This window comes from Scyliorhinus torazame, chromosome 8, assembly GCF_047496885.1.
Source record: "Scyliorhinus torazame isolate Kashiwa2021f chromosome 8, sScyTor2.1, whole genome shotgun sequence".
Classification (NCBI taxonomy): domain Eukaryota; kingdom Metazoa; phylum Chordata; class Chondrichthyes; order Carcharhiniformes; family Scyliorhinidae; genus Scyliorhinus; species Scyliorhinus torazame.
The window spans coordinates 215120354-215192442 of record NC_092714.1 but is presented as its reverse complement, the minus strand read 5'-3'; the positions used below and the strand labels follow the sequence as shown (position 1 = coordinate 215192442).

At 46.9% G+C, this 72089-nt stretch overlaps 1 long non-coding RNA gene across 1 annotated transcript; it reads right to left on the bottom strand.

The window, feature by feature from the left end:
* Window positions 1–50567: 50567 nt before the first annotated feature.
* LOC140428822 (uncharacterized) lies at window positions 50568–51136 on the bottom strand. Its single transcript, XR_011948907.1, has 2 exons — window positions 51008–51136; window positions 50568–50963 (listed from the first exon to the last, which is right to left on the bottom strand). It is a non-coding gene; the product is annotated as an uncharacterized lncRNA (long non-coding RNA).
* Window positions 51137–72089: the final 20953 nt, after the last annotated feature.

The window sequence follows — 72089 nt, the reverse complement described above, 5'->3', positions numbered from 1 at the left end:
GCTTGACTGGGCTGATTCCTGGGTTGAAGGGGTTGCCTCATGAGGAGCGTTTGAGCAGGTTGGGTCACTTCTTATTGGAGTTTTGAAGAATGAGAGGTGATCTTATTGAAATGTAAGATTTTGAGGGGGGCTGCCAACATAGATGCTTACCTGATGGAGTAATCTGGAATTAGAGGACACAGGTTTTGACCTCTTGTGAGATTTAGTGGCCATTACGGGATTTATGCCAGCAGCTGTTTTAGAATTTTTTATGGCAATTAGACATATTTCTGATCGAAGAGGCAGTCAAACGTTGTGGCGTGCAGGGGGAATGGGAATGTTTCATTCTTACTTTCTTCGCATTTAGAGATATAGTGATGTCACGAGGATCTTAGCTCTTCCAAATGATATTTTCCGCTCATTTCAGCTTTTAGCTCCTAGCTTAGTTCTGGCAGATTAAACTTGTTGTTATTTGTAACTGTAAAGTTCCTTGGGGCTGTGCAATACTTCGTACTAATGCAGAAGAACAGGCTGTATTACTGTTTATGTCAGTAGGCTGCAGGGTTGATCATCTAGCTTATTGTTGTAATTTCCTTTTGGGCAAGAAAGGAGTGTTTTAACCAAGGGGGGGGGAGATTGCACTTATTTGTTACTTAAAGTCCCTCAGCAATTCCCAAAGTAATTCACACACAATAAATTACTTTGAAGTATTCACTGTTGTGTAAATTTATATAAAATAATATCAAGCAGCAGAAAGACCTAAAAATCCCGAATGTGTTGAGGTTAAGATTTGGAATTTCATATGACCCACAATTAGCCCACCCCCATTTCTTCCGATGCAAGCAGCAAGCAAACTTTGTGCAGTCCCTGTTCATTTAAATGACCATATCCTGCAGCTGACACTAAGACAGTGTTGAGTGGTGGCATGTCTGAGCAAAATCATGAGATGCTAATACCAGTTTAAGCTCACTCGCACCACTTAAAGCCTGCACTTATCAAATGTGAGGTATAATTTGGTTAAAATCAGTGCTTGAAGTTATTGTAAAAGAAGACTGGGCCAGAGAGAGACACAAGCATGGGGGGGAGGAGGAGAAGGAGGAGGAAGAGGAGGAGGAGATGGAGGAGATGGAGGAGGAGGAAGAGGAGGAGGAGCTCCCAAGGCAATGGGGGCATATTGCTATGGCAGGCAGAGAACATAAGAACGTAATGAACAGGAGCAGATGTTGGTCATTCTGCCCTTCTAACCTGCTCTGCCATTCTTCCCCACACTTTTCCCCTATAATTTCATTTTCTTCTACATATCTATCGATCTCTGTCTAGAATGAACTCAACAATTGAAATCCTTTGATTTCAGTAATTTCTCCTCATCTCAGCTTTAATTCTTATTCTGACACTGTTACTTTTGGTTCTCGACTTCCCAGCAGGAGAAACATTTCCCCAACATCTACCCTGCCATGTCTCCTCGGAATTGTGTATATTTATTCTTAAATTTTAGAGAACATTGTCCTGATTTGCTCAATCTTTCTTCAGACGACAAGAATAAGAAAGCCGTACATTTTTATAGCACCTTTAGGGACATCCAAAAATGCTTTACATACTGTACTTCTGAAGTGTAGTCACACTTGTAATGTAGCAAATATGGCTGGCAATTTGTACACAATCTCGCACAGGCAGCAATGTGAGAATGTCCAGGTAAACTACCCTTATGATGCTGATTGAGAGATAAGTATCGACCAGGAATACCTCCACTGCCCTTTTTGAAATAGCGCCATGGGATCTTTTCTGTCTACCTGAGGTAGCAGATGGAGCCTCGGTTTAACATCATGCCTGAAAGATGGCACCTTTGACGGTGCAGCACTCCCGAGTTAATGCACAGAAATGCCAGCCTTGATTTTGTGCGCAAGTACAGGATTGGGACTTGAACCAATAGTCTCTGACTCAAACGTGAGAGTGTTACCAGCTGAGACATGCTGACATCTAAAAACTCTCATGTCAGGCGTTAAAATCAAGGACTTGGATGCAGTGCCACAAGACGTCCAATTACCTCACATGAATGACAGTGACTTGGTCTGTAACCTGTAACACAAAACCTAGAAGTATGATGAACTTTGAGAAGGATAGTGAAAGACTTTAAGGAGAGAGAGACAAATTGGTGTTTTTCTACTTTCAAATAACCAAGAACTCTAATCAGTGATGAAAGAGAAATAGGTGGAGGGCATGGAGATGAAAAAGAAACAGTTTCATTCACTCTCACAGTTGCAAGCACCACCTTAATACTGATACCTGCATGCTTTAGAGGGTAGCGTCAAGGTGAGACCTGTGCACAGTGAGAAACTGGGGCCTGCACCAGGACAAGGAGCTAGGATAACAAAGCTGCCAATTTACCAACAATTTCACACGAGTATTTTTGCAGTTGACTCAAATAACAAAATTGGACCAGGTGGATTCGTGAAAAATGTTGATGAGTATGCATGCAGTATGAAGTGCACTGGCAGGCCTCCCAGGGAGCAAAAAAAAAATTCCAGGGAGCAAAAAAATTGGCAGGCCTTCTAGGGAGCTTTGGCAAAGGGTCATCTAGATTTGAAATGTTAGCTCTTTTCTCTCCCTACAGATGCTGCCAGACCTGCTGAGATTTTCCAGCATTTTCTCTTTGCTTCCAGGGAGAATGCAATCAATATCAAGGAGGCTGTCATAATGGGGCCCCTTTATGGGGGCGGTTTCCACAGTCCACATGACCGGCTTGGGGTCAATTGCGCTGGAGCGCGCAAACCCTGGACAATAGGGAGCTTGTGCGGGACTCTGGGAGCAGGAGCCCGGGCAATGTGGATCGGGAGCCGAAGTGTTAAGACCTGTTATCTAGTGTTCCATGTCTGTTATCTAACTGCCTTTTCCTTTCCTCAATAAACCCCTTTGTTAACTACTGGAAGCCTCCAGTTTGTGTCTCGAGCCTCCACAGAGGCAGATAGGATCACCTTGGTCCAGGGCTTTGTGCAGAGCTTGGAGATCATTCTTCCCATTGTGGAATTGGTGGCCAACTCCATGAGGACACCTACGGATCCCTACGAATCCCATGGTGGAACATCTGAAGGTTAACATCTCAGTTCCCATTGCAGCACAAGCGGAAGCGACATAACATCTCTGTGCGGCCATGGAAACACAGACTGAAGTCATGCAAGGTCAGCTTGCTGCCATGGAAGTTGGGACTGCCGTCATCATAGCTGTGGATACCAGTTTTCAAAGTAGTTTGCAAGGTGTCACAGCAATCCAACAATTTGTCCTCCAACTGATTATTAAAATCGCTGAGGTGAACCCCGATGGAGTGGCAATGGAACCAAGGAGTACAAACCTCCTGTCTTCTTTCAGGGATAATGTCATTTATCCTTCCCCTCGAGCATTGCCCTTGCTGTAGCCTGCCAGCAAGCCAGCCAGCCAGCCAGGCCAAAGACTGTGGTCACAGTCCACAGGGGAAGTCTTCTTGGATCAGAGCTGCTCTAGTTCATATTGCAAGCTCATCTGCAGTCTCCCCTGTTGAAAGTCACAGCCTTCCACCAGCGATGCCGCAATGACTGGGATAGTATTGTGTCGGATGACAAGAACAGGTCAAGACATAGGCCGGAATTTTCCGACCGTTCACGCCCTTGGGAATCTTTCAGTTCTGCCAAAGATGCACCCCCGCTGTGGGGTTCCCCATGGCGAGGAGTGCATTCAATGGGAAACCCCGTTGATAATGGTGGACCTTGAAGATCCCGCCACTGGCCACTGGTGGGCTGACTCCGCTGCTGCGTAACATGCGGCGGGTTACACGGAAAATCCCACCAATAGGGAAGCTAGTCACTATAGTGTGGCTGGTATGCAGCTGCCTAACTACACCCAGAGCACCAAGAACTGGCCACTATGCATCCAAACTTTGTTGCCCCAAAGTCATATGTGCCCTTACTATTTGTATTAAATTATTTCTTTTTTACGTTTATCATGTGTGGAATTATGGTTATGACAAACAAATGAAATCCATCAGTTAACTACAATTGGCTCACCATTCTAAGGTCTAAGATTATAATGCTTTGAAGCAGTAAAGAATGGGGAATTCCTTCCATATTAGTAGATAATAAATGATTTGATTATTTATTGGATTTGATTGATTATTCTGTCAAGAATTTACAACATTAATTACTTTTTATAGAATAATAATTTAAATTTATGCTGTTAGTACATTTTTGTAGTGTTATTAATATTATTTTTGTAGTTCTTCTAATGAAAACTAAATGATTAATGTGATCTGAGCTACTGCGTGACAAATGGCTTTTATTTGCCCTAATGCCATTGTCATGGCACATCTCTTTGTATGGTTTCAATTAAAAAGTTTGCAGTGTAAGTGTTTTTCCAAAAAATTGAAGGAAGATTATTTTCCCTGAATTTACAATTTAGAGAAATTCAAATTGACATATTTGTGCTGCATCGTCACCAGATCTGATTTTTCATGATTTTCGTGAGACTTTTGACGACAAAATGAAGCGCTCAGGGGGGAAGCCAGATTTCAGAACAATTTCATGTTTGTCTAAGATATCACTGAGTGGAAAGCAATGGGCTAAGATTGTAGAAATGTCCGCTGCCATTTGTTCATAAAGTTAGTCAGCAGAATTCTCCATCGGCGGGATCCTCTGGTCCGCCAGCAGTGCACACACGCCCATGGGTTTCCCGAGACCATGGAATGGCAATAATGGGAAACCCCATTGGCCGGCTGCGGGAACGGAGAATTCCGCTGCCATCGGGGCTGTGCCGTTCCGGAAAACATACACGGCTGGCGGACCGGAGAATCCCACCTATTGAGTTTCATCATGGGATGTTCATCTGCCAAGAGAAATGAACCCCATTTTACCAGGATAAATTTAAGTTGCTTTGAATACTTCACTGCACGGACTTTAATATTCTTTACATATAAATCAATCCAGATCACATTTCTCTACAAATGAAAGATTAACCCTCAACTTGTCCTGTGCAGTGTTTACTAATCACCAATCAATTTCCCAGACATTGTTGATATTCCAGGCCTTAGAGAGAGCTCAGCAAAATGTTGCTTTCTGTATTTTTGCCAGAATATTATTAATGCAATGAGGCGGAATAAGAGTTAGAAACAAATGTTAAGGCCCAGGTCCTCTGGTTCCCGAGCTGCGCGTTTCTCGGTGACGCATCATTTGCTGGCAATGGGATTCTATCTTCCTGCCACTTGTCAATGGGATTTCCTATTGAAACCACCCCAGGTCGCCGGGAAACCCATGCGCGGGATACGTTGTTGTCGGGAAAGTGAATCGCAAAAACCGGAGAATTCAGCCTAAAACAACCCCACATTGGAACAATGCAACATTGTTTCTTTATCACTCATGGGATTTGGGCATTGTAGTGATGTCATGGTTGTGTTGTAATTCATTGACTGACCACTAGGAGTCTCATTAGTACATAAGTGAATGTTAGAGTCAGGTGACCACAGACTGACAAGGGAGTTGGGAGAGAGGTTGCTTGTGCACGTTCATACTGTTATTCATCTTTTGTTTTGTATATATTTGACCCACTGTTCATGTTAATAAATCGTTTATAGCTTTAGCTACAAGTGTTCTTGTAATCTGACAAAAACATTACAGGCATCACAGGCAAGGCCAGCATTTTACATTAAAGAAGACATAGAAACATAGAAAATAGGAGCAGGAGTCGGCCATTTGGCCCTTCCAGCCTTCTCTGCCATTCATTACGGTCATGGTTGATCATCCAACTCAGTAACCTACTCCTGTTTTCCCCTCATATCTTTTGATCACTTTAGCCCCAGGAGCTATATCTAACTGCTTCTCGAAAACATACAGGGATGGATACTCTTTTGTCCGACACCGGTGTTGGGTATCCCAATTGGGCACAGAATGGAGCATCACCATGCTCCGATCCCCTGCTGGGGCGGCAGCGGGCTACATGCCCTGTGCCGATGGCACCTTGTAAAACCGTGATTTGCATGTATTTAAATATGATTGATGGGCTCATATCTCGAATCTCCACCCTCCATCTCCGCGATGATCCAGCCCTCTCAGCCAGGAGCCATGCAAGCATAATTTGGTGAAAATATTTACAAGCTGGGCCCAGGCACCATGGTAATTGAGGGGGAACAAGGAGGTAAGTAAACTTTTCAAACTTTTTGGGCTTTCTGGGGGGCTGTAGGCCTGGACCTCAGGGATTGGCGAGGAATGACTTGGTGGCAGGTGCATAGAGTCGGGATGTCCCCCTTGGGATCAGGGTGCCCTGGCTGAGACTCCTATTATTGCATAAATTCACTTAAACCCACCCCCTAGCTGTAAGTTACAGGTTCCTGGCTGTTGAGCGCTAACAGCATCCTGCAAATGCTCTGAAGGCATCATTTCATGTGGCGACTCACCCATACGACCCATTTGGAAACCTTCATATCACAGCCGTATCAGCAAGGGGATAGGCGTACCCATGTTCAGTTGCCAGCCCACCAGGTGTTGGTACCCCTCAGTGTACTCCTTAGAAGTGCAGGTCCACAGCAACGGAAGCAAGGGATCAGCAGAGTTCACCACAAACAAAGGACACATGCACCAGTGCCGTAAAATCCATGTTCCGGGGCTATAGTTAGCATTGCTGCCTCACGGCGTCAAGGTCCCAGGTTCGATCCCGGCCCTGGGTCACTGTCCGTGTGGAGTTTGCCCATTCTCCCCGAGATTGCGTGGGTTTCGCCCCCACAACCCAAAAATGTGCTGTATAGGTGGATTGGCCACGCTAAATTGCCCCTTAATTGGAAAAAATGAATTGAGTACTCTACATTTATTTTTTTTAAATCCAGGTTCCACGTAACACTGCAGCTAAGGTCCCAGCAAAAGCACACATCCCTCTATCAGCTCCATCTTTAGGAACTGTCTGCACTCCAGAGATGAATGGCTGCACAGTATGAACGTCTCCACCACACAACCAGTTGTCACCCTCCTTGCAGGACAGCCCAAGAGACAACCAGTGAGGAGACCCATAGTAAACCTCACCGGGAGAAACAGGACAAGGATAACAGAGCTTATTGCTAACACCAGTTGTGACATCCACCGATACTCCAGTTGGCAGAGACGGGTGGTGAGGATAGAGGCTCCCTACAGAATAGGCCAGGTGTCAGTCACTAATGAGGGCATGGATGCAGTGCAGCTACCATCCCAAAGGGGCTGGGGGAGATGGGATGGAGGGGGCACATGTTTGTATTATATTGACCACTCAGGGTGGCCATGTAACCTGGTGGCATCGGAAGGTCAAGGGAATCCTCATCTCGCTGACATTCTCTATCTCGCCCCACGCCCCCAAAGGGACATAGATTTTGGGCAACAGCTAGCAATGCTCGCTATCTAGCTGGTCACTGCAGCCGTGCGAACGAGACCGCCAGAGCCAGCTCAAGAGGAGCCTGCCCCAGAGGAGCAAGGGCTAGCCAGTGAGGCTCAATTGCCAGATGTCCACCAGGTCGAGGAGGAGAAGCGATGGAGACGTCGCATCAGGCGTCGTGGATACAGTAGACACCTGTCCTTCGAGGAGCTGCCGGACCGCGTGTGTCACCGATGACTCTGGGGACCACATCTCTCAGTTGGGTGTGCGGCCGGATGCGGACAAGGTGGCTGCCATCACAGCCATGAAAAAGCCAGAGGACAAGAAGGCGGTCCTCCGATTTCTGGGCATGGTCAACGTCCTAGGGAAGTTTATCCCTAACCTCGCCTCTTATACCACAGCTCTCAGGAACCTAGTCAGGAAGACGACAGACTTCCAATGGCTTCCTGCCCACGATAGCGAATAGACAGAACTTAAAACAAACTTACCACAGCCCCCGTATTGGCCTTTTTTGATCCAGCGAAAGAGACAAGAATTTTGACCGATGCCAGCCAATCTGGCATTGGGGCAGTGCTCCTGCAACGCGATGAGGCCTCATCATGGGCCCCCATTGCATATGAGTCACATGCCATGGCTCCCACGGAACAGCGCTACGCGCAGATAGAAAAGGAGTGCCTGGGCCTGTTGACCGGTGTCGTCAAATTTCATGATTATGTGTAGGGCCTTCCCCAATTCACCGTCGAGACCGACCATCGCCCGCTGGTCAATATAATACAAAAAGACTTGAACGACATGCCGCCTCGCCTCCAGCGCATTCTGCTCAAACTCCGGCGCAAAGACCTGATCATAGCCGATGCTCTGTCCAGGGCAGTCAACACCCCGTGTGACCCAGCGGGATTCGTCTGCCAGGTTGACGCCCATGTGGCCTCCGTGGCCTCCATCTACCGGCCACGGATGAATGCCTCATCGAAATTCGCCGCGAGACTGCGACTGACCTCCTGCTACAGCGTGTCATGCGCCGCCTAACAGACGGGTGACTCAAGGGCCAATGCCCGCAGTTCTACAACATCAGAGACGATCTGGCGGTAGTCGATGGTGTCCTACTGAAGCTGGACCGCATTGTTATCCCACACAGCATGCGCCAGCTTGTCTTGGAACAGCTACACGAGGGCCATCTTGGCGACGTGCCGGCGACGGGCCCGAGAGGCAGTGTACTGGCCCGGCATCAATGAGGACATCGCCAACACAGTGCTCAACTGCCCCACCTGTCAGCGGTTCCAGCCGGCCCAACCATTTGAGACCCTATAGCCCCATGAGTTGGTCTCGTCCCATTGATCCAAGGTCGGCATCAGCCGATTTCACGCGCTGGGCTGGTCTATGTTCTGATTTTCAACCTACCCGGAGGTGGTACATTTTCCCGACATCACATCGTCTGCAGTCATCCGTGCCTGTAAGGACACCTTTGCTCGTCACGGCACCCCACTCACTGTGATGTCGGACAATGGCCGCTGCTTCGCAAACCAGGAATGGTCCAACTTTGCCAGGAGGTACAACTTTGTGCATGTGGCATCCAGTCCCCTGTACCCCCAATCCAATGGCAAAGCGGAGAAGGGCATCCACATAGTCAAACGGCTCCTCTGCAAGGCTGCCGATGCGGGATCCGACTTCTACCTCGCCCTGCTGGCCTATCGCTCGGCCCCACTGTCCACTGGCCTGTTGCCAGCCCAGCTGCTCATGGGTTGCACCCTGAGGACGACGGTGCCGTCCATTCACGTCCCAGACCTCAACCACGTTCCGGTCCTTCAACGAATGCAACTGTCTCGTGCACGGCACAAGGCGGCTCATGACGCCTGTGCAGCTGATCTCCCTGCTCTGGCTCCAGATGACAACGTCTGCATCCATCTTCCGGATGGTGGCTGGTCTGCAACTGCTGTGGTTCTTCGGCAGGTGGCTCCCCGCTCATTCCTGGTTCATCTACTGGATGGTTCCATTCTGCGCCGTAATCACCATGCCCTTTGTCTCGTTCCGCGCTCACTACTTGATCCTCTGCCAGTGCCACGCCCTCCTGTTGTCCCTGACCTGGACTATGCAGAGATTCCGGTTAGGCTGCATCCTCCTCATTCTGATGCAGTCCAGCCCACTCCTCAGCTGGTGGCTCCTGACCCACCCTTGAGGCGGTCAACCAGAATTCGTCGCCCACCTCAGAGACTTAATTTGTGAGCTTTGCACTAATGGACTCTCTGGTCTGTTCTGTTCTTCCGTTTAATCGTTCAAGTGGTTTGTATTTAGTGTTCATCTTGTTATTTGTGTGACCCACTGTTTGTTTCTGCACCAGGCACCTTCCCATGTAAATAGCTTAGTTTTATGTACATCGTCCTGTAAATATTTCGCACACACGTAGTCAGGAACATTCACCACATACTATTTATTGTCAGGCAGGCACATTTTTTTAATATAAAAGGGGGGATGTCATAATATACACCAGTATATCATGGTGTAGACATACACTGATGGACACACAATGGGACCAATCAACATACACAACACCGCAGCCAATCACCAGTGAGAGCACATGCACTATAAAGACAGGGGACATCAGAGTTCCCGCTCATTCGAGTAGTAGCTAGCTAGGAGCATAGAGCTCACAGCCTGCAACACAGACATTCATCATGTGCTGAGTGCATCAACTGGTTAGGACAAGGCAAAGGTCTTTAGTTAAAGCTGGTATCGTATTTACCCACAGTTCAAGTATGTTTAAATAGTTAACCTTTTAGCAAAATAGTGTTGCACTACTTCAAGTGTTGGTGACCTGTATGTGATCCAGAACACCCAACACATCATGATACCAGGAGTGGTTGCATACTAGCACTTCTACCAGTACTTGTGCCCTCCAAGGGCTGTAGCTAGCCTCCATGACCCCTTCTTTTAATAGCCGCTGAACCTCTGACTTGATGAAAGTCATGTCTTGGGCACTGTACCACCTGCTCCTGGTGCTGACGGGCTTACAGTCGGGAGTGATGTTCGTGAAGAGGGGGGGGGTGCAATTTGAGCGTCGCCAGGCTACATACCGTGAGCGGGGGCAGGGGTCCGCCGAGCTTCAGTGTCAGGCTTCGGTGGCTGCACTGAAAGTCCAGACCAAGCAGCAGGGGGGCGCAGAGGTGAGGGAGGACATAAAGTTTAAAATGGTTTTATTTGGCACCTTGAATAGCGAGGTCCGCGACACAATACCCCGTGATTTGGACCGAATGAGACCCAGCTGCGAGGGCGATAGTTTGGGAGGCGGGATAGGTGTGCAGGGAGCTGCGTCTTACCGTGTCTGGATGGAGAAAGTTCTCCGTGCTCCCGGAGTCAAAAAGGCAGGGGATGTCGCGGCCGTTGATTTGAACCTGAATCATTGAGTTTTGCAGCCGCTTCGGCCGAGATTGATCGAGCGTGATCGCTCCTAGTTGTGGGCAGTCAGAGCCCTCGGTTGAATCGGACTCGAAAAATGGCCGCCGCCGTCGGTCGTACGTTTTGGGTTTTGAAGGTGGCCGCCGCCAAGATGGCCGCCCCCATGACTCGCACGAGGCCGATGACGCATCGGAAGTAGGCGTGTCCGGCCGCTGTGCGGCCGCGTTGCGGGGCCTGTGGTCCCGGGAGTTCGATTTCTGGGCCCGATGAGACTTTTGTTTCTGGCCTTTGGGCCCAGCCAGGCAGACCTTCGTGAAGTGCCCCTTTCCGCATTTGTTGCAGATAGTGGAGGGGGCCGGGCAACGCTGGCATGAGTGCTGGCCCTGCCCACAGAAATAGCATGGGGGGGCCCCCGGTGTGAGCGGGTTGCCGCGCGGCGCAGGCCTGTAGCGTGGCTGAGTCTTGGGGGGATCGAGCGGGGTTCGCAAGGTCCGCGGAGTACGTGTGGAGATTGTGGTGGGCCACTTCCAGAGAAGAGGCAAGTGTTACCGTGCCTTGGAGGTCCTTCGCTCCGCCTTCTAGGAGCTGCTGCCGGAAGTACGTGGATCAGATACCGGACACGAAAGCATCACGAATATGTAAGTTCATATGGACTTCTGCCATCACCTCTTTATGGTCGCAGTTCCTGGCGAGCATGGTGAGTCTCTCCAAGTATTCATCTTGCGTTTCCCCGGAGCGCTGGCGGCAGGGCGAGAGCAAATGTCTGGCGTGTACCTCGTTTATTGGCTTTACAAAGCGCTTCTGTAGGATTTCGACCGCCGTTTCATATGGCGTAGCTTTCTTGATCACGGAGGATATTTGTTGGCCCACCCGGAGATGTAGTAAGCTCAGCTTGCGAGGTCCGTCAACTTCAGTCTCTGAGAAATTCAGATAGGCCTCAAAACACCGGAGCCAGTATTAAAAAATTTCAGTGGCCTCCGGCGACCGAGCGTCCAAATAGACCTTCTCCGGCTTTAGACCGCTGTCTATCTTGATGGAGCCTGGTAATTAAATTGAGATACCCTCAATTACGACTCAGGAGAGAAGATTGATAATTCAACGGCTTCAATTACCAGAGAACCAGACAGCTGCCGAGAAGTGTGCTCACTGCACGCTGCCCACTGAACATAACCTTATATACAGCTCCCTGGGGGCGAAGCCGGAGGCAGAATCCCCCAGGGTTCCAAATCCGGTCTTCAAGGGGCCTACGCATTAAAGGTACATGTGTATACAGATATCATTCATCACAGTGGCAGTGCTAGCCCATTAATGGATCATGAATTGCTTTGGGATCGTGGCACTTTAGTGGTCGTAGAAGTTCATCGATTCAGTCCCAGCATCATCTCTGAAACGAAGAATCCAGCCCAATATCCTTCTTCACTATTGCATAAATTTCCTCTTTGTCTAGCAGTGCAACCCCACCACCTTTTCTTTTTTGTCTGTCCTTCCTAAACACTGAATATCTCTGGATGCTCAATTCCCATCCCTGGTCAACCTGCAGCCATGTGTTCATAACCCCAACTGTATCGTACACCATTACATCTATTTGCGTGCTTAATTCATCCACTTTATTGCAAATGCTCTGCGCATTAAGGCACAAAGCTCTGATGAAGAGTCATCCAGATTTGAAATGTTAGCTCTGTTCTCTCTCTGCAGATACTGTATGACCTGCTGAGATTTCCCAGCATTTTCTGTTTTTGTTTCAGGTTCCAGCATCTGCAGCAATTTGCTTTTAGCCTTAAGGTGTGTCTTTTTAACTTTCATTCTCCCATTCCCATTATTTTTCACTGTGGCCCTTTTTGATTCTGGCCTTTTATTTCTCTGCTTATCACTTTTCATATTCCCCTTTCTGTCTTTTGTTCTTGTCTGTTTCCCCCTCCTCTGACTCCTTACATGGGTTCCAGTTTCCCAGCCATTTTAGTTTTAGCCCTCCCGAAACTAATGCGATAATGTGCTATTATTCTTTTACAACGATAACAATTTCTCAAAAATGTTCAGATAAAACAGTAGGATGACAAGCTATCTACATTCTCTAGAATAGACTGAAATTGTGTAAAATTGTTGCAATAACAATTTCATTAGAATAAGCAATCTCTCCAGTTGAATATCTCATTTGGCTGAACCTATTTATACTTATCCAGTTGTATTTATCAAATTCTTTTTATCAACTTCTGATGAATAAAATAGCACCAAGTGGCATGAAGTTAAATCAGAAAAGTCTGAGTTTGTATATCCACTTGGAATGATTTGCTCAGAGCAGATGTTACCTTATTAGATTTGAACCCTGTCAGCAGTTATTGGATGCGCCAAAAGTGTCTCCTTGATTTATTTCCTACATAAAAGATCATGTCATGGATAGATTTTCTGCTGAAGCTCTCACCCATACTTTTGTTACCTCCAGCATTAACTATTCTAAGGCTCGCCTGACCAACCTCCAATCCCCCGATGAGCTTGAGCTCATCCAAACGTCTGCTACCTGTGTGAAAACCCATATCAACGGCTGAATAATTGGGGCCGTCCGGCCGCTTTCCACTCTGAAAACCACAGCAGCGTGGGTCTGACGTGATATACCATCAGTTCACAGCGAGACCATATGAACAAGTGAACAAAGGCTTTATTACACAAAGAACTAGCCTGCCAGTGACTTCTGTACAAATGATCGCCACCCACTGGGTGCAGGACTATAAACCATCCCGGTGGGGGGGGGGGGGGGGGGGGGGGGGGGGCGCGGAGCCAGAGGTGGAGCCCACCGGGGTTCCAGCTCAATCTTTAAAGGTTAACGGTTACACAGGCACCACATTTCCCGGTGAATACATTTCACCACATTCACCCCCTGTTTTAAAAAAAACACAAAGTCCGGAGGGGGTGACGTGAGTCAAATGTCCCCAGTCTATTCGGAGACTGAATCATCCTTTTAGACCTCCTCAGCTCTGGCGGTGCGGCATGCACGGACGTCGTAGGTGATGGTGACTCCGGAAGCGTGTCGTTCGGAGCTTCCGCCCGGCGTGTCGGAGACAGTTGCTGGGTAGTGGTCGGCAGGTGGGTGGCGGGTGGCTGCTGTGAAGGTGCAGAGGGCAGTGCAGGCGCGGGGGGGCGGCGAAGGTGCGCGAGTACACAGGAGCCCCAGGGGGGCGAAAGAGACACGGTTGGTGGCGGTAGGCGATGCTGGGATGTGGGAGGGCGTGTTGGCAGGGGAACCAGCGGGCCCCAGGTCCCGTAGGGAGACTGTATCTTGCCGTCCGTCTGGGTGCACGATGTAGGCGTAATGGGGGTTTGCGTGCAGCAGTTGGACCCTCTCGACTAGGGGGTCGGTCTTATGGCTCCTCACATGCCTCCGGAGAAGGACAGGCCCCGGAGCTGTCAGCCAGAATGAAAGCGAGACCCCGGAGGTGGACTTCCTGGGGAAGACAAACAAGCGGCTGTGAGGGGCCTCATTCGTGGCTGTGCAGTGGACCGACCTAAAGGAGTGGAGCGCGTCGGGGAGGACCTCCTGCCAGCGGGAAACCGGGAGACCTCTAGACCGAGGGCAAGAAGGACGGCCTTCCATACCATCGCGTTCTCTCTCTCCACCTGCCCGTTGCCCTGCGGGTTGTAGCTGGTAGTCCTGCTGAAGGCGATACCCTTACTGAGCAGGTACTGACGCAGCTCATCGCTCATAAACGATGTGCCCCGGTCACTGTGGCTGTATGCAGGGAAACCGAACAGTGTGAAGATGCTGTGCAGTGCCTTTATTACTGTGGCCGAGGTCAGGTCGGGGCAAGGGACAGCGAAAGGGAAGCGGGAGTACTCGTCAATGACGGTCAGGAAGTACAGATTGCAGTTGGTGGACGGGAGTTGCCCCTTGAAGTCGATACTGAGGTGCTCAAAGGGCCGGGAGGCCTTTACCAGATGGGCCTTGTCTGGCCGATAGAAGTGCAGTTTGCACTCCACGCAGACTTGGCAATCCCTGGTCATGGCTCTGACCTCCTCGGTGGAGTAGGGCAGGTTGCAGGACTTAATAAAATGGACAAGCTGGGTGACACCTGGATGGCAGAGGTCATTGTGGAGAGCCCGCAGTTGGTCCTCCTGCACGCTGCGCAAGTACCGCGGACAGGGCATCTGAGGGCTCGTTAAGTTCCCCAGGACGCTACTTAATATCGTAAGTGTAGATGGAGAGTTCGATCCTCCACCCCAAGATCTTATCATTTTTAACCTTGCCCTGCTGTGCATTGTCAAACATAAAGGCTACCGACCGTTGGTCGGTGACGAGGGTCAACCTCCTACCAGCTAGGTAGTGCCTCCAATGCCGCACAGCTTCCACAATGGCTTGCGCCTCCTTCTCGACAGAGGAGTGTCGAATCTCGGAAGCATTGAGGGTTCTAGAGAAGAAGGCTATGGCCTGCCTGCCTGGTTGAGGGTAGCAGCCAGGGCGACGTCTGACGCATCGCTCTCTACCTGAAAAGGGATGGACTCGTCCACTGTGTGCATGGCGCGCTTAGTGATATCGGCCTTGATGTGGCTGAAGGCCGAGCGAGCCTCACCCGTCAGGAGAAACGTAGTGGTCTTAATAAGTGGGCGGGTTTTGTCCGCGTAGTTGGGGACCCACTGGGCGTAGTATGAGAAAAGCCCCAGGCACCGTTTGAGGGCCTTGAGGCTGTGGGGAAGGGGAAGTTCCGTGAGGGGGCGCATGCGGTCAGGGTCGAGCCCTAGGACTCCGTTTTCCACGACATAGCCGAGTATGGCTAGCCGGGTTGTGCGGAAAACGCACTTCTCCTTATTATATGTGAGGTTGAGGGATTGGGCGGTTTGGGGGAACTTCCTAAGGTTGGCGTCATGGTCATGCTGGTCATGGCCACAGATGGTGACATTGTCCAAGTACGGGTATGTAGCCTGCATGCCCGTACTAGTCCACCATTCGATCCATCGTTCTCTGGAAGACCGAGACTCCATTGGTGATACTGAAAGGGACCCTGAGGAAGTTGAAGAGTCAGCCAGCTGCTTCAAAAGCCGTGTAGTGGCGATCATCCGGGCGAATCGAGGTAGGCAGACTTCAGATCCACGGTAGAGAAAACCCGGTATTGCGCGATCTGGTTGACCATCTCTGCAATGCGGGGGAGGAGGCACGCATCCAGTTGCGTGAACCAATTAATGGTCTGGCTGTAGTCCACCACCATCCGGTTCTTTTTCCCAGTCCTGAAAACCTCCACTTGAGCTCTCTAGGGCTGTTGCTGGCCTCGATGACCCCCTCTCTCAAGAGTCGCTGGGCCTCTGACTTGATGAAAGTCATATCTTGTGCACTGTACCGCCTGCTCCTGGTGGTGATGGGCTTACAGTCGGGGGTGAGGTTCGCAAAGAGCGAGGGGGGGTGACCTTAAGGGTCGCGAGGCTACATACCGTGAGGGGGGGGAAGGGTCCGCCGAACTTCAGGGTCAGGCTTCAGTGACTTTATTGGAAGACCAGTCCAAGCAGTAGAGGGGCGCAGAGGTGAGGAATGACTTACAGCTTAAAAAGGGCATACTCAGGGCCCTGTATCGCGAGGTTCATGACACAGTACCCCCGGATCTGGACCGAATGGGATCCGGAGACGAGTGAGATCGTTTGAGATGCGGGGTAGATGCGCAGGGAGCAGCGCCTTACCGTTTTGGTGTGTACGAAGCTCTCCGTGCTCCCGGAGTCAAAGAGACAGGGGGTCTAATGCCCGTAGACACAGACGACCATCATGGAACTCCTCAGGTGCTTCGACCGCGACTGGTCGAGGGAGACGGCGCCGAGCTGCGGGTAATCAGTGTAGTTGGAGGAATCTGGGTCATAAAATGGCGGCCCCCACGAGTCGCACGTGTCGGATTGAGCTGAAAATGGCCTCCCCATGAGTTGCACGTGGCTGATGACGCATCTGAAGGGGCGTTTCTGGCAGGCACGCAGCCGCATTGCGGGCCTGTGAGTCCATGGATTGGGCCTGAGGAGCTTTCGGCTTCTGGGCTTTCGATCTGGCCAGACAGACTCTGGCGAAGTGACCCTTTTTGCCACAGTCACTGCTTGTCGCGGAGCGGGCTGGGCAACGCTGCCGTGGGTGTTGGCCCTGGCCGCAGAAGTAGCATGACGGTCCCCCGGTCTGGGCGGGCAGCCGCGTGGCACAGGCCTGTGGCATGGCCGGGTCTGGCGACATCCGTGTCGGCGGGGCCCACGTGGGGCTCGCTGGGTCTGCGGGGAATGCGCTGAGGCTCTGGTAGGCCATCCCTAATGAGGTGGCTAGTTTTGCCATGTCCTGCAGGTCGGTAGCCCTGTTTTCCAGCAGTCGCTGCCTGACGTAATTAGAGCGGACCCCAGCCACATAGGTGTCCCGGATTTGCAGCTTCATCTGCTCCTCAGCCGTCACGTCTTGATAATTACAGTTTCTGGCGAGTAGGGTCAGGTTTTCCAGATATTCGTCCAGAGATTCTCCTGCACGCTGTCGGCGGGTAGTGAACAGATGCCGCGCGAACACCTCGTTTACAGGTTTGATGAAGCGCGTCTTCAGAATTGCAACCACTGCCTTGTATGTGGCCGCCTTTTCGATCAAAACTGAAATTCGATGGCTCACCCGGGGGTGGAGGAGGTGCAGCTTGCGAGCTTCGGGGATACGCGATTCGGAGGAGCCGAGGTAGGCCTCGAAGCAGCGGAGTCAGTGAGAGAAGATCCCCTTGGCTTCTGGGGCACGGGCATCTAAGTTGAGTTTTTCTGGCTTGAGAGCGGCGTCCATAGTGACGTTTGTGTAATAAATTGAGAGACCATCAATTCACAGCGAGACTATATGAACAAATGAACGAAAGCTTTATTACACAAAGAACTAGCCTGCCAGTGACCTCTGTACAAATGAGCGCCACCTACTGGGCGCAGGACTATATACCGTCCCGGGGGGGACGGAGCCAGAGGTGGACCCCCCCGGTGTTCCAGCTCAATCCTTAAAGGTTAAAGGTTACACAGGCACCACATCTCCTGGTGAATACATTTCACCACACAAGGGTTATAATTCCACCTCTGCCCACGCCCCCAGCCCACCACTAGATCGCTCCACCTCTCTCTCCTTCTTAAAACAAACCTTCTTGACCTAGCTTTTAATAGGTTTTCCTACACATCCTCGTTTGCTGCAAAACTTTTAAAGATTTGGGCTGCATGGGCGGCATAGTGGTTAGCACAATTGCTTCACAGCTCCAGGGTCCCAGGTTCGATTCCCGGTTTGGGTCGCTGTCTGTGCGGAGTCTGCACATTCTCCCCGTGTGTGCGTGGGTTTCCATCGGGTACTCTGGTTTCCTCCCACAGTCCAAAGATGTGCCGGTTAGGTGGATTGGCCATGCTAAATTGCCCTTAGTGTCCAAAATTGCCATTAGTGTTGGGTGGGGTTACTGGGTTGTGGGGATAGGGTGGAGGTGTGAGCTTGGGTAGGGTACTCTTTCAAAGAGTCGGTGCAGACTCGATGGGCCGACTGGCTTCCTTCTGCACTGTACATTCTATGAAATCCTATGATTACACTTCTGTGAAATGTCTTGAGATATTTTCCGACATTGAATCCTCTATATAAATATACGTTATTGTTGTATGAATCAGTTTTGTTAGAATCAGTAATTACTCATATATTGTGAGATGCATTAAAGTGGCAGGTGGACACTGAGTGCAGTGACATCGAGTACTTAAATCCAGGAACTTAGGAACTTGTTAAGTGAAGGACGTCTAAGGAATGATCACTTTCTAAAATCTAGTCAAGTTTGCAATTTGCACTTAACTGTAACCAATAAATTGTAGTTTTCTTTTCCCCCAGTCTTAATCAGTGTTAAACACACTTAATGCTCAAGGCGGCTGAAGTTGTTTAAAATCGGCAAATGGTTTGAACTTGTTCCCTAGATGGCAGTGACTGACTCAGCTCACTGGAATCTGTGCTGGAGAGCGTTTAGCAGATGCACAAAGTAAGTAATAGGAAGGTGGAAACTGGAGGGTGAGTGCGCCGAGACTGAGTGCTTAAATCCAGGAATTTGGAGAAGTGAGGGAGGAGGTGTTGTTCTGCCTTTCACAAAAAGAAATGGTTCAAGGGAGGAAGTCAGAGTCAGTTCGACATGAGAGCTCAAGCCCGAATGTATTCATTTGGTTTGCAGGTCGTTGATTGGTAAGTCTTAAGTATTTATTCGCGCTCCAAACTGGGATAGGAGTTTAAACTGGAACTGGCAATACAGAAGTAGATAATTTAATGTATTGCATAACCCTTTAAACTCCATAGCTGGTTGATGTCTTGTTACCTGTGTGGTAGGTAACTCATGCTACTCAATCCTTGGTTGATGGTGAGGTCTTCTGAATCTCGATGAAGACTCAAACTCGTCCAGTAACAACAAAGGTTTATTGATTAACTATAACAACAAATGCATGAGTTCTTTACTTTAACTTTGATACTAGTGATAAGGTTAACAAGGTCTAACTACAATAACTATATGTAACTCCACTAGTCATCTGAACTATTCTGATATTGTCCTGGTCATGGTGCACCCGAGAGAGAGAGAGACTGAGGGAGGCACAATGTGGTTGCATTTTATATCCCTGTTGGTCTGGCCCTCTAGTGATCATGTGGTGCTGCTGAATACACATTAACCCCTGTGTATATGCACATACAGAGATCACTACATCCCCCCTTTTTCTTGTGTTACATATTTTCTGTATGTTGTAAAGAAAATTGAACAAACATAATGGATGTAGTTTGCTTGAGACAGGTAGACAAATAATGCTGTGTACAATTTGTGATTATCTTGATGATTATACAAAGCCAATTAATATTTATGAGTTCAATCTTAATTTAAAAAATTTGTGAGTCCAAACTTTATGAATTTGTTCGGTTGAGTTGCTTTCTTCTTCTGTTGTTGAAGTGGTGATGTTGATGTTGTTATTTCTTTGTGAACGTTGTCAGTGTTCCTGTGTTTAAGTAACCAAGAAGTCATCAATGAGGTCTTTGAATGGTCGAATCACTTTGTTGTCTGATTTATACTTTTTTTTAAATGCAATTCTGTGTTGCATTTTTCTTGAGAGCTGGTTTGCTTGTTTGTTGTGGAGCAAATGCGAATTTGTGAAAATTGTTGCCATGCCATGGCTTGTTTGTACTCTTGTCGTAGTTTTGGAGTGTAATCTTGCTTTGTTCTTCATGTGCAGAGCCGTACCATGTTGTACAGGTCGTTGTGTCATTGTCGTTTCTGTCTTTGGTGTTTTCGTTGTCGTGCTAGTTGTTGTCTTTGTAATGCTTGTTGTTGTTTTTGTTGTTGTTCTTGTCGTTTTTGTTGTTGCTGTGCTTCTTGTTGCGCTCAATGAGTGATCCATGTGGATAATTTGAGTAATTGTCACAGTTATTGGTGTCAGTGTCCTTTGTGGTGTCTGTTACATTGAGCATTTCTTAATGAGAATTGTGAGAGTGATCTGATGTTGCATTGATGTTGGTGACATCAGTCATTTGTGTTGGGTTTGATTGCTCTTCTTTGCTTCCTTGGTGCTCCTCTTCTGTAGACATTTCCGGTACATTTGAATAATCTGTGATCTCTTTCTGCTCCTCATCAGGCGGTATTTCCGGTTCATTAGAATCACCTTTGGTTTCTTGGTGCTCCTTTTCTGGAGTCAAAATCTTCAAGATTTCAATTGACGTGGTCTCACTGGACCCAAGAGTAGAACTACTCTGTGCTTCTGTACAGACGTGCTGAGAGCTGTCAGTCTCGCTGTGATCCTGCAAACTCTGTATGTCGAGTGTGATCACTTTGTCACTGTTTTTACATACAGTGAGTAGACATTCGATGTCTTCTTGTTGGTTACATGAGCTGGGTAGACTTTCATAGTCTGCTGCTGGTTGCTCATATAAGGCAGATAGACCTTCATAGTCTTCCTCGTGCATGGTTGTCGCACCGGAGTCTTTCTTTGCGTCCATTCTGGAGTCTGTCAATGAGCTCGCCGTGGAGGCTTGTATTGCTCCCTCTGTGGAGTCGATTTGTGCTCTCTCCGTGGCGTCACCTTCTTCTTGGGTATTGCTGTCATCCAATGTATCGACGATCTGCCATGGCATCATGGTATTGGATTCATCTACCATGAGTAGAGTTGTGTTGAGCTTTTCAACCGTGTTGCTGATGCAATGATCATCAACTCCAAATAACTCATCCATGTCTGAGCAGTAGTCTTCAATGAACAAATCATCTCTTTTGTTTCGGATTTGTCATTGTGCTCTCTATGTCCAATGAAGAACTCATCTTCTGAGTAGTAATCGTCAATAAACAAATCTTTTGTTCTGGATTTGTCATTGTGCTCTCCTCTTTGGGTGTTGAAAACTGCTTGTTCCAGGGTGCTGCGGAGGTAATCTTTAACTGTGGGTGGAGGCTCGGGCTTCATTCTGTTGTTCGAGGAAAGAAAATTGTGTTTTGTAGCTTTAAAATTCTTATTTGTAATTTTCAGGCATTTCCTTTTTAAGTGGGCGTGGTCCGGGTCCGACTTCCCGCGCATGCGAGCAAGTGTATTTTGCCTTTTTTTCCTTTTGGAAGTGCGCATGTGCATACTGGCCAGAACGCTCTCGCTCAAGATGGCTGCCAATCAAAAAGTGCTGTTGCATCGAGCGAGATTCTGCCTTCGCCTCGTGATAAGTTTTCACGCCATTTTTACGGATTTTGTTTTCTAGATAATGATTCTGTCTTTGTAAAGACTCAAAGTATTGATAGGTAAGGCATGTTTGTATAGCGATTTCTAATGTTAAATATATTTTTTGTTCTTTCCTCAAATTTTTATCAGATATTCCAGAAATTAATTGATCCAGTATTATAGCGTCTCTGAAATCAGTATAATCACAGCCTTGTGGTATTGACTTGAGATTTGTAACAAAATCAGTGAACTCCGTTTCTGTGGCATTTATGACAGGAGTTAAATTTTTTTCAGCATCTCACCAGACTGACCATCACAGTGTTCATCAAATTTTTTGAGTATTCCTTCTAATTTGGTGTTGTCTTCACCTTCTAAGTAATTAAAGCAATTATAGATTTTTCTGGCTTCATGCCCTCTTGCTGTGAGTAGTAGTGCTATTTTTGTTGTGTCAGAGACTATGGTTAACTCATTAGCTGCAATACATATTTGGAACATCTGTTCAAACATTTTCCAGTTAAAACTTAAATTACCGGTTGTTTCCAGCTGCCATGGAACTCCAACGATTTCTGTCGAATCAGGTAGTCACCAAGGACTCATTTTGCTGCGAAGTCTTCCACAGTCAAATGTCCGGCCTGAATCCGGCCATTTATGGACTGACTTCATTAACACTACACCCTGTATGCTTCATCCGATGCCAGTGCTTATGTAGTTACATTTTATATGTTGTGTTGCCCTATTATGTATTTTCTTTTATTCCCTTTTCTTCTCATGTACTTAATGATCTGTTGAGCTGCTCGCAGAAAAATACTTTTCACTGTACCTCGGTACACGTGACAATAAACAAATCCAATCCAATCCAATCCAAATTTTCTTCTCTAGTTTTCCAACCTTATCTAACTAGTTATTTTAAAGCTAATACACCTGGTACCATGTCATGTGACCTGTGTGGTAGGTAACTTGTGCTACTCAATCCTTGGTTGATGGTGAGGTCTTCTGAATCTCGATGAAGAAGACTCAAACTCATCCAGTAACAACAAAGGTTTATTGAGTAACTATAACAACAAGTGCATGAGTTCTTTACTTTGCCTTTGATACTAGTGATCAAGTTAACAAGATCTAACTACAATAACTATATGTGACTCCACTAGCCATCTGAACTATTCTGATATTGTCCTGGTCACAGTGCACCCGAGAGAGAGAGAGAGACTGAGGGAGACACAATGTGGTTGATTTTTATATCCCTGTTGGTCCAGCCCTCTAGTTATCATGTGGTGCTGCTGAATACATATTAACCCCTTGTGTACATGCACATACAGAGATCACTACAATTGACTGATAGTCTAAGCTTGCAGCCTAATAAGTTAAATAAAAACAAAATGGACACGGAAGGGTAATTGATATGTTGCATGTTTTAGCTGGTGGACACCTATGCGACCCAAGGCAATCATATTTGCTTTAAATACCTGTAGCTTGAGGAACGTTGGCCCAGCGTTGACGAGCTGCAGTCCGAGCTTCCGACACTGCAATGGAGTGTTACCAATTTGTTGCAGAAGGCAGTCACATCCCTTAGGCTAGGTACATTAGATTTAGTGGGTGGTCAGGGTCAGAAAGATGTCAGTGTAAAAGAAGCAGATATGGGGATTCAGAAGGTAGCAAAGGAAGACACTCAGTTCTTACAATTGTCCAACAGATTTGATATCCTTGCAGCTTGCGTGGACAAGATCGGGAACTGCAGTGGGGGGAGGAGGGGGGATGAGCAAACTGGTCATGGGACCATGGTAGAGGGGACTATTCAAGTGGTGAGAGCAAAACAAATTGTAGTAGGGGACAGAATAAGTAGGGGGCTATGCACTGTTCTCCACAGCTGCAAACACAAGCTCCCAAGGCTGTGTTTTCTGACCAGAGGCAGGGCTAAGGCAAACTCCTCAGGGCTGGAGAGGGACTGAGGAGGAAAGAATCCAATTGCTATAGTTCACCAACAACATAGCTAAGACCAGAAAAGAGGAATTATGATCAGCTAGGGACAAAATTAATATCAATCATCCAGACCCTTTAAACTATCAACAGTTTAAACTGCAGGTAATTGAAAGCTTTTTGCCTTGTGTAAATAAACATTGTGCAATTGAAACCACAGATCATAGAGTTGGAGCTGTCAATCAGGCAATGTTTTCCCTGGGCCTCAGATGTCATCCAAGAATGCAGAACAAGGATTGGGTGTGAACCCAGGAATCCATTCACCTTTTGAAACAGCCTTTGGAAGCATTCCTTCCTAACTCATCAAGATGGAGGATGGACCATTCAGGAGTTAATATACGGTAGCACAGTGGTGAATACTGTTGCTTCACAGCGCCAGGGACCCGGTTTGATTCCCAGCTTGGGTCACTGTCTGTGCAGAGTATGCACGTTCTCCCCATGTGTGTGTGGTTTTCCTCTGGGTGCTCAGGTTTCTTCCCACCAATCCCGAAAGACATGCTAGTCAGGTGAATTGGACATTCGGAAATCTCCCTCAGTGTAGCCGAACAGTGTGACGACTAGGGGATTTTCACAGTAACTTCATTGCATTGTTAAAGTAAGCCTACTTGTGACACTAATAAAGATTATTATTATTATTATTAATGACTAGGACATTAAAAAATTAATCACCTCGGCTATGAATCAATGGCTTAAGGAAAGCAATGCAAGACATTAGTTAACCCTTTGGAATATAAACCCAACATGGAGGGAGGCCTACTGAAAGAAAGTATTGTGCAGATTCTGGAATTGGGATCGAAAATAGAGAGCACACAGGCTGCCACAGGGAACAGGTGTTTTTTCTCTCTTTCTCTATACAACACTTCATCTAAGTCTGCATTCTGGGTTGCTGAGAAAAGTAAACACACTCAACTGAAAAGCCAGTGAATATGCTACAACAATGATTCCAATAGAAAAGGGAATCTACAAACTGTCGTGTTGGGTGTTCTGATGCACAAATGATCCAACACGGCTGTAGATGGTACAACTCGGTTTTAGTGTCTAATCAACGGTAACAACTAACTACTGGCTTGTGTATGTGCTTCACCAGCTAACCTGTGGACCCAGCCCTATCACTATCTTAGTGAGGCACTCAGCACATGGTCTATGTCTGAGTGGTGCGCTGTGAGCTCTGTGCTCTGAGCTGTCTCCTGATAGAATGAGCGGGAACTGTGGTGTTCCCTGTTTTATTGTGCGTGTGCTCTCACTGGTGATTGGCTGCGATGTTATGTGTGTGTTGGTTGGTCCAACTGCCTGTCCATCAGTGTGTGTGTGATTGCACCATGATATGCTGATGTGGATATCATGACACGAACCATGACTGAGAAGCCACTGCTTCGGTGAAGGATGAGGGTCCGGACACAATCGGTGAACCTTTATTGACCTAACATTTTTATCTGCACCTCACTTGGTCACGTTTAACATTTGATACTCTGTAAAGTTGTATCCTTTTCTACATGCTTGGGGTTTGAGTGTGTGGTTGCATACGTTAGGGGGAGGTAGGATATTTGTACATTTTTCATATTTTTACGTAGGTGGAATTTAGTACAATAAAACTAATCCCTTATGTGTTTAACTCAAGAACACCCAACTGAATAATTTTAGATAATTGAGGGGTTGTGGTTAGCCTTAGTAAGATGGTCATAATCCAGTTAGTGAGATAGAGATGATGTAATTAATGGGAGGAGCCAGGGGCTGAAGCAGTCAGGTGTTAAATTTCAGTTTAGGTTTTGCTGTGAACAGAGCAGGACCCTTTTGCCAAATTCTAGGAAGTTAAACATTAATTTGACACAGGCAAGAACCTGCAGATGGTTTCCTGAAGGTTCTCTCTCTCTCAAAGCATTTTCTGCAAGGCATCTCCATTCAGAAAGTATTCCTGTATTTGTGAACTATAAAAGTGGATTTTGACCAGAGATGGTTTTGCTTGATTGGAGATAAAAAAGATAGCAGTTAGGAGTTAAAGTGTTTCATTTCATTATTAAGCATTGTTTAACTGGTATTTGCAAACTATTTATTATGTGATGTTAAAGTTAGTTTAATACTGTGTCAGTAACAAAGTTTGTTTTAAATCACCATACCGCTATGTGTGCATGGAGTCACTCGTGGAGTGAAGTATCCTTTCCTCTCAGACCTACAAAGTAAGAACTGAGGTTTCTGTCTGGTAGTCTAGCAAATGCTGGGGTCGGGTCTGGGATTATAATAGTGGTCATAACAATTAATTAGCAACCCTGAACAGTCCACTAAAATTGCAATTCTTTCTGACTAAAATGAAAAATAGAAATAATAAACTACATTCATAGTCGAAGAGTGGTCAAGGCTGAAGTAAATTAGCTTCACTTCTCTGGTCTTACAGCTTAGAATGAAGAAGTAAGATAATAAGAGAAGAAATAATATTTGTCTACTCTTTATCTAACAAGAATTCACTGTCAATTATTTAATCTCCAGTGCTGCACTGTTCAATCAACATCAGTTTCTCTTAGATGACATTTCCCTTGATCCAACAGCACTGAAACCATTGTATTTATACAGTACATATGAATATGTCAGGCTAGTCTTGTTTCTGTGAAAGTTCAGCATGAAAGGGGCCATTCAGCCCATCAAGACTATATGTACCAGGCAGATGTTTGGCCATCTTTTTTGAAAAGGAATAACCAACATCAGTTTAAATTACTTTTGCTCAGAGTGTTTTTTGCATGTTCACAGCTCTATGGAAGTGATGGATTTATAATCAATTTTGTACTTTGTGAAAATCTTTGGAAACATTGGTTAAGAAGATCTTCAACCTTCTCTTGACAATGTTTTAAGCATATTTCTCTATCTAAAGGATTGTCTATTTAATAATAACCAGTGAAAATTGTGGCTGGAGGGAGGATAGAATTTTAATCTGAAAATAGATAAGTTTGTGTCAGGTTGGAGATTGAAGTAGTAAATACGAGAATACTGAAAAAATCCACCTTACTGTGATTGAGAAAAGATGAGGTGGCAAACAGGTGACCAACCCACTCCAAGAGGCATGTTGGTCGATGTCCAGTTTCCTAAGCTTTTGGTAATCTATCAGCAAAACCCAGGTGAAGATGTTGGATGCAAATGGTGAAGGCCTCTTAACTTACCTTCTGGATCCAGAACCCCACAATCAGGCATACTGGCACCTTCTTGATCTCCTCTCTCAGCTTTCATCCCTCCTTGACATCTGTCCACAGGCTGTCTACCATATCCCCATCGCCATCACTGACCTTCCGCCTCAGGCCTGCGCTTCTGCACTCCCTCCTACAGGTCTCTGATCTCCACCCGACCTCAGACCCACCCTCTGGCCTCTGCTTCCCATGAAGGGCCGAGAATCTAACCATGACCCCAGGGATTGGGCAGCCCCTTGAGATCATACCTTCTTCTATTAGGATCCAGCTACCCTTTCCCTTGTCCTCAGATATCATATTCTCACCACTGCCAAGATAACGGACCAACCTTTTACTGTCTCCTCCACCTAAGTATTCCCCACTACATTGGAAGACAAGCCAGTTAATTAGGTAATCATAAGGGAAACCAGTTGGTTACATCATGCACATAAAAACTCCACAACAGGGCAGGAAGCCCAAGTTGCAGGTTCCATGTTCCGTATTGACCACTCCTCATCACAGCTCCCGGTCTGCACGATGAGTTGTAATCCATCACAGTGACACAAGTCAGCAACCACAACAACACTTTGCCTCCTGTCTACCTCTACAAAGCCTTCTATATTTTTGTCTTGCACACCAAAACTTTCCCAAGGAGTGACAAAGTCATAAGTTCATGCTCCCATAATCAGTCCCTCAGGAACAGGAATCTATTCAGTCGATATAGGCAGATGATTATTTGCATATTCATTTTCAATCAACTGGGCATGGGCAGCATGGTAGCACAGTGGTTAGCACTGTTGCTTCACAGCGCCAAGGTCCCAGGTTCAATTCCCGGCTTCGGTCACTGTCTGTGCATTCTCCCCGTGTCTGCGTGGGTTTCCTCCGAGTGCTGCGATTTCCTCCCACAAGTCCCAAAAGACGTGCTGTTAGGTAATTTGGACATTCTGAATTCTCCCTCTGTGTACCCAAACAGGTGCCGGAATGAGGCGACTAGGGGCTTTCACAGTAACTTCATTGCAGTGCTAATGTAAGCCTACTTGTTACAAAAAAGATTATGTGATGGATAAAACTAATTGTAATTTAATAAGGTTGCAGTGTTGCCCGTCACTGAACCAGTGGCAAATATAAAAATGGTCCCAAAATGATGTACATTTTGTTTTCAAAGATAAGCTATATATATATATATATATAGTGTCACTGATAGTTATTGACTTTTGTATCCCTTTCAAAGAACCTGTTGAATATTTTGCTTATATCTGTAAGGTATATCCAGATTGATGCTGTGAAACATTTTCTAAAATGTAAACAGTGGCAGATTGTCAGCAAGAAAGCAATTATGTGAGATTGCACTGGCTGTAAACTCTTCAAAAACGCAAAGAAAAATACAGGAAAAGCAAAAAAAAAGATCAATTTTCACATATGAGAAACACGTGTTTCAGAAAACAAATCGATGCACATCCAATTAACCTTTCACCAGGAATGGCAATATTGATGATAGGGAGGGGAAACCTTTGTTGACTGCTATTTAGTTTGACTTCACCATAAACTATTGCAGTCCATCTAGGCTGTGAACTGTTTTCCATTTTTATCAAGGAATGGATTGTATAAATGATATATTTGGCCCCTGAGTAAGCTAATGTCTAACCATAATATACCATGAGAAGATTGGAAGAACTGTATAGATAAAATAAATTCAGTAAGCTTGCAACTTAGAAAAACAAGTTTGCAACCAAAGTCAAAAAAAGATGATATTATTCCCCTTAAGCCCGTATGATTTAATGATACTAAATCTCTCAATAGTTTATTGTTCCATCCAATCAATATTGTGAACTATGTTTTACAAAAAGGAACATTTTACTTGGAGTTCTGCTGAAATTTCTCGTGACAAAAACCACACAATGAATTATTTTTAGGTTTATAGCTATGAAGGAAATTGCAGCAACCATTAAAGCGCAACTAAATAATGAGATAAATGAGACAATTAATCTGCTCTTGGTTGTGGAAAGAATGTTGGCCAGGGCAGCAGGAGAAACTCACTGTTCATCTTCAAGAAGTGCCGCAAAATTAGTAACTTCCAGAGTCACCAGATTGGGAAGAAAGCACCTCAATATCGCATAGGAAGGACAGTAACTCCAACAATTATCAATCCTTCAGGATTGCATTCAAGTGCCAGGTTCGATTATGTGCCTTCGACAGATGAGAGCTTAAACCCACAATATGCTGACTCAAAAGACAAGTGAACAGACCAGTGTATTTGGGGATTGTAGAAAATAGTTCAGATTTCAAGAACTATGTGGGACAGTGCCACAGTATATTAGCATTCTAAGACAATGGTTAGACATGTGTTACCAGCCTTTCTCCTGGTGTTCATAAAGTATCAAAATGGGCTCGGCACTACCCTCTATCAGGACGGCTAGTCTATTGAAAAAACAAAACTGTTCATTGGTATCGAATGATATTTGTAGAGATTTGAGAAAAAGCATAACACCTGCCTCATGTTGTAACAGGCATAATTGGTATGGTAAGATTAGGATGTAATACATTTGAAAATGGGTTAACGTTTTACAAATACCAAAGTGTGAAAATTCAAGAACCTGAAATATGTAATCACTCTAAGGGCATTGAGGAAGATTAGATTATAAAGGACTAACGCAAATTAAATGCAGGTTGGCAAATGAGAAATTGAAGAAAGGAACGGTTAGAATCATAGAATCATAGAATTTACAGTGCAGAAGGAGGCCATTCGGCCCATCGAGTCTGCACCTGTCCTTGGAAAGAGCACCCTACCTAGGCCCATACCTCCACCCTATCCCCACACCTCCACCCTATCCCCATAACCCCACCTAACCTTTTTTGGACACTAAGGGCAATTTAGCATAGTAAATCCACCTAACCTGCACATCTTTGGACTGTGGGAGGAAACCGGAGCACCCGGAGGGAGCCCACGCAGACACGGGGAGAACATGCAGACTCCGCACAAATGAACCGGAATCGAACCTGGGACCCGGCAGCTGTGAAGCAACTGTGCTACCCACTGTGCTACTGTGCTGCCCAGTTAGGCCACTGGCTTTATTTTAATTGATGGAACATGCTCCAACAAAAAGTGTCTTAAAAGCCAGAGTCAGTGAATATTAACATGGAATATTAACAGAGAGAATAGACTTTGGAATGCAAAGCTCTGAGTGGCTGTGGTAAAGTAAATTGGGACTTGGGTGTGGGTGATGACTTTGAAACACCACCAGAAGCACAAAGATAGAAATAAGAAAACAGTATTTAGGATGTTTAGGATATGGAACACTAAAACAGAACTGAGAAGCGGACGGTTGAGGATAGTAATTTTCTGGATGGGGTGGGGGTAGGGGCGGTGTAGCAGAATCCAGAATAACTTTTAAAAAGAAAAGCAATAAATATTTGACAAAGAATTTCAAAATGCTACGGAGTGAGTGCAGAAGAATGGGATTTGGTGGAGGAATCTTTAAAAAAGCCAGCACAGACACAATGGGGGCGATTCTCCAAAATGGAGACAATGTGTTTGCGCCGTTGTGAACGCCGTCACGTTTCACGATGGTGCGAAACGGGCACGGGGACGACTGATTCTGTCCCCCACAGGGGGCCAGCATGGGGCTGGAGCGGTTCACGCCACTCCAGCCTCCCTTCTCGGTGCGAAATGGGTGCCGCGCCAACCCGCGCATGCGCAGTTGGGCCGCGCCAACCTGCGCATGCGCGGGGGACTTCTTCAGCGCACCAGCCCTGATGCAGCGTGGCGTGGGGGTACAGGGGCTGGCCACACAACAAAGTAGGCCCGGGGGGGGAGAGGCCGGCCACCCCTCCGACCCTTCGCGCAGAGTTTCCGCCGGCAGCAACCAGGGGTGAACGGCGCCGGCGGGCTCTGCTTTTTCCGCGCGGCTGCTCGGCCAATCCGGACCGGAGAATCGGCAGCCCCGCCGATTCTGCAGCCCGCGGCCGGCGCCGCATCAAATGCGCCGGCGAAAATGGCAGCGATTCTCCGCACCTTGGAGAATCGCGTGCCGGCGTCGGGGCGGCGTGGCGCGGTTGCGCCGATTCTCCGGCCCGGCGGGGGGCTCAGAGAATCGCGCCCAATGGACCTGTACGTTTCCAAGAATTTGGAAGAATGTCAGATGTTTCTGTTGCCAATTTCATTTTTATACAATGTGGCGAGTGATCTTGCTTTGAAATTTCTTTCAACATCCTTGATTTCATTTGAATGCAACCTTGTTCGTTTTTATCTCAGATTTAGCTTGGGTTTACATTGGTTTCACTTCTCTGAAGTAGAAGATAGGTATGAACAGTGTACTAGGGGTCTGGCGCATCACACACATGTACTGGTCTTGTTCTAGGCTTCTGAGCTTTTGGGTCTCCTTCTTCAGCACCACATCAGGAATTCTCAGGGTTGAGTTGGAATTTGGTGGCAATCTTTGGGGTTTCAGATTTACCGGAGCTGCAGACAGCAGCAAAGGCAGATGCTCTGGCCTTCGCCTAGCTAATAGCCCAAAGACATCTGTTGCTTGGATGGAAGTCTTCGGTCCCACCCAGTGTATCCAATTCTTTTTTTCCAATTAAGGGACAATTTAGCATGGTCAATTGACCTACCCTACAATGACGAGACAGAATACAGGAATGAGAAGACTATCTGGTGAACTGGTGCGACAACAATAATCTCTCCCTCAATGTCAACAAAATGAAGGAGATTGTCATCGACTTCAGGAAGCGTTGTACATGCCACTGTCTACATCAATGGGAACGAAGTAGAAAGGGTCGAGAGCTTCAAGTTTTTAGGTGTCCAGATCACCAACAATCTGTCCTGGTCCCCCCATGCCGACACTATAGTTAAGAATGCCCACCAACGACTCTACTTTCTAAGAAGACTCACGAAATTTGACTTGTCAGCTACGACTCTCACCAACTCTTACAGGTGCACCATAGAAAGCATTCTTTCTGGTTGTATCACAGCCTGGTATGGATCCTGCTCTGCCCAAGACCGCAGGAAACGACAGAAGGTCGTGAATGTAGCCTAGTCCATCGCGCAAACCAGCCTCCCATCCATGGACTCTGTTTACAATTCCCACTGCCTCGGAAAGGCAGCCAGCATAATTGAGGACTCTACGCACCCCGGACATACTCTCTTCCACCTTCTTCCGTCAGGAAAAAGATATGAAAGTTGGAGGTCACGCACCAACCGTCTCAAGAACAGTTTCTTCCCTGCTGCCATCAGACTTTTGAATGGACCTACCTCGTATTAAGTTGATCTTTTCTCTACACCCTAGCTATGACTGTAACATTACATTCTGCAGTCTCTCCGCCCTTCCCTATGTACAGTATGCGTTGTCTGTATAGCGTGCAAGAAACAATATTTTTCACTGTATATTAATACATGTGACAATAATAAATCAAATCAAATCAAATCAAACATCTTTTTGGGTTTTGGGGGTGAAACCCACACAGACATGGGGAGAATGTGCAAACTCCACACAGACAGTGTCCCGGGGCCGGGATCGAACAAGAGTCCTCAGCGCCGTGAGGCAGCAGTGCCAACCACTGCGCCACCGTGCCGCCGAATGATTAAGTGACCTGATGGAATTTTACACTCAGAAAAGATTGAGAGAGTCGATGGAAGGCATCTATCTGAGATGGCAGCCATTCATTTCCCACTTCAGGGAGTTGGTCACCGTCGGATGTTAGGGGGATTGTTTTTTGTTCCTTTAGGAGAGGTGGGGGAAGTGGAAGTATTGTGATTATAAATATGGTTGTGATGGTGTTATGTTTGCAAAACTTTACTTAATAAAAATATTTTTTTTAAATCTGTGAAATGTGATGCTCTGCTCACAGACTAAAATTCTACCATTAGTTGTGTTAATAAATGTAGGCCATGAGCAGAAACATTTTTAACGTTTAAACTTATTCAAAATATTTGTTCTCTATAATTTTTCAACACTTCTCAGTGTTTGGTTTAAATTTACACTATTGCTTAAATTTCGAACCAGTCGCAAATACTTTCGACACGTAGCATACCATCTGACAGCAAGGTCACCCACAAGCTTATGTTGAGTTCTATGCAGCGACCACTGTTCCTTGGACCACTACCATTTGAGGTGAGGAGAGTGAAGGCTGCAGCATTTAGGCTCATGAAGGCTGCAGCATTTCGGCTCATGAAACAATAAAGCATCCCATTTGTAGTTTAAAGTTCAGCATCGTACTGCATTGATGTTACACCACACCTGGCATGTAAGCACTTTCCTGTAAGATGCCCTTGGCGGGTCTGGGCTGTGGTAGTTTGCATAACTTGGCATAACACACTTGGATATCAAGATTATCAGAGACTGAAGCTACACTGCCTCTTTCATGTCAGCACACACCCAAAACCTCTTTGCATTAGCTACTGCCATACATTATATCTGACTGCAGGAGCTATTATTACATTGATTACACAGCAACTTTATTTAGATGATATTCACCATCGAGGTTAAAAGCCATTTACTTATTCATCGGTTCATTGTAAACTCAATTTGTGATTTAATTTTCTTTGCTGATATATGGAGTTGAAGAAGATAATCTTGGGAAAATAAACAAGCTTATTAAAGTGCAGTGTACTGATAAAATTATTAATTCTATCCCTACCAGTGTCATTCTAAAAACACTACTGGGAACTCAGACAATTGCATTTTTGACAACTTGATTAATTATTCTATGATATTAACCTAAGATTGCAATGATAATAAATAAAGATGTTGAGCTGAATTTTCCTGGCATTGGTGAGTTAGAAACAGTGCATCAATCCTCTCCTAACGTGATGCAATTGCCTCCTGGGTTTAGAACAATAATGTCTTGCTGAACAGGTTTGCTGTTGCTAGGGGAAAGAGAGAAAGAGAGTTCTAAGAAGCAGGGAGGCAGTGGACATGGTTACTGTCTGAAGCAACATCGTCCTCATTCTCCGGGGCGGAGTAGTTAAGTAGTCAGAAGCTGCAAGGTGCTTGCGTTCTCAGCTGTATCCCTGTAAGTAATACCAGTGGGTGAGGATCAGGATTGGCATATTAGTACCATAAAAAACAGAAGAGCGATGAGGAAACCTTTTGTTATGCAGCAAGTTGACAAAACCTGGAATGCACTGTCTGAAAAGATGATGGAAGGAGCAGATTAAATAATAACCTTAAAAGGGGAATTGGAAAGAGGAACACTAGCAAGGTTATGGGCAAAGAGCCAGAAAGTGGGGCCAATGTTTGTGCTTCAAAGCATCAACACAAGCATGATGGACTGACAGGCTTTCTTCTGGGCTGCATGATACAATTTTGAGAAGAGAATGGAGGATTCTGGCAAGTATCAGAAGTAATGCAAACTGCACCACCTCAAGAGATAACAGTGCAAAAAGAGGAGCAATAACCAAACAATGATGTTCAAAGTAAGTCGGAGCACCTTTACCAATGCACGCCTTCTACCACACATGCACCGTTCAAGTCAGGTGTCAGACTGTTCCCTCACAGTATATGGGTGGCTAAGTACTCAGTTTTATGAAGTGCAACTTCTACACTAATGTACTTGTTTTACGCAAAACAAACATTTTAGAAGATCAAGGCTATTGTGTGATTAGCTTGGGATTTTAATCGAGAATATGCATTACCAAATTGTAAGCTTGATGTGGAGATGCCGGCGTTGGACTGGGGTGAGCACAGTAAGAAGTCTTACAACACCAGGTTAAAGTCCAACAGCTTTGTTTCGAATCACTAGCTTTCGGAGCACTGCTCCTTCCTCAGGTGAATGATGTAGGTTCCAGAAACATTTATATAGACAAAGTCAAAGATGCAAGACAATACTTTGAATGCAAGTCTTTGCAGGTAATTAGTCTTTACAAGTCCAAACGGAGCAACTGGAGAGATGGATAATCACAGGTTAAAGAAGTGTGAATTGTCTCAAGCCGGGACAGTTGGTAGGATTTCGCAAACCCAGGCCAGATGGTGGGGGGGGTGAATGTAATGCGACATGAATCCAAGGTCCCGGTTGAGGTCATACTCATGTGTGCGGGACTTGGCTGTAAGTTTCTGCTCGGCGATTCTGTGTTGTCATGCGTCCTGAAGGCCGCCTTGGAGAACGCTTACCCGAAGATCAGAGGCTGAATGCCCTTGACTGCTGAAGTGCTGCCTGACTGGAAGGGAATATTCCTACCTGGCGATTGTCACGCGAATGTCCGTTCATCCGCTGTCGCAGCTTTTGCATGGTCTTGCCAATGTACCACGCTTCGGAACATCCTTTCCTGCAACGTATGAGGTAGACAAAGTTGGCAGAGTCACACGAGTATGTACCACGTAGCTGGTGGGTGGTGTTCTCACGTGTAATGGTGGTACCCATGTCGATGATCTGGCATATCTTGCAGAGATTGCCATGGCACGGTTGTGTGGTGTCGTGGACAATATCATTGTAAGCTGATATGAAATTTATGATGCTGATTGACGCAATATATAAAAATATAGAATTACTCAAGATTCTGAAAAGTGAGTAAGCCAGTTTGGAAAAATAATCCTTCAGAAAGAGTGTCACAGACATTTCCTGAGAATCAGTGGACATCTATCTGCTGGTTGACTGTGAATGGGTGAAAAGAAAATCATTATTAGAGCCAGTGTAAATTTTTCATTAATAATACACTCCCACAAGTTTCAACCTTTAGAAAATCCTCAGAAGTTTAATCATTGTGTTATTACAGATAATACATTGATGAATTTTTCTGATTAAAGCTAACGTATATATTGAAATGAACTTAATTGGAGAATAGACATTAATTAAAAAAGCATAAGACTTCGGAGTCACGCAACACAATTAAATGAGATGGATATGAATTATTTCCCACAAATGCTCTCAGCACAAGTGTTGGGAGGTAGTTTGATATGTTACAATTAAAGTTATGTAATACTTTAATTATGCCTCAAAAGGACAGGGATCCACATCAAAGGTAGAGTGGCCGCTTTGGGCGATGCTGTGATGGAGAACAAAGCACTGAAGATAAGAAGATTAGCTTATAAATGCTTCAGAACATAATGGTGTGGAATATATGGTTGTAATGATGGTGAAACTGTCTGCCGTTATTCGTGCAAAACTAACGGTAAGCTCCAGCGTTCATGCAAGCAAAGTTAACACACAGAAATAGAAGTATCCATCAGTGATGCTCTGCTCTTCTGCAGGGAGAACTTTTACAATCTCCATAGATTGAATCAGCACTGAATCCATGATTTGATGCAAATGTAAACTTTCCACACATCATTCGTATTGTAAGAGTCATCGAAAAATTAGCTTTACTGAATAAGGTGGAACTGCGTTTTTAACAGCATACTAAATCATAATTACTGAACAACTTCTCTGGCCATGAAAAATTTAATTTTAGTAATCTGGACCATCATAACCTTCATTTATAATAATCTTTGTTATTGGCGCAAGTAGGCTTACATTAACATTGCAATGAAGTTACTGTGAAAATGCCCTAGTCGACACGGGCAGCACGGTAGCACAGTGGTTAGCACAGTTGCTTCACAGCTCCAAGGTCCCCGGTTCGATTCCTGGCTCGTTCACTGTCGGTGTGAAGTCTGCATGTTCTCCCCGTGTCTGTGTGGGTTTCCTCCGGGTGCTCCGGTTTCTTCCCACAGTCCAAAGATGTGCAGGTTATGTGGATTGATCATGCTAAATTGCCCTTAAGTGTCCAAAAAAGGTTGAGTGGGGTTACTGGGTTACGGGGATAGGGTGGCTATGTGGGCTCAGGTAGGGTGCTCTTTCCAAGGCCCCGTGCAGACTCGATGGACCGAATGGCCTCCTTCTGCACTGTAAATTCTATGATTCTATGACACACTCCGGCGCCTGTTCAGTACATTGAGGGAGAATTCAGAATGTCCAATTCACCTAACAAGCACATCTTTCGGGACCTGAGAGGAAACCGGAGCACCCGGAGGTAATCCACACAGACACGGGGAGAACGTGCAGACTCCGCACAGCGCCAAGCGGGACCCTGGCGCCGTGAAGCAACAGTGCTACCTTTATAAAAACATTATGGATAAAAATGATGAAAAACTATTTATGGTGTTTATATTTCAGTTTTACCTTGATCCCAATATTAAAGTCATTCTTTGCAAAATGATTACATAGTGAATGCAAATGAATGGTCTTTGATTGCTAGTCTCTTGTTGTGATAGCGTCAGATTGAACTTGGCATCATGATAGGTGAAATCCACGGCAAAGAATACACTTGTGGACAGCTTCCTTCGAGATCAACTACATACACCATCCCTTTGCTGCTCATGGCAGAATCCAAGCGATGGTGGTGGAGAAGCAGCTGTGTAGCAGCTGAGCAACTTGGACAGACAGCATAATCTCAGCCATAAATGTCATTCTGGAAAAAAGATATGTGATCCTGATCAAATTGCTACTTGGAACAAATTCAGTTTAATAACTGGAAACATGATTAAAAATTCAAATTTTGGAAAAGCTGCAGAATAAAGAAAAGTATGAAACATTTACCTGTAGAAAGAAGGGAAAATCACAAATCATTTAAAGTTCATGCCTCTATTTCCCAAGTGTTTTCTCACTTAAATCTGACCAGCAAAGGTTCTAAAGCTAGAATAAAAAATGTTGGGTTATGTAGCCGTCTTTTGTTAAAATACAGTTTTCTTTAAACAATTGTTGATATACTTAAGCCAATTGCATGTAGTGTTAAGAATACAAAGGCTACATAAAAGCTTCATACAAAAGATCCAGAGGTTCAGGTTAATAAAACGTAATTAATATGTGATGTTATAATTTTCATTTGTATGAACCAGGAAAGGGAGATCGCTATAAATTCATCTGTAATCTTTGATAATCAGCCTCAAACTCTGAATAAAACATTATCTTCTAATTATATATTAAGGTTTAGAGGCTGGATTCTCCGATTTGAGACTAAGTGCTGACACCGTCGTCAAAACTGAGGACTTTTACGACGGCAAAAATGGTGCAACAACTGCAACGATTCAGCAACTCTAAATAGGCTGGCACCATCGCCCTTTGAAATGCAACCGTTTTGAAGCGAAACGGCGCCGGATTCGCCGGGTCCGTGATTGCCGCTCATGAGACTCATACGCTGCAGACCCACTTAAATGATTAATTCCCCCACACACACCTTCCCAGTCAACAAGATGGCTGGAAGTAGAGCAGTGCCACGGTCCCGGGACGCTAAGCAGGACAACCTTCTGGACGCCGTGGAAGAAAGGCGGATGACCCTGTACCCCGGCCCGGGAGGATGGTCATCAGCCGCCGCTGTTCGCCGTGGTGCAGGTGGCACATGTGGTCAGCGGTGTTGGCGAAGTCATCCGGACTGGCATCCAGTGCAGGAAGAAACTACACAACCTCCTCAGGGTGGCCAGGGAGAGTCGGCACCGCTGAGCCCCTGGCACCAACCCCCCTACCCCCACACACATGTAACACATGTGACCAAACCCCCACCCTGCCCTACATGCCTGCACCCATGCCAGCCGCAATGGCTAGGTGCCATAGCCACTGAGGCCTTCATCTACCCAATCCCTGGGCTGCATGCGCTGGACTGTCTAACAGTGTCGTTGTTTGTGTTTGCTCCCCCCTGGAGAACGCTGCACACAACCGCTGGGAGCGGGAGAAGACCGGTGGGGGACTATCAGACCTGTGTCCCCTCACCATGCCTGAGCAGAGGGTACTGGATGTGGTTGGCAGCCCAGAAGAAAGGGAGGTCGCCGACGCGGAGGTCGGCGGCGGGTGAAGTAGTGAGACCCCTGGCTTGTTGCGGATCCTCATGCCACATGTGTGCCCTCCCCCACACCCCCCTCAAGCTCACCACCCCACACACCTCTCACCCCTCAACCTCATGCCTCTCGCCACCCTCCGACCCAACGCCACCCTCCACCCCACACCCGACCCCCCACAACCCACCCCCCTGTCCGGCTGTCTAACCATATATGCTGTCTTGTGTCTTCCAGGATCCGGTCTATCCAGGGCCCCCCTCGCCCCCAGCCAGTGCCAGAGCCGGTGCCCCCCAGATGGCCGAGCACTGATGGGCAGAGCAGCAGGAACATCAGCCCTCTGCCCGAGACTCAGGAGACACCAGAGTTCCGGTCAGAGGAGGACACAGCTGTCACCAACACCCTCCACCATCCCAGAGACTATCACCTCGGATGGGCACACTCGTAATGAGTCTCCTGGGACACTATCTGGCGTGCACCACACAGTCCAGTACAACAGGTGGAGGTAGGTGCAGCCGAGGGGCCAGACGGTTGGAGGGCAGGCCGACCCCAGGAACCAGCTGCTGCCCAGAAGGGTCCAGGGCTCCTGGAACATCCAGACAAATCCACAGTGCAGATGCAGGCAGAAACCCGGGTATTAGAGGAGGGGATGACGGCCGGTGTCCAGCAACTGCGGGCGCAAGTGGAGGAGTCCATCAGTGTGCAGGAGCAGGGTGGTGGTGCCGGCAATGCGTGCAACACAGGCCAAAATCACACGGGTGGCGTCCGCATTGGAGGCAATGGGGGCGACGGTGTCAGATATGGGTCAGCATGAGCAAGGCCTGGGGCATTCTGTGCAGGTGGGGTCCGAGGCCCAGTACAGGGCTGCCCTCTCACAGGCAGCCATGTGCCAGAGCCACCTGAAAATCGCAGTGGTGCTCCTCAGTGTGGCACAGTCACAGCAGGCCATTGCTAAGAGCGTCGGTAGCATTGCCCAGGTGCTGGACGGTATGGCGTACAGTGTAGCCATCTGGCATGGCCACATCCTGATTACAAAATGGACACTTGCAAAGAATGCAGGGTAAATTGGACAATACTAAGAAACAAGCAGGTGCAAGCTCTGTCTGTTGATTAGAACCGTAAACTCTCTGACAGGACAGAAACTACCAAACAATCTACATATTAATGAGCCACCTCCGGGGACAAAAGGGAAACATTTAGACACAATGTTAAGGCAGACTCCCCGGTGCCAGAAGAAGCTAAGACAAAGCAGATTGACAGTCACCAGGACATGCTCAGCGATCAGGGAACCACCCCTCTATTGGAGGAAAATCGATACAGATGATTGAGAAAGACCCAATTAGTTGAGGCCAAGTTCAAGGCCTGCCCAAAAGAGCGCAAAGCCCTTTTCAGTCTAAAAGGTATTCCCCAAGGGAGACTCTTCCTCCCTTGGCTTTGGCTCTCAGTGAAGAGAGAGACAAGCCTAGCAGCTGCATCAGACCAAGTAAGTCCCAAGTCAACGCACGCTAAGAGATAGGCGCTCCTAGTTGCTACCCTGTAAACAGCTCAACCCAGCAGCCTCAGAACCGAGCAACAGCCATTGTTCCTCTGACTGAGTGGGCGCCCGAAGCTAAGTATAGGCTTTAGTAATAGTGGTAGTTTAGTTTGTAGAGTTTATGCACAAGTAGATTTGACTGTGTGTAAATAAATGAGCATTGCTTTTGAACTTACTAACTGGTGTGTCAAGTCATTGATCAGTATTCGGTTCTGAATCTTGTGACGGTGTCAAAGATACTAATGACTCTTGAGCAAACGTGATTAAACAGAGCCAAATTAAGAGCCAACCAAAAGTTAGCAACAACACTCAGAAGGAGCTGGCCCACACACAGCGGGACGTCACCCACACCCAGAGGGACGTGGCCCACTCACTGGCTGATGTGGCACAGACCCTCAGTGTGGTGACACAGTTGCAGCGATCTATGTTTGGGAGTGAGAGGAGATCAGACTGGTGATCTATGTTTGGGGAGTGTGGGATGATCAGGCTGGTGCTCTATGTTGGGGAGTGAGAGGAGATCAGACTGGTGATCTGTGTTTGGGGAGTGTGGGAAGATCAGGCTGGTGATCTATGTTGGGGAGTATGGGGATATCAGGCTGGTGATCTATGTTTGGGGAGTGCAGGGAGATCAGGCTGGTGATCTATGTTTGGGGAGTGTGGGGAGATCAGGCTGGTGATCTATGTTTGGGGAGTGTGGGGAGATCAGGCTGGTGATCTATGTTGGGGATGTGGGGAGATCAGGCTGGTGATCTATCTTTGGGGAGTGCGGGGAGAGCAGGCTGGTGATCTATGTTGGGGAGTGTGGAGAGATCAGGCTGGTGATCTATGTTTGGGGAGTGTGAGGAGATCAGGCTGGTGATCTATGTTGGGGAGAGATCAGGCTGGTGATCTATGTTTGGGGAGTGTGAGGAGATCAGGCTGGTGATCTATGTTGGGGAGTGTGGAGAGATCAGGCTGGTGATCTATGTTTGGGGAGTGTGGGGAGATCAGGCTGGTGATCTCTGTTTGGGGAGTGTTGGGAGGTCAGGCTGGTGATCGATGTTTGGGGAGTGTGGGGAGATCAGGCTGGTGATCTATGTTGGGGATGTGGGGAGATCAGGCTGGTGATCGATGTTTGGGGAGTGTGGGGAGATCAGGCTGGTGATCTATGTTGGGGAGTGTGAGGAGATCAGGCTGGTGATCTATGTTGGGGAGTGTGGGGAGATCAGGCTGGTGATCTATGTTTGGGGAGTGTGAGGAGATCAGGCTGGTGATCTATGTTGGGGAGTGTGGGGAGATCAGGCTGGTGATCTATGTTGGGGAGTGTGGAGAGATCAGGCTGGTGATCTATGTTTGGGGAGTGTGGGGAGATCAGGCTGGTGATCTATGTTTGGGGAGTGTTGGGAGGTCAGGCTGGTGATCGATGTTTGGGGAGTGTGGGGAGATCAGGCTGGTGATCTATGTTGGGGATGTGGGGAGATCAGGCTGGTGATCGATGTTTGGGGAGTGTGGGGAGATCAGGCTGGTGATCTATGTTGGGAAGTGTGAGGAGATCAGGCTGGTGATCTATGTTGGGGAGTGTGGGGAGATCAGGCTGGTGATCTATGTTTGGGGAGTGTGAGGAGATCAGGCTGGTGATCTATGTTGGGGAGTGTGGGGAGATCAGGCTGGTGATCTATGTTTGGGGAGTGTTGGGAGGTCAGGCTGGTGATCGATGTTTGGGGAGTGTGGGGAGATCAGGCTGGCGATCTATGTTGGGGAGTGTGGGGAGATCAGGCTGGTGATCTATGTTGGGGAGTGTGGGGAGATCAGGCTGGTGATCTATGTTTGGGGAGTGTGGGGAGATCAGGCTGGTGATCTATGTTTGGGGAGTGTGGGGAGATCAGGCTGGTGATCTATGTTTGGGGAGTGCGGGGAGATCAGGCAGGTGATCTATGTTGGGGAGTGCGGGAGATCAGGCTGATGATCTATGTGTGGGGAGTGTGGGGACATCAGGCTGGTGATCTATGTTGGGGAGTGTGGGGAGATCAGGCTGATGATCAATGTTTGGGGAGTGCGGGGAGATCAGGCTGGTGATCTATGTCGGGGAGTGTGGGGAGATCAGGCTGGTGATCTATGTTGGGGAGTGTGGGGAGATCAGGCTGATGATCAATGTTTGGGGAGTGTGGGGAGATCAGGCTGGTGATCTATGTTGGGGAGTGTGGGGAGATCAGGCTGGTGATCTAAGTTGGGGAGTGTGGGGAGATCAGGCTGATGATCAATGTTTGGGGAGTGCGGGGAGATCAGGCTGGTGATCTATGTTTGGGGAGTGCGGGGAGATCAGGCTGGTGATCTATGTTGGGGAGTGCAGGAGATCAGGCTGGTGATCTATGTTTGGGGAGTGTGGGGAGATCAGGCTGGTGATCTATGGGGAGTGTGGGGAGATCAGGCTGGGGAGCTATGCTTGGGGAGTGTGGGGAGATCAGGCTGGTGATCTATGCTTGGGGGGTGTGGGGAGATCAGGCTGGTGATCTATCTTTGTGTGGTGGTATGTATTAGGGGTCATGTGGGACTGTGAAGCCGAGATGCTATTGGCTGACAGATCCCGGGTCCTGGTTGGCTGCCGACTCCTGGCTCCGCCCTGAAGGCAGAGTATAAGAACCCGAGCTTCTCCCCGCAGCTTCATTCTGTTGCTGAGCTGCTGGGGACAAGCATCGCTTAATAAAGCCTGGATCGACTTCATCACGTCTCGTCTCTCGTGAGTCATTGTGCGCTACAATTTATTAAGCGCGCTTAAAGGACTATGGAGCTCCGGATCGCCCCGGAATGCCTGCGGATGAGCCCCCACGCAGCGAACTCGGCAGCAGTATTTAAACACTGGCAAGCATGCTTTGAAGGCTACCTATGAACGGCCCCCGGCCGGATCACAGAAGACCAGAAAATGCAGGTCCTGCATTCGAGGGTAAGCCCGGAAAATGTACCCTCTCATAGAAGACGCAGAGGATTTCCTTCGCATTGCTGAAGGGCATCTATGTTCGGCCCGTTAACCAGGTCTACATGCGCCACCAACTCGCGACAAGACAGCAAAGTCCCGGAGAATCGCTAGAAGAATTCTACGCCGCGCTGCTAATTTTGGGACGGGGCTGCAGCTGCCCGCCGGTGAACGCGATCGAACATACGGACATGCTAATTCGCGATGCATTTGTGGCAGGTATGAACTCTCCCCAAATCCGCCAAAGGCTTTTAGAAAGAGAGTCGCGAGGACTCTCAGAGGCACGGGCCTTTGCAGCTTCCCTAGATGTGGCCTCGCAAAATGCCCGTGCCTACGGCCCCGACCGCGCGGCAGCTCCTTGGGCTCCGTGGACCACCGTCGTGACAAACTCCCCCCCCCCCCCCCCCCCGCAGGCTTGCGCAGTTAAAGCGCCAGACCATCCCGGGGAGGCCCGCTGCTATTTCTGCGGACAAGCGAAATACCCCCGGCAGCGCTGCCCAGCCCGCGCAGCTATTTGCAAAAGCTGCGGCAAGAAGGGCCATTACGCGGCAGTGTGCCGGTCCCGGGGGGTCGCCGCAATCCCCGGAGAAGAACAAGCCCAGCACATCCCAAACGCTCCCCAACCCCCCCAGCGCCCCATGTGCGACCCGCGGGCGCCGCCATTTTGGGTCCCGGGCACCATGAGGGGAGGATGGGCGCCGCCATCTTGTGAACCCCCCAGCCATGTGCGATTCATGGGGGGGCCATTTTGTCCACCCCCGACCACGTGCGATCCATGGGGGCGGCCATTTTGGCCATCCCCGGCCGCGTGCGATTCATGGACGCCACCATCTTGGTTGACAACAAAGGACCCCAGCATCGACGGCTCCACGGGGTCCGAAGAAGACGCCGCGACACTACTACCACGACTGGCTTCGGTGACACTGGATCAATCGCAGCCCCGGACGCTCCAGACGACGACAACAACGGTGCTGGTCAACGGATACGAGACGCCAAGCCTGATCGACTCCGGGAGCACTGAAAGTTTTATTCACCCAGACACGGTAAGACGCTGTTTTCTGACCATCCATCCAAGCACGCAAAAGATTTCCCTAGCTGCAGGATCCCACTCCGTAGAGATCAAAGGGTTCTGCATCGCGAACCTAACGGTGCAAGGGACGGAGTTTAAGAACTACAGGCTCTACGTCCTTCCCCAACTCTGTGCGCCCACATTACTGGGATTAGATTTCCAGTGTAACCTGCAGAGCCTAACATTCCAATTCGGCGGCCCAATACCCCCACTCACTATCTGCGGCCTCGCAACTCTCAAAGTTGAACCACCGTCCTTGTTTGCAAACCTCACCCTGGATTGCAAACCCGTCACCACTAGGATCAGACGGTACAGCGCCCAGGACCGGATATTTATTCGGTCTGAAGTCCAGCGATTGCAGAAGGAAGGCATAATCCAGGCCAGCAATAGTCCCTGGAGAGCCCAGGTGGTAGTAGTAAAGACCGGGGAGAAGCAAAGGATGGTCGTAGACTATAGTCAGACCATCAACAGGTACACGCAGCTAGATGCGTACCCTCTCCCCCGCATATCCGACATGGTCAATCGGATTGCCAAGTATAAGGTCTTCTCCACCGTGGACCTCAAGTCCGCCTACCACCAGCTCCCCATCCGCCCAGGTGACCGCAAGTACACCGCCTTCGAGGCAGACGGGCGCAAAACCACTTCCTAAGGGTCCCATTTGGTGTCACAAACGAGGTCTCGGTCTTCCAACGGGAGATGGACCGAATGGTTGACCAGCACGGGTTGCAGGCCACGTTCCCGTATCTCGACAACGTAACCATCTGCGGCCACGATCAGCAGCACCACGACGGCAACCTCCAAAAGTTCCTCCAGACCGCTAACGCCCTGAACCTCACATATAACGAAGAAAAGTGCATTTTTAGCACAAACCGGTTGGCCATCCTAGGATACGTAGTGCGCAATGGGATAATAGGCCCCGACCCCGAACGCATGCGCCCCCTTATGGAATTCCCCCTCCCACACTGCTCCAAAGCCCTGAAACGTTGCCTGAGTTTCTTTTCATATTACGCCCAGTGGGTCCCCCAGTATGCAGACAAGGCCCGCCCGCTAATACAGTCCACTACCTTCCCCCTGTCGACAGAGGCTCGCCAGGCCTTCAGCCGCATCAAAGCGGATATCGCAAAGGCCACGATGCACGCCATCGACGAGTCCCTCCCCTTCCAAGTCGAGAGCGATGCATCCGACGTAGCTCTGGCGGCCACCCTTAACCAAGCGGGCAGACCCGTGGCTTTTTTCTCCCGGACCCTCCACGCCTCAGAAATCCGCCACTCCTCAGTGGAAAAGGAAGTCCAAGCCATAGTGGAAGCTGTGCGACATTGGAGGCATTACCTGGCCGGCAGGAGATTCACTCTCCTCACCGACCAACAGTCGGCAACCTTCATGTTCGATAATGCACAGCGGGGCAAAATTAAAAATGACAAGATCTTAAGGTGGAGGATCGAGCTCTCCACCTTCAACTATGAGATCTTGTAACGTCCCGGAAAGCTGAACGAGCCGTCCGATGCCCTATCCCACGCCACATGTGCCAACGCACAATTAGACCGCCTCCAAGCCCTCCACGAGGACCTCTGCCACCCTGGGGTCACTCGATTCTACCATTTCGTAAAGTCCCGCAACCTCCCCTACTCTATGGAGGAGGTCCGTACAGTTACCAGGAACTGCCACATCTGCGCACTTTTTCAGGCTGGATAGAGCGCACCTGATCAAGGCTTCCCGCCCCTTTGAACGCCTCAGTTTGGATTTCAAAGGGCCCCTCCCCTCCACCGACCGCAACGCATACTTCCTGAACGTGGTGGACGAGTACTCTCGTTTCCCCTTCGCCATCCCCTGCCCCGACATGACAGCGGCCACAGTCATTAAAGACCTTAGCACCATATTCACACTGTTCGGTTGCCCCGCGTATATCCATAGCGACAGGGGGTCCTCATTCATGAGTGATGAGCTGCGCCAGTTCCTGCTCAGCAAGGGCATAGCCTCGAGCAGGACGACCAGCTACAACCCCTGGGGGAACGGGCAAGTAGAGAGGGAGAACGGCACGGTCTGGAAGACCGTCCTACTGGCCCTACGGTCCAGGGATCTCCCAGTTTCCCGGTGGCAGGAGGTCCTCCCGGACGCTCTCCACTCCATCCGGTCGCTGCTGTATACCACCACTAACCAAACGCCTCATGAGCGCCTCCTTGTCTTCCCCAGGAAGTCCTCCTCTGGAACGTCGCTGCCGACCAGGCTGGCGGCCCCAGGACCCATCTTGCTCCAGAAACATGTGCGGGCGCACAAATCGGACCCGTTGGTCGAGCGGGTTCACCTTCTCCACGCGAACCCGCAGTACGCCTACGTGGCATACCCCGACGGCCGACAGGACACGGTCTCCCTGCGGGACCTTGCGCCCGCCGGCAACACACACAACCCCCCGACACCGATCATCCCCTCCCTGCCACCGGCGCACCCCGCAACCGCCCCCTTCCCGGGGGGATCGGTCCTCCTCCCGTGCCCGCCCAGGAGTAAAACAGGAACAAACACTGAAACGCTCCCAGAGACGACAACGCCTGAGCAAACACCTGCACCACCACCGGGGCTGAGGCGATCGACGAGAAAGACCAGACCCCCCGCTCGATTCATGGAATCCACGTGACACCAAGAATGTTGTTGTAACAAAAAAAATAAAAATTTTGCTAATATTGTAAATAGTTCGCACAAATTTGTACATAGCCCAGTGTAGGGCTAAAACAGTAGTAACACTGTCTGAAATTTTCCTTCCAGGGCCAGCCTTGTAAACCCCTACCAACATGCGAACCACCACCCCGCCGGGTTCCTTTTTAACAAGGGGTGAATGTGGTGGTATGTATTAGGGGTCATGTGGGACTGTGAAGCAGAGATGCTGTTGGCTGACAGATCCCGGGTCCTGGTTGGCTGCCGACTCCTGGCTCCGCCCTGAAGGCGGAGTATAAGAACCCGAGCTTCTCCCCGCAGCTTCATTCTGTTGCTGAGCTGCTGGGGACAAGCATCGCTTAATAAAGCCTGGATCGACTTCATCACGTCTCGTCTCTCGTGAGTCATTGTGCGCTACACTTTGGAGGGGCCGGGAACATGCTGTTATGGGCCAGGGCTTAGAATCTCCAAAGTGTATTATGAAGCTCTCCTGACCTATAACGTTTATGTCGAATAAGGCTGGGATGAGCACAAGAGCCTTTACTTTAGGTGTGATTCAGCAGTCTTCCTAGGCGCTTTTATCAAAACAAAGTTTATTCTAAGATTGTAGTTAACATATATAAAACACTGAGCAAGCATTTGTTATCAATTACAAACATGAAAAACACACAATTGCTGCCGTAATCTATGTATATAACTCTTAATAAATCCCCTTACTGTCATGTTAATCACCCTGGGGTAACACGGACTGCAACTGAATGCAGTTGTACTTGAAAGTAGACTCCAAACTTTGATGTAAGTTCAATACGCTTTATTGAACTTGTTAAGCAGTGCACACAATTCGCTGTGGGTTGACACTCTACTAATCCAAGCATGCTTACTATAACTAACTAGACCAGACTAGCTCTGAGCCACATGTTGAAGGTGCTAACTGATGTATACACCCTGACTGTCACTCCAGTTGTCACCAGTGGAAAGAGGCTGAGTGTTGATGCCTCGTGTCTTTTATAGTGGGAGACCACCTTCTAGTGTTCAGCCTGGTGATTGGTTGTGTTCTGTCCTGTGTGTTGATTGGCTGTAGTGGGTGTCTGTCACTGCCTGTCTGTATCTGATTATGTGCATGAGTGCATATCATGGCACTTACTTGTTACCTGTTCCAATTCAAAACAAAATCCAAAAAACCAAAACCACTTTAAAGGGTTTGGCCCAACACACTGTAATCTCACTTGAATGAGACTAGTCCTTTCCCTGAAATTCTGATCCAGTTCCCAACCAGCAGATTCAAAACACCCTTCGAAAAGCAACTCTAGCTTTAAGGTTACCCAGGCAGTTTGCCCCACCCAATGGGCTATCCGTTCACGGAACAGCTTTAAAATAAAACAGACAAACTTCCTGCAGCTTAACACGGTGCTTCTTCTTCGGCAAACCGAGAAACCAAAACACTAAACCCACTCACACCTGACAGGCACAGCCCAGCTCCACCCACAAATGACATCACTGAAGCCGTGCTACAAACCATGTGGTAAAACAAAACCTTTCTTCCACAACACTCACATGACAATGGCATCAATAATGGAGATCCTGATGTCCATTGGGGTGCCGGGGGGGGGGTCTTTAATTTCGCTTGGAGTTTGGGGTACCCTTTAACATTGCGTCGAAATCTCTTTGGAGCTTAGTTTTTTGGCGTGTTTAGTCCCCGCCCCTCACAATGATGGCACATAAAAATGTCTCCTACGCTGCAAGACAATGGCAAAGTGTGGGAAGATCTTGCCGGCTAATCTGTCAGTTTCTCTGTGGAGAAACACACTGGGCGGATTCTCCGGTCACCGATGCAAAAATTGCTTTCGGCAATTAGCCGGAGAATCCCCGTTCACAACGAAATCGGGGACGGCGTCGCTTTCAGAATGCCTCCGGCGCACCGTACCGACAGCCTCAGGACATTGCCTGAGGCCCCCCCCCCCCCCCCCCCCCCCCGACGCTCCGCCCCGACCGGCCGAGTTCCCGACGGCGTGGGTCTCTCATGGTCTCACCCATTGGGAACTCGGCGTGGCGGCTGCGGACTCAGTCCAGCACGGCCACAGCCGGGGGAGGACCGATCCGCGGGCAGGGGGGATTTCATCAGGGGCTGGGGACACTGTTGGGGATGGTCTGTGGCTCGCCAGCCAGCCAAAGAGGGGGCACTATTTCGCAGGTCGGGTCCGTGAGCTGCCGGTGCCATGTTGCACAGCGCAGCCGCTGCAGGCCGCCGACGTGCGCATGCATGGCCACGGACTCGGCAATTCTCTGGGCCGTATCGGCAGCTAGAGCCGGGTGCTCTACATTGCCCGCATGCTAGCCCCCAGCTGCATGGAGGATTGGTGGCCATTTTGCGCCTAATTTGCCATCGTTCCCACGCCAGCGTGAGGATATAGTCTCACAATCGGACAATCCAGCCCATTGGTTTTCTGACTGAACCTGAAACTTTGCCATTGGTAACCTACTGGACCATCAACCAATAGCTGGAAAGTAGGATTAGACTGGGGGGCTACTTGTTGTCCATGTGGATGTGTGGGCTGAATGGTCTATATCTGTGCTGTAATATCGATGATTGTACATTCCTCTGAGGAAATGCTTCAGCTCCAACAGACAATTCTCCATTAACTGGTTGACTTCAAAGAGGCAAAGGGAATATTTTCTGTTTGGAGTGAATGATTGCAACCAGAAAAGTGGGCAAAAACGCATTACTGTGGGAACCCTATGTACTTTATGTCATACATTATGCCCACAAAAAGCATATTCAATCGAGCCAATTACCACCCCATCAGTCTAATCTGACTCATCAGGAAATGATGTAAGGTGTTGTCAACAGTGCCATCAAGTGGCACTTTCGCAACAATAACCTTCTCATCAATGCTCAGTTTGGGTTCCGGAAGGGCCACTTGGCCCCTGACCTCTTTACAGTTTTGATCCAAACATGGACAAAACAGCTAAATGCAAGTGATGATGTGAGAGTGAAGTGAGAGTGTCTGCCCTTGACACCGAGGCAGCATTTCACAGTGTGTGGCATCAAGAAGCCCCAGCAAAATTGAAGTCATTGGGAAAGAGGAGGCAATCTCTTCATTGGTTGGAGTCATACCCAGCACAGAGGAAGATGCTTGTAGTTGTTGCAGGCTATATAATCTCAGCCCCAGGACATCACTGCAGATGTTACTCAGGATAGTGCCCAGGTCCAACCATCTTCAGCTGTTCCATCAAAAATCTTCCCTCCATCCTAAGGTCAGAAGTGGAAATATTTGCCGATGATTGCATAGACTTCATTAACATTCACAACTTGTCAAGTACTGAACCAATCCATGCCTACATTCAGGCTTGGGCTACTAAGTGACAATTAACATTCATGCCACTCAAGTGCCAGACAGCAATCGTCTCCAAAAAGAGAGAATCTAACTGTCACTCCTTGAAATTCAATGGCCTTACCATTGTTGAATCTCCCATCACAAACAATCTGGAAGTTACCACTGGCTATATCCGTTTATATACAGTGGCTTATAAGAAAAGTACAGCACAGGAACAGGCCCTTCAGCCCGCCAAGCCTGTGCAGCTCATGATGCCCGAACTAAAAACAAAACCTTCTGCCCGTACTCGGTCCATATCCTTCTACTCCCTCCCTATTCATGGACCCAACAGATGCCTCTTAAATGTTGCTAATGTCAGATGCTTTAGCATTCAATCCCTCTACCACCGATTGACAGTGACAGCAGTGAGTACTATCAATAAGATGCACTGCAGAAACTCTCCAACGTTCCTTGAGCACTTCCAGACCCACAATCTCTCCTACCTGAAAGGACAAGCGTAGCAGAGACATTGGAACAATAGCACCTGTACGTTCCCCTCCAAGCCACTAAAGGAAACTATAATTTAAGGGAATCTTAACCTGTCGAACCACGCCAAGTTTGGGGGAAGCTTAGTTGATGAATCAAGTCCTGGCGCAATACGACAAGTTGTAAGATTTGTACTATTTTTAGACTGTGTTAAGTTGTTCGATTCCTTGTATTATTCGACTGTGTAAAGTTGAAGGAATTTATATCATCTCTGTTATTCGGTTATCAGTAGCACTTTGCGAATACTGGAACTCAGCAGAAATTTGCAGTATAAACTCCTCAGGTGCCAAAAAGAATTGTTTTATTTGTAGTCGCTTGATTACAATTTGAAAGTCATTTAAAAGGCAATTCGTAGACAATTCGAAGCTTTCAGAGAATTACAGACATTATCTTTCTTTGCTTAGGCAGACACATCGAAAGTAACTTTTAAAAGGTCAAAGTCTGGCAATGAAACATGAAGAGAGAGAGAAAGCTAATCTTCAGCTAAACTCAAACTCAAAGTCAAAAGTGGACTAACATCACTGACACAGACTGGTAGACTGACAACCCCCAAAAGACATAAACTAAAATGGAGACTAGAATCAAAGGCAAAAAACACTAAACTAACAGAAAGACAACACAGCACAACACACCCCCAAAGACAATACACCACAGACAACACACTAAAAACTAAACCTAACCTACAAAAACAATACTCACAAAGACAACAAAACCCCAACCTAACCTAAAATGGCCGGGAGAAACTTTTTAGTTATACACTTTCATATCTGTCTTAAGTCATCTAATTACACCCCAATATAATCCTAATTGGTTTGGGTTAGACTCAAACACATTTGATTTGATGGCAAGCCGTCCATCTTCAATGTGCAACATCCGCTTTTCTGACCTAGCTGTTATCTGCATTGTGAACAATGGTGCCTTCATGTTGCTGTGTATTCAATCCCTTGACCTTGACAATTAGCACAAGACAGTGTCAAATTATCTTGCAACTGTGCTTTTTTTTTAATCTCACACTGTCTTTGAAAATATGCATTTGCCAGAACAACGGACTTCAGTATAAGTGAATTATGCTGTAGAAATGGGTATTAAAAGTGGGGCTCAACATTTATGCTTAAACAGCTATCTTTTACCTATACTAGTTGTATTCGAAATACCTGGCTTCTACAGTCGGCCCTTTGATAAATCGAAAAATTGAGATATATCAGGAAAGATTAAAATACATCATTAATGCGATAGGATAGGTAAAAGCGCAAAGAATCATTGCAGTTTTAAACAATAAAATGGAATTAACATTGCAACAGGCATTTCAAAATAATTATTATAATTAATAGATTAATCAAATTTGACCCTACTGATTCAGTATTAATAAATTATACAATGTTAATAATACAGTCAAAATAATTATTATAATTAATGAATTAATCAAATTTGATCCTACTGATTCAGTATTAATAAATTATACAATATGTTAATAATAGTCAAATAGTTGATTGATCAGTAATATTTCAATAATAGTATTTCAGCTCAAGTTCATCAATTACGGGTACCGTTGGGTTAGTTTGAATCATTCTGATAGTTGGTCCCCTGCGTTTAGCGAATAGGTTTTTTATGCACTTAGCACATTGGTATGTTATGTAAATGGTGAATACAGCTACACAGGAGAATGAGATTATTCTTATTGTGGACATTCCAGTGGGTCCAAGCCACCCACAAATTTTACCCCAGAGAGAGACAAATTGGGGTGGATCAAGTTTTTTGATTTTGTTTTGGATATGTAATGCCAAATCTTTAACTTCTTTCGAGTTATCGGGAATGAAAGTGCAACACTCTGCACCAATCATGGCGCAGGTGCCACCTTTTTCAGCTAGCACATAGTCAAGTGCCATTCGATTTTGTAATACCACGGTTCTAATTGCTCGCATTTCGTCAGAAATTTTATCTAGGGCAGTGGCGGTGTAATCGGCTACGTTTTGTATGATGGTTGTTATTTTATTCAATTTATTCTCCATCCTCATTTCCTGATAGAATGGAATCATTCTATCAAAAATTGCATCTTTTAAGAAAATGGAACGTTTGTTCCTTCGAGCAACTGCTTCTGAAGCATGAGGAAAATTAATCACATGACGAATAGCCGGTACAATGTATCCTAAATAGCAAGATCCTGACCAGGATGTTGGGAGCCAAGGATATGCTTTATTGCCACAAATAAAATAAGTTCCATTATAAGCAGAATATAAGTAAATATTTTCTAAGAACCGTCGGTCTTCGAATGTTTTATTATTTTTGAGATTAGGTATGCCTGTTATCTTTGAGGACCGCAGAACTCTTTGTAAGAGATCGTTTGTACATTTATAAGCTGTGTTAACATCTACATAATTAGTACAAATACTATTACCCATTTGTATCCCTTTAGGGTTCTTACTCATGAAGCAAATTGATCCGTTTTGTTTACCATTAGTTGGGAGGTTGAGATGTTGAGGTTTTTGGTTAGGGTTATATTTAAGTTGGTGCCATCCTAAAAAGGTATTTAGTGGATAACCTGCAGATTTCCATAGTTTAATATATTTTTGGATGCAAACCTGGAACCTTCCTTTTTCACATGAATATGCTCCAGAATGGACCACCACAGAGTGAGGGACACTTTGATAGATGTACCATTCTGCCGTTTCTGAAGCATTAAAGGGAATAGTTAGAAAGGGAATACCCTCCCCTGAGTTAGTTGGGGTTGCAATGCATAATTAGAAATATTAAAGTTTTTAGCATATATCGTAGATGTGTAAAGGAATGTGTTCTTATTCAGTTCTGATACAATGTTCACAAAGCCAATCAAATAACTGAAAATTAAAATTGCGGCAAACATTTTACTTGTACGCGCGCTTCACGTGTGATGCGTGAATCCAACTTTTCTTTCCTTTTAACTTCACAGCGGATTGGATGGTGAGAAGGATTACGAAAGGACCTTCCCACTTTGATCCTAAGGGTTCCTTTTGCAGCTTTTTAACGTACACTTCTTCACCAGGCACCAGGTCGTGCCCACCTTCTGGAGGATCTCCCCACGCAGCTAACACCTGTTGAGAAGCAGAGCTAACTGCATTTGTTAGATCTTGACAGTAAAACAACAAAGCATCACTCATTAAATGACAGTCTGCTTTCCGCAAGTCAATAGTTCCTGGCAGAGACATTGGTCTGCCTGTGATGATTTCAAATGGACTCAGGCCTGTTGTTCTGTTTGGTGTAGCTCTAATACTGCATAACACTATTGGCAAAGCTTGGACCCAGTTCATGCCTTCCTGGCTGTATTTAGACAGTCTTTCTTTCAAAGTTCGATTCATACGTTCCACTTGTCCCGATGATTGTGGATGATAAGGACAGTGTAAATTCCAGTTAATGTTTAGTAGTTTACAGACTTCCTTACAAACAGCACCTGTGAAGTGGGATCCATTGTCTGAGTCAATGCTAGCTGGAACTCCCCATCTAGGGATAAAGTCTTTGCATAGCACTTTGGCTGTATGGGCAGCTGTCCCTCTTCTAGCTGGAGCAGCTTCCACCCATCTGGAGAATGTATCCACTATTACAAGGACGTCATTGTACTTTTGACATTTAGGAAGGCTGATGTAATCTACCTGTATATCCTGGAATGGACCTGCAGGAGCAGGAGCTCTTAATTGAGGCATTGATGTTATGGGTCCCAAGTTATTCTTTTGACAGGTTACACAGCGGTTTGCTACCAATTGTGCATGTTTTTTGAATCCTTTACCACACCAACTTCTATGGAATCGATCCATCATTTGTTGAGGTGATATGTGTCCCCATGAATGAATTTGTTGAGCTAAAAAAGGCATTAGCGATTGTGGTGCAACTGGTTTACAAGTTTGAACTTCTCTCCAAATGTCATCATCATCACCTGGTTGAATACCTGATTCTAACCATGTCCATTTTTCTTCCTTTGTACAATCCTGCCGACTACGCCAATTAAAGGAAACTATAATTTAAGGGAATCTTAACCTGTCGAACCACGCCAAGTTTGGGGGAAGCTTAGTTGATGAATCAAGTCCTGGCGCAATACGACAAGTTGTAAGATTTGTACTATTTTTAGACTGTGTTAAGTTGTTCGATTCCTTGTATTATTCGACTGTGTAAAGTTGAAGGAATTTATATCATCTCTGCTATTCGGTTATCAGTAGCACTTTGCGAATACTGGAACTCAGCAGAAATTTGCAGTATAAACTCCTCAGGTGCCAAAAAGAATTGTTTTATTTGTAGTCGCTTGATTACAATTTGAAAGTCATTTAAAAGGCAATTCGTAGACAATTCAAAGCTTTCAGAGAATTACAGACATTATCTTTCTTTGCTTAGGCAGACACATCGAAAGTAACTTTTAAAAGGTCAAAGTCTGGCAATGAAACATGAAGAGAGAGAGAAAGCTAATCTTCAGCTAAACTCAAACTCAAAGTCAAAAGTGGACTAACATCACTGACACAGACTGGTAGACTGACAACCCCCAAAAGACATAAACTAAAATGGAGACTAGAATCAAAGGCAAAAAACACTAAACTAACAGAAAGACAACACAGCACAACACACCCCCAAAGACAATACACCACAGACAACACACTAAAAACTAAACCTAACCTACAAAGACAATACTCACAAAGACAACAAAACCCCAACCTAACCTAAAATGGCCGGGAGAAACTTTTTAGTTATACACTTTCATATCTGTCTTAAGTCATCTAATTACACCCCAATATAATCCTAATTGGTTTGGGTTAGACTCAAACACATTTGATTTGATGGCAAGCCGTCCATCTTCAATGTGCAACATCCGCTTTTCTGACCTAGCTGTTATCTGCATTGTGAACAATGGTGCCTTCATGTTGCTGTGTATTCAATCCCTTGACCTTGACAATTAGCACAAGACAGTGTCAAATTATCTTGCAACTGTGCTTTTTTTTTAATGTCACACTGTCTTTGAAAATATGCATTTGCCAGAACAACGGACTTCAGTATAAGTGAATTATGCTGTAGAAATGGGTATTAAAAGTGGGGCTCAACATTTATGCTTAAACAGCTATCTTTTACCTATACTAGTTGTATTCGAAATACCTGGCTTCTACAGCCACCACCATCCTGCCTTGGAACGTTATCGCTTTTTCTTCACTGTCGCTGGACCGAAATCCTGAGAATTCCTTTCCCAACAGAAGTGTGAGTGTACATGAAACCAGATGGACTAGAGGCAGATCAAGAAGGTGGCTCAACACCGACTTCTCAAGAGCTATTGGGAATGGTAATCTAATGCTGGCTTTGTCAGTGACACTCAAATCCCATATGAGTTGTGGGCAGAGAATTGTTAGGAAGAACTGCCAACTCAATTTGAGTTCAGAAGTAGAGATGTCTTACCACAGTTATACAGGTCCTGGTGAGGCCACACCTGGAATATTGTGTGCAGTTTTGGTTCCCCTACCTAAGAAATTATATACTTGTCATGGAAGGAGTGCAGCAGAGGTTCACTTGACTAATACTGGGGTTGGTGTGGTTGTCCAGTAAGGCGAGATTAATTTGACTGGGCCTGCATTCGCTAGAGTTTAGAAGGATGAGGGGAGATCTGATGAAACATATAAAATTCTAACAGGGCCAGACAGACTAAATGCAGGAAGGATGTTTTCCCTGGTTGGGGAATCTAGAACCAGGGGACACAGTCTCAGAATAGGGGTGACCATTTTGGATTCCATTGAGGACTGAGATGAGGAAAACTTTCTTCACTCAAAGTGTGTGGACCCTACATCACATTCAAGAAAGAGACAGATTTTTTTTTTTAAGATCTTTTCATTTACTGTGCCTCTGTTCAGAAAATTAGATGTGTTTGATGCCCATTTGGAAGATTGGACTCAGTATGCAGAAAGATTGCTCTATTTTTTCTGGGCCAATAGTACCACGGAGAATGATCACCAGACAGCCATTTTGCTAACTGCCTGCGGCACATACCTACGGTGTCACATGGAGCCTCATCAATCTTGCAGCACCTGGCACTCATACCTTCGAGCAGCTAGTAAAATTGTGGGAAAACATTTCAACCTGATACCATCTGTAATTGTGCAGAGGTATCGCATAAGGGACCCCGGGTGAGTCCGTCACCAAGTTTTTGTCGAGATTAGCCGAATTCTGTGAATACGGCATGTCCCTGTCAGAAATGCTGCGTGACCGTTTGGTCTGCGGCATCAATAATGTGGTTCCTCAAAAGAAATTGGTGACCGAACTGTCCTTAAACCTGCAGCAAGCTGTACAAATTTCTCCATCTCACAAGAGCGCTGAGCAAGGGGTGCAGGAAATAGGGGAAATGGAAGTTAACGCTTTAGAGTGTGTCCTCTCCTAGTGATCAACTGGCTTCCAAAGGCGGTACCCTGCCCTGAATCAAGCACCGTGCAGGCCCAGTCCGTTGGTTGAAGACCAAGTTGCCCCAACGAGATATTTCATCAAGTTGTCCAATCAAAATCGCGCTGCAGGTGAATGGGCACCTATTGGATACGGAACTTGATACTGGCTCTGCGGTTTCCATTGTAGGAAGGCAAACATTCGACTGCATTAAGAAAGGGGTACAACACTTGGATTTGAGGGTCATGGAGGCTCAATTGACCACTTATACCGACAAACTGGTACATTGCTGGACATTGGGGGAACCACCATGGCCCCAGTGCTTTATGAACTCAGTCAGTGCACCTCCCACTAATTGTAGTAAATTGGGATATGGCCCCAACTTGTTTGGCCATGGTTGGTTGAACCGCCTAAATCTCAATTGTCAACACATCTTCCAAATGGAATCCGAGAGTCTGAGCGATGTATTGGGAAAGTACCCAGAGGCCTTTCAGCCCGGATTGGAGAAAATAAGGGGTGCTGCGGCCAAAATCAATGTTGACTCAGGCGTGCAGCTGAGGTATTTCAGAGACCATCCGGTCCCTTTTGCATTACTGGTAAAAGTGGAGACCGAGCTCAGCCAGCTTGAAGGATTGGAGATCATCCAGCCCTTGCGCTTTTCATATTGGGCAGCGCCAGTGGTTCCAGCGTTGAAGTCGGACAAGACGATCAAGTTTTGCTGGGATTATAAACTGACGCTGAATAGGGCTTTGTGTTTGGACTGCTACCTGATGCCCCACACTGAAGACCTTTACGCTAAATTAGCAGGTATACTCTCATTTACTAAATGTAATTTGAGTCATGCATATTTGCAATTCGAATTGCACTTGGCCTCTCACTGTTACGTCACGATCAATGAGCAACACAGCTTGTATGAGTACATCAGGCTGCACTTTGGCGTGCTTTCAGCTATACCATATTCCAGCGGGTAATGGAGAACATTCTGCGTGGATTACCGCATGTACCAGTGTATTTAGATGACGTGCTGCTCACTGGAGCAACCGAGCAGGAACATTTGGACAATCTGGCAGATGTTTTTTGGCGTTTTTTGAAGTCTGGCATCCGCCTGCGGAGAGCCAAGTGTTTTTTTTCACGCAAACGAGGTGGTGCACTTGGGCTATTGGCTTCCACCCAGTCGCAGAGAACGGGCGTGCCATTCAGCAGACCCTGCCCTATGAACGCCATGGAGCTTCGATTCTTTTTAGGGTTAGTGAGCTATTTCAGCAAATTAATCCTGAATCTCGTGGCGATGCTGGCCCCCCTGAATAGGAAATGGCTTTCAGACAAGTTAAGAAACAGCTTTTGTTTCCGGGTTGTTGACTCACTATATCCCGCCAAGCCTCTCATCGTCATGAGACGTGTTGTCGTATGGCATTGGGGTCATTCTACCTCATAGGATGGCAGATGGCAGGGATCGGACGCTGGCTGTGCCCGAATGCAAGTACGCACATTTAGAAAAGGAGGGCCTGGCAATGGTTTTCGCAGTAAAGAAATTTGACCAATACGTGTATGGCCGCCAATTCACCAACATCACCCACCATAAACCGTTGCTCAGTCTGTTCAAGGAGAACAGGACCGTTCTGCCGATCACTTCCACGAGGACCTAGCAATGGGCCCTTTTGTTGGCCGCCTTTGAGTACTCGTTCGAACATTGGCCGGGCACTCACATTGCTCACCCTGATGCATTGAGCCGCCTACCCTTACCTACGACCCCTCCATCTCCTCTCAGAGCAGATCACGTTCCCGCCACCCTTAACTTTATGGACTTATTGCCGGTCACTGCATCTCAGATCCATGAATGGATCCAAATGGACCCAGTCCTTTCCAAAGGTCGATATCGATTGTTGTATGGTGGCCAGCATCGACAGCTTCCAGGTGAATTACGGGATTTGTCAACTTAGATGTCTGCATTTAGAGTGGAGAACAGTGTCCTGCTTTGGGACATGTTTGTCGTCATCCCGGAAAAGATCAAGGGTTTGATCTTGCAAGATCTCCACAATGGACACCTGGGTGTGTAAAAAATGAAAATGTTGGCACGCAGCTGTATTTGACGGCCAGTCCTAGATGCGGACATTGAATGAATGGCCCAACAATCTGTCAGGATCACCAGAAGTTCCCACTGGCCGTACCCCTCCACCCTTGGGAATGGCCAGGGCAGCAATGAGTGTGGTTACATTTCAAGGTTTGATGTTCCTCTCCCTAATCATCGCCCATTGCAATTGACTGGAGGTCCTCCAGCTGGGGGCAACCACCTCCAGGATTGAAATGCTGCATTTGTCTTTTTGTACCCATGGCATAACTGATGTGTTAGTCAAGGACAATGGCACACCTTTTATAAGCGAAGAGTTCTCTGGGTTTCTGAAGGCAACTAGGGTACGACACATCCGAACTTCCCTGTACAATCCGGCATCAAATCGGCTAATGGAAAGGGTGCTCCTGACGTTCAAAACGGGTTGCGGAAGCAGTTTTCAGGATTGATGGACACTAGGCTGGCCTAGTTCCTTTTTTGCTACTGGACCATCTTGCATGTCATGACAGGGCGGCCCTGGCTGAGATGCTGATGGGATGGAGGCTATGGACCCGCCTGAGCATGGTCTTCCCAGTTATCGGTGGGGTGGTGCGCAACAACCAGAACCTGCAAGGGCATTGCCCAGTCTACATTGACCACCCAGGCATTTTGTACCAGGTTACACAATGTATGTCGGAAACTTTGCAGACGGCGCCCAATGGATCTCCGGGACCATCATCCGCCAGACAGGGATGGTTTCCTATCAAGTGCAAGCCCAGGGTCAAGTAATGTGAAAGCATTTAGATCACATTAGGTCCAGGCAACCAATTCTTCGTAAAATTCCTTGTGAAGGAAAAGTTTGTGTCCAGCTGAATCTGATGCCCGAACGGGCCAGAGACCAAGGGGGTCAAGACGCCGACGTGAGAGAGGTCGTCGACACAGATTCAGATATAGGGACCCAACCAGCGCTGGTCTCCGTTAGGGAGTCCACAGTGCAGCAGCCCCCAGCAGAGAATCCGCCTCGACATTCCAGTTGAAAGCAACAATCCCCTTCCCGAAACATACCGCCTGATCCTGCGCAGTGGGCACATGACTCACAGCCAGACATAAAGCGAGTCCGGCGCCCTCCATCTCTGCAGTCGTCGGAGGATTCTTTCGACTTGAGGGCAGGGAGGGGTGACATTTAAGGGGCATCTTGACAAATACATGAATAGGATGGGAATAGAGGGATACGGACCCAGGAAGTGTAGAAGATTGTAGTTTAGTCGGGCAGCATGGTCGGCACGGACTTGGAGGGCCGAAGGGCCTGTTCCTGTGCTATACTTTTCATTGTTCTTTGTGTGTCATAACCTGCATGGGACTTCCGAGGTGTCAATTACTAAACTCCCCATGAGCCTCGCCGAATAAGAGCTCCCCCATTAAATGGGGCGGAAAACCCCAAAACATGTGCAGTTATCCTCTGTGTAAAGTCAGCCAGTTTGCGAACTGGCAGGAGAGATCTTTTGTGCTGTGTGAAAAATAGTTATTATAAGAAAACTTCATTTCTTTTTAACAATTCGGTGCGGACTCGCAGTCTTCTAAAATTGCCCAAATCTGAACAGCAAACTGACCTCAAGAGTTCCGTGCAAATCATATGCTTCCATTTGTGACAATCCAAAATCAAATTAAAATACTCCCCTGTCACCCCACCCCCTCACATCACGCCTCACTCCATCCCCTCACTCCATCCACTGACATCACCCCTCACTCCATCCCCTCAACCCATCCAGTCACCCCATCCCCACACATCACCCCTCATCCCCTCACCCTACCCCCTCACATCACCCCTCACTCCATCCCCTCAACCCATCCAGTCACCCCATCCCCACACATCACCCCTCATCCCCTCACCCCACCCCCTCACATCACCCCTCACTCCATCCCCTCACTCCATCCACTGACATCACCCCTCACTCCATCCACTCAACCCATCCACTCACCCCACCCCCACACATCACCCCTCATCCCCTCACCCCACCCCCTCACATCACCCTTCACTCCATCCCCTCAACCCATCCACTCACCCCACCCCCACACATCACCATTCATCCCTCACCCCACCCCCTCACATCACCCCTCACTCCATCCCCTCAACCCATCCACTCACCCCACCCCCTCACATCACCCCTCATCCCCTCACCCCACCCCCTCACATCACCCCTCACTCCATCCCCTCAACCCATCCACTCACCCCACCCCCACACATCACCATTCATCCCCTCACCCCACCCCCTCACATCACCCCTCACTCCATCCCCTCAACCCATCCACTCACCCCACCCCCACACATCACCCCTCATCCCCTCACCCCACCCCCTCACATCACCCCTCACTCCATCCCCTCAACCCATCCACTCACCCCACCCCCTCACATCACCCCTCATCCCCTCACCCCACCCCCTCACATCACCCCTCCATCCACTCACCCCACCCGCTCACCCCATCCCCAAATCCCACCCTTTCACCCCACCCCCTCACCCCACAACCTCACCCCATCCCCTCACCCCACCCTTTCACCCCACCCCATGTCAAGGCAATCAGCTCCTGCTGCTGGTTCTTAAAGTTGGTGGAATACACAAGACACAAGTGTAAAGAAGTTGGCTGAATAGATGCTATTACAGACAGTTCACTTTCCAAGTGCTTTCTTCAGAATTAACTAAAAAAACATACAGATAAGAAAAAACAGATTTTATCCCATATGCCTGGCAAAGATGATCATGTAGGCGACAACTTAATAGGGAGGAATTTCCTGAGGGTTCCCGTTATCACAGCTGAATCTTCAGTGATACAGAAACCCTGCTTCCACTGAAGTTATGATAGCACAGGGGGAGCATCTTGGTGGAAATCAATCCCACAGAGTTTGAAAATGTGAGCAGTGAAGCAAAACTACTCCTCTACCTTCCCACAATGAGGAATAAGGATATCCTCACTGGATCTATGTGCAGGATTCAAACCAGTTCCAGTTTCATTAAATCAGATGAAGCTGTGTAATATGCTCATTCCAAGAAGGGAACAATGCCTTTTATTTTTCCTAAAATAGCATGACCTGGATATACTAAAGAGCAGTAATCATTGTCGGCTTGCTGCTCTGTTTGAACATTCACCCTGACTCAAATCGGTTCACATTCCTTCTGGAACCACCCAGACTGGCTTTCCCAGAATGTGGAGCGCAGCATCCCTTGCATCAGTTGCAGCAGAACAGAATTGGGAGAAGACAGGAGACACCCTCTGTTTGCAGCACTCGCTGCCATATGGTATGTTAGAGTGGGTTGGCAAGTTGGCAAGTGAGTAGGCAGGTAAGGTGAGTCAGGTGGTAGTTGGTTAGGGTGGCAGGGGGGTGAGGTGGCAACTGGGTGATGCGGCAGATAGGTAAGGTAACAGTTGGCAAGCAGGTAAGGTGGAGCGTAGGTGAGGTTGTAGGTTGGTATAGGGGCAGATGGATGAGGTGGTAGGTGTGTTGGATCTGGGTGAGGGAAGCCTTTGGGGCTCAGTTCAGTATTTACCCAAGAATTAGCTTTTAATCCATCTGTCTAACATATCCTGGTTAACTTTCCAGATAAGTACATTGGAACAGACCCAAGTCACTGATTCTAAATCAGAATCAGAGATATATGAGAGAGTCACATTGGGCAGGGGAATTGCCTATCGGAGGTTAAAACTGCCCTGGAAATTCCAATGTACGTCAGCACATCAGGATTTCCACAGGGTCATGAAGCACATCTCCATCTTATGTCCTGACTCCAACAGTCTGGAGACCAAGGGATTTGAGCCTAAATTCACCAGGTTTTTGGCTACAAAATGATACATACAATACGTAATTCTTCACCATTTTTTTTTCAATTAACCACTTTTTTCTTGTCTTTGTGAAACTAAATTACAACTCCAGACGCAATGGGCATGATTTAATAGAAATGAAACAGTCACGTTGATGCACAATCAATACGCTTGAGTCCACGTGGAGTCATATCGATTCAGCTTTAATCAGATAGAACTGTACCCAGCAGCGAAGTTACAGAAGTGAAGGCTGCTGGGGATGGCACAGGTTCTTATACCCCGCCTCTCAGGGCGGGGCTATGTACATTGCCCAATGGTAGACCCCGCGGTCTAGCCAATGGTTATTCCTCTCTCTGGTACCGCAATACCTGGTATTACCACACACGTTTTGTGCGCATTTAGCTGGGTGTCTCCCGATGTTGCAGCGCCGAGAACGACCCCGTTATTAAATGGGACTCTTCTTCATTTTTGGGCCTCGGTTATGAATGTCCCGCCGAGGTCACAATTCGACTCATTACCTCCACAAAGGTGCTAAGCTCACCAGTGCAGGAAGAGATCGGAAAATGGTGCCCCCATCTCTGGACCCATCACCGCGGCTCCCACTGTGCTACCATGCCGCCCATCAAAGTATGGACATGATGGCCATATGTGTCAAACCCCCTCAGATTGTTGTTTTGGTAAGATCAGCTCTCGTTCTTCTAAACTGAAATGAGTATAAGCTCAACCTACTTAACTTTCCCTTGCAAGTCAAACCCTTCATCCCGGGATGCACCATCAACCCTCTCTGAATTGCTTCCAAAGTAAGTATTTAAATAGATCCCCACCAAGCCTTCGACTATGACGCTCTTTCTCACTATCCTCATCACTATCCTCCAACTATTCACAGCACTCTCAGAGCATTTGGAGTAATGCGTGCAATTCTGGTCGCTGCATTATAGGAAGGATGTGGAAGCATTGGAAAGGGTGCAGAGGAGATTTACCAGAATGTTGCCTGGTATGGAGGGAAGATCTTATGAGGAAAGGCTGAGGGACTTGAGGCTGTTTTCGTTAGAGAGAAGAAGGTTAAGAGGTGACTTAATTGAGGCATACAAGATGATCAGAGGATTGGATAGGGTGGACAGTGTGAGCCTTCTTCCTCGGAATGTGATGTCTAACACAAGGGGACATAGCTATAAATTGAGGGGAGATAGATATAGGACAGATGTCAGAGGTAGGTTCTTTACTCAGAGAGTAGTAAGGGCGTGGAATGCCCTGCCTGCAACAGTAATGGACTCGCCAACACTAAGGGCATTCAAATGGTCATTGGATAGACATATGGACGATAAGGGAATAGTGTAGATGGGCTTTAGAGTGGTTTCACAGGTCGGCGCAACATCGAGGGCCGAAGGGCCTGTACTGCGCTGTAATGTTCTATGTTCGATGTTCTATGCTTGGACATATTTAAATAGATCCCCACCAAGCCTTCGACTATGACGCTCTTTCTCACTATCCTCATCACTATCCTCCAACTGTAAGTTTCCCTTTACACGTCTGCCAATTTTAACTGACTGTTATGTTTCATAGCCATTTTCTGAAGTTCAAACTCCCTCTTTTTCCCTTTCCTCTCTATCTCTTTCCTTTTTCTCTCTATCTCTTTCTTTGTTTCTTTCTTCTCTCTCCTTTTCTATTTCCCTGATCTGTATCTCCCTTTCTCTTTCTTTTTCTCTCATTGCATATTCAAGCTGCTTTAATTTTTTTTAATGTTCAAGTTGCTTAATCTGCAACTGGATCTTTACCATTTCTAATGAGTCAGACTGTATCTTAGGCAACTTTAAATGCTTAGCCACCGCCATAATTACCTCACCTTTTCACATTTTGTCAGGTAATGTTAACTGCAATGTTTTTGCCAAATCTAACAGTCTGCTTTTAGTCTCTTTCCGTAAGGTACTGCGTGTGACCATCTCCACCCCCAAAAAATGGCCTCTGAAATAGCCATTGTCCAACACACTCCCTACTTAAACTGAAGCACCGCACCTGAAAAGCAACCACAATATGCTGACCCCTCACTGTCTTTAAGTTCACTAAGCCCATCCAATAGATAGACTTTTATCCCGGACGAGGCCCCAATTTGTTATGGGCCAGGGTTTAGAGAACCCCAAAGTATATCATGGAGTTCACCTGACCCACAACTTTTAATAGATTGTGGTATGGGGAGCACACGGCCCACTCTACAGGAGTGGTACAGCAGAAATGGAAAAGTATTTTTTAAAGCAAAACAATGTTTATTCTATGAACTCAAGTTAACCTTTTTAAAACATACAGTGAACATCTTAGCAACCATTAATTCAAATACAACCCCCAAAGTATACAACACTAAGTAATCCTGAATAACTTCCCAAACAACATCCAGAAGACAAAAGAAACACCTTTTTCCATAAGCACATTAGGTTTACATTCACGACTGAGAACATTTATAATTCTGAATTCACCAAATGATCAAGAGATGGCAGAGAGATCAACAGTACACCTGCTCTGCCTGGCTTCAGCTCCAACACTGAAAACAAAACCAAAACACACCCTGCAGCAAACAGCCTAAAACAAATGTAAAAAGCTGACAGACAGCCCAGCTCCACCCACACTCTGACATCACTGATAAACACCAATTTCTTGAAAGGTACATTTCTTAAACACCCATTAGTACCAGGCACAACACGGTGGCAGAATTGCCCTCATAGTAACATGAATTTTCCTGTCCCGCCCGTTGGTCACATTGTCGCAGGAGGTGGTGGCACAATGGTATTGTCACTGGACTAATAATCCAGAGATCCAGGGTAATGCTCTGGGGACCCAGGTTCGAATCCCACCCTGGCAGATAGTGAAATTTGAATTCATAAAAATCTGGAAGTTAAAGTCTAATGATGACCATGAAACCATTGCCAATTGTCGTAAATATCCATCTGGTTCATTAATGTCCATTTGGGAAGGAAACCTGCCATCCTTACTTGACCTGATCTACATGCATCTCCCGACCCACAGCAATGTAGTTGACTCTTAAAATGCCCCCTGAAATATCCTAATAAGCCACTCAGTTGAAGGGCAATAAATGCTGGCCCAGAGAGCAACTCAAATACCATAAATGATTTTTTTTAAAAGCTGCTGTGGCGTTTGGAGCCACAGATTTTTGATTTTATATTGCTTTCTGTATTTTTACTTCTACTGCACTGCACAGTTTCAAAGCCTTAGTGAGTGCACTTTATAGAGCAACAGTTGACATTGAAATCTCCTGTGGAAATTTGTAGCTCAGCAATTAGCAACCATGACCTTTCAAATATTAGCATTGGAACACAAAGGGTGTTCATATGAAATACTTTTGTCCACTACTTTAATGGAGGCCATACCCCATAAGCACAATGTAATTCCACAGTCAGCGTGAAACATAAACAGAAAGATTTTTCGTTGCTGAGACTAAGTGTTGTTGCTGCGACAGGATTCCTGGGAGTTGCAAGACTGCAAAACTGGTGCTGCACCTTGACTGATTCAGCGACTGTTGAAGGGCTTGCACCAGCACCACGTGGGACACGATCGATTCCAATGGAAAACGGTGTTGGATTCGCAACAGTCGGGATTGACACGAGAAAGGCTGGCAAGCTGCAACTGCATATTAGCTCTGCACTCCCCACACACACTCATCCCAGCCAACAAGATGGCATTGGTTGCGCTGGAGCGCAGCCAACCTGTTGATGGGTCGGCTGGGGCAAGTGGGTTCCTAGGAGGGGTGGCCTGGTGGGGCACCCATACGACCCGTGATGCTAGCTTCATAGTGGGCAGTCATGGCGTGCGCCGCCACATGGCTGCCTTGCAGACTGCGGCAATGGTGTTCCATGCCCGTCCACCCTGATCCCACAGCCCACCTCCTGGCCGCCTCCCGCTACTCCCCCCCCCAAGCCTAGCGGAAGCTCCCGGCCAGTGGCACACTGTCACTATGGAGATGCTGGACACTTTCCATACCCCCTCTCTCCCCCTCAGCAACCGCAGTGATGGTTTCACGATTTTTGAAAGCACAAGTGAACTTCGCCATCGGTAATTCCCTCGACTGGAGGCCGAGAATCGCGGAGGCCCTGGAGAATACCGGGTCAGACCCACTAATGACATGCAAACGGCATTTACTGTATGTGGGGTGTAGAATGTATTGACGCTGCTGTCGGGAATTGTGATTTGGTGTGAACCTGGCGCCAGCCACAAAACCAATTCTCTGCCCAATAGCCTTTCCCGATTTTGGCGCCTGCCGACGGAGAATCCAATAAGTTTAAATCAACTCTAAATTACAAATTTGGATACAAACAGAGTATCCTTTACTCATATATCTTGAAAACCGATTACATCCAAAAACTGTACTTTTTTAAAACCTCATTGACTGTTAGTGTACGAAGTCTGTGACCCGATCCAATACAACCCGAGCCAGCATGAACCTTTCCAATTGTTCCCAACCGCAGGAAGTCTCTGCCCTGAGCTGACAGGAATCTCATCGAATGCACCTTACCTTTAGTGCGGTAAGTCTGTCCATTGTACTGTTGTACAAGCAGAATTGCAGATGGCACCATGGGTGGGAACTTATTACAGGTTTAATTCAAAGATATATCTTACCTGTCTAGCCATTTTATTTACTTTAGATTATAGCTAGCCTAGGCTTCAGCCAATGTAATGTAAGTAGACTTTGACCTATATGTGGTAACCGAAAATGGAAGTTATATGACATCCAAAATGCAATTGGTCCCAGCGGACAATGGATACTCAATCTGTTCAAGAATGGCGTGCAACATGGAAATATATGTTACTGAACTTATGTATTTCTCTCATTTTACTACCTGCAAGATTACTGGAATGATTACTATCATAAGGAAATCAGCAGAGGCAGAAAAAGATGCTTAATTGCCATTGAAGTGGCTCGTTTGAGCTCCAGACCATCTGTCACCTTTTTTTGCGCAGGCAATATGGAATGGTGCGAGGAAGATGATGGACTTACCACCTGCCTTTCTGTGCCATTTTGCCAATCATCCCACATTCCAACCTATTCCCTAAAGGGGTAATATTCAAACCTTTATGTTTTCTGTACAGTTGATTCTCCGACGTAACTTTGTTTAGCCTGCAAACTTGGATATATTGAACTCATTCCCCATATCCATGTCAGTTCTAATAATATATGAGTATTGTATGGACACACACACGCAAAAAAGGCGTATAAAAGTCATTGCTGAAATAATACTTTCAAACCTTGAATAACCTTTTTCAATGATTAAACTTCTGTCAAGAATTTAAACTGATGTAATCATTAACTTTCCACTTTGTTATCATTATGTTCTGTACTAATTGTATGGTACAAACATGATTTATATTGCAAGTATAGAGGCTGAATTTTGTTCAGGTCGCCTTCATTTACATGTCTTCTCTTACTGAATATCAATATAACTATAATCAACCCTATGTGGAGTGTCAATACATAGAGCCTCGGGTTGAAATGTTAATACAATGCAAACAGCATGTCTGCCTAATTACGAACATTCAAAAATGGATCAATATCATTCATCAATTATGCAGTTCTCAAAAACATTTTACCACCATTTTGAAAAAAGAACAGTACAGCTTTTATGAAAGAGAAAGTGCTGGAAAATCTCAAGCAGGTCTGGCAGCATCTGTAGGGAGAGAAAAGAACTCACGTTTCGAGTCCGATGACTTTGTCAAAGCTAACAGACAGAGAAAGTGGGAAATATTTATACTGTGGAGTGAGAATGAAAGATGAGTCATAGCCATAGAAACCCAGGGAAACCGGTTGCTAATGGCCACAGAAACCAAGGGGAAAGAGTGCTAATGGCAGTCCCCAGAGAGAACAAAAGATGTGAAAGGTCAAACAGCAGAGAAATTAACATCAGATGATGAACTGTAGATGTGGGGGGAAGGGAAGGGTGAAGAAAATAGGAGAAAGGTTAAGGGAAGGTGGATAAGATTAGGGGGGGGGGTGTTAAATATATATTAAGAAAGAAAAACATGGTAAAAGACAGTTAAATGAAATGGGATGAAAACAAATGGGTCGAGGTGGGGTAGAGCTGATCATCTGAAGTTGTTGAATTCGATGTTCAGGCCAGAAGGCTGTAGCGTGCCTAACCGGAAGATCTTAACCTGGAATGAGTGTTTTGGGCCTGGGATGTTATGCATGGAAGAGGTAAAGGGGCAGATGTTACACCTTCTGCGATTGCATGGGAAGGGGCCATGGGTGATGGGGGAGGTACTGGGTATGGTGGAGAAATGGACTAGATTATCCCGGAGGGAATGGTCTCTGCGGAATGCTGACAGAGGGAGTGAAGGGAAGATCTGTTTGGTGGTGGCATCACGCTGGAGTTGGCGAAAATGGTGGAGTATTATGCTTTGCGTACAGAGGCTGGTGGGATAAAATGGGAGAACGAGGGGGACTCTATCCTTGTTCTGGGAGGGAGTGGAGGGGGCAAGGGTAGTGGCACGGGAGATGGACCGCACACTGTTGAGGGCCCTGTTAACAACTGTAGGTGGGAAATCACGGTTGAGGTTGAGGAAGGAGGAACACATTTTCAAAGCACTATTTTGGAAAGTGGCATCATCGGAACAAATGCGACGGTGGCGAAGGAGTTGAGAGAAAGGGATGGAGTCCTTACAGGGTGTAGGGTGTGAAAAGCTGTCATCCAGATAGCCGTGGGAGTCAGTGGGCTTGCAGTGGATAGTCTATTGCCGGAAATGGAGACAGAAAGATCAAGGAAGGGAAGGGAAGTGTCTGAGATGGACCAAGTGAAAGTGATGGAGGTGTGGAAACTGGAAGAGAAGTTGATGAATTTTTCCAGGTCTGGATGAGAGCATGACGCAGGCACCAAAATAGTCAATGTATCGGTAAAGTAGTTGTGGAAGGGGGGCCGGATAGGCCTGGAATAAGGGATGTTCCACATACCCCATAAAAAAGCAAGCGTAGCTAGGACACATGCGGGTACCCATTGCTATACCTTTGATTTGAAGAAAGTGGGATGAGTTAAAGGAGAAGTCAACTCCTGCCCCTTTACCTCTTTCATGCTTAACATCCCAGGCCCAAAACACTCATTCCGGGTTAAGCAGCGTTTCACTTGCAGCTCTTCCAATTTGGTCTACTGCATTCGCTGCTCCCAATGTGGTCTCCTCGATATCGGAGAGACCAATCGCAGACTGGGTGATCACTTTGCTGAGTGTCTTTGGTCTGTGCGCATTCAGGACCCTGACCTTCCTGTTGCTTGCCATTTTAACAAAAAACCCTGCTCCCGTGCCCACATGTCTGATCTTGGCCTGCTGTAATGTTCCAATGAAGCTCAAAGCAAACTGGAGGAAAACATCTCATCTTCCGGTTAGACATACTACAGCCTTTCGGTCTCAACATCGAATTGAATAACTTCAGATGATCAGCTCTACCCACCTCGACCCATTTGTTTTCATCCCATTTCATTTTAACTGTCTTTTACCATTTCTTTCTTTCTTAATATATATTTAACTCCCCACCCATCCTCCCCAATCATATCCACCTTCCCTTAACCTTTCTCCTATTTTTTTCCCCTTCCCCTCCCCCCACATCTACAGTTCATCCTCTGATGTTAGTTTCCCTGCTGTTTGGCCTTACACATCTTTTGTCCTCTCTGGGGACAACCATTAGCACTCTTTCCCCTTGGTTTCTGCAGCCATTAGCACCCGGTTTCCCTGGGTTTCTACGGCTATGACTCATCTTTCATTCTCACTCCACAGTATAAATATTTCCCACTTTCTCTGTCTGTTCGCTTTGACAAAGAGTCATCGGACTCAAAACGTTAGCTCTTTTCTCTCCCTACAGATGCTGCCAGACTTGCTGAGGTTTTCCAGCATTTTCTCTTTTGTTTCAGATTCCAGCATCTGCAGCAATTTGCTTTTGTACAGCTTTTATTTTTCTCTCACAATTCTACTCATCTTAACTTCTGGTTCTATTTGTGACTCTAATTTCTTGCCGAAATGAAGCCTAGCTTCATCCTCCATCCAGTTATCATCTTGCTTCTCTCTTGGCCAGTCTCTGAACCCAGTCACCGTTCTTTGTACATTTTTCCTCCACCTACCAAGCAACACTAGTCAGTTTCAATTCCTCCAGAAAATCCACCGATTGTTTCCTCAACTCCCTTCCAGGACACCTTTTGAAACACAACCTCCCTTTCTCAGCCCACACTTACTGACATTGTGTGCCTAATCTTTTTTTTAAAAAAAACATTTCCCCAAAGCTTTTTTAAATCACTCTCATCATCCCCTCCTTATAATGCAATCACTCTCTGGGAAACTACAGACCTATTGTAGCATGTCTTCTCGCTCTAAAGGCCTCGATTGAATCGTATCATGTTCTCTCTATGCTTGAGTACCAAAATCTGATTTCTGACAAGTGCACATCAACAAAACCATTCTTGTCCAAGTCATTAAAGATACCCTGCCAGTTTGTGACTATGGCTCACTGTCCTTAAGCCATTTTGATTTGATTTCCAAACGGCACGGTGGTTAGCACTGCTGCCTCACAGCGTCAGTGACCTGGGTTCAATTCCAGCCTTGGGTGACTGTGCGGACTTTGCTCATTTTCCCAATGTCTTTATGGGTTTCCTCCGGGTGCTCTAGTTTTCTCCCAAAGTCCCAAATAATTATGTGCATGTTAGGTAGATTGGCAATGCTAAATTGCCCTTGGTGTCCAAAGGTGTGCGGCCTAGGTGGATTAGCCATGATGAATGCACAATATCACGGGAATTAGGGCAGGGGAGTGGGCCTAAGTAGAATGCTCTTTGGAGGATTGGTGCAGACTCAATGAACTGAATGGCCTACTTTTACATTGTGAGGATTCTATGAATGGGGCCAATACATTTCCTCAAGCAGCTTTTCCTCTCATTCCTCAGATGTGCTTCTGAGCTCAAGTTCTCTATTCCTTGGCCCTCCATTATATAGCTATAGGTAATCCATCAGCAACAACATCTCCAAGCAGGAGTCATGTTCAATATGTAAACTGGCCTCCCACCATTATCATTGACTTGCTATCTGAACTATCTGACTGCCCGTCGGACATCAAGTTTCAATCCTGCCACTTCCAAAGCATTAAAACTGCGCTTCACGAAGTGATGAACAACATTTTCTCTGAGGACCATGGTACAATATCCCCTCCTCCAACATTTTGCAGCACTCAACATGGTCAACCTTGGTGGGTTTGCCTTTCCTTGGTTCCACTAGTACATCCAGCAATGCCTTATTTTCTCATCCGTGCACCACCTGCTGAGTAGCCCCTAAATACCAATCCAAGGTCCCCTCCTTTTCTTAATCTATATGATACCCTGTGCTAACATCAACCATATTCATTGTTATAGAATTGTTATAGAATCCCTACAGTGCAGGAGGAGGTCATTCGGCCCATCAAGTCTTCACCAACCCTCCGAAAGAGCACTCGAACCATGCCCACTCCCCTGCACATTGATCATGGCCAATCATCCTAACCTGCATATCTTTCAATTGTGGGATGAAAGCAGAGCACCCAGAGGAAACCCATGCAGACACTGGGAGA